Below are 72,089 nucleotides of genomic sequence, written 5' to 3'. Positions count from 1 at the left end.
CTTGCTTCTACTCTAAAGCCCCCAGCCTGGTGTTAACCAGCTGGTCGGTCTGGTCATCTTGACTTGCTTCTACTCTAAAGCCCCCAGCCTGGTGTTCACCAGCTGTTCGGTCTGGTCATCTTGACTTGCTTCTATTCCAGCAGACAAAGCACCTCTCCAGATTGTCCCAGTGTGTGTGATGATTGGTCTCCCAGCAGTCCCCAGGCTTAGAGGAAATTTAAGAAGCACCGTGGTCTCCTAGCAACAGGTCGTGAACAGATCCTAGTTCCTGTTTCTCCAGTGCCCCAAGGAGGGTTAAGCAACAACCTCAACCACCTGTATTCGAGCCCAGACATCTGCTTCGTCTCAGGGTTTCAGATAAACAAAGACTGGTTCAGCGATGTGAATGGAACACGGACAAATCTGGAAGTTGTCTAGGAGACGATTTGAACTTGCAACCTTTCGGTTACTAGTCCAACGCTCTAACCACTAGGCTACCCTGCCGCCCAAGTCAATGGACTTGAAACATAATTCCCTGGGGCCATTTTGCTTGTTATTTGAGTACTGACCCAGTGTTCCAGAGATGATGTCCATCTTGTGCATGATGCCGTCTCGGTCCCCGATACCTCCTCCCCTGGCGCCGTACAGCCCCACCGCGTGCACCTCGTCTACAAACGTGATGGCTCCAAACTCATGGGCCACATCACACAACTCATCCAGAGGACACACCGCTCCTTTAAGACAAGATATTATATTTCAACAGGAGGCATTTTAAACAAGATTACAGTAGGACACACACCGTTCCTTTAAGACAAGATATTATATTTCAACAGGAGGCATTTTAAACAAGATTACAGTAGGACACACACCGTTCCTTTAAGAAACAAACGATTAATATCATATAATCCGTTTCATAGAGGTTGGAAAGTATAGAACAAACATTATCCAAATAGGGCAGTGTTCATTTTTGGAACCTATTTTAGAGGTAGTTTTAGTCTTAAAATAAATAAATAAATAAATATATATATATATATAATAAATATACAAAAACATTTTCAGCTGGTGAACAATACATCCATAAAAAATGTTTACTGGAAGCATAGAATAGTATATATATATATATATATATAGTATAATAGTAGAATAGTGCACATAAAAACAAGTCTACCACTTCTTAGACTTGCTTTCAATTAGAAAGAGATCTACATAACCTATTCCTATGTTAGTTTGGTCAGGTCACCCCCCACAAAAAAGTTATAGGTTGACATTTGGAACACTACTTTTGACCAGAGACCTATGGGGGCAGAAGTAGGGCACTATATAGGGAACCCTTTGGGGCACATTACAAGAACTACACTCACCATCCATGGAGTGGACCGTCTCGAAGGCCACGATCTTCGGAGAGGAGGGGTCTGATTTCAGCAGCAGCTCTCTCAAGTGGTCGGGGTCATTGTGACGGAAGATGAACTTCTTGGCTCCGCTGTTCCGGATGCCCTGGATCATGGAGGCGTGATTCCCTGCATCAGAGTAAATCTCACAGCCTAGAGAGAGGAGAATAAACAGGCTGTTCGGTACCATGATCCAGATTAACTCTGCACACCTGGGCGACACAAAAAACAACATTAACTAGCCCATTGTTATCTGGAAGTACAAGTGCAGGTGAGTAATGGGGTTACCTGGCATCATCTTGGCCAGGGTGAACAAAGTGGAGTCATTGGCTACGAAGCAGGAAGTGAAGAGGAGCGCAGCGTCCTTCCTGTGGAGGTCTGCTAGTTCCTGTTCCAGCTCCACGTGGAACTTACTGGTCCCAGAGATGTTCCTGGTTCCTCCAGCCCCACTGCCGTGCTTATGCAGCGTCTCCCTGGAAACGACAGCGGGTAAAGTCAACAGCTGTCCCGGAACCCATGATCGCCCCGGAACCATGATCGCCCCGGAACCATGATCGCCCCGGAACCATGATCGCCCCGGAACCATGATCACCTCAACGTCTGGCAACACCACAGGTAAACAAGCCAATTAACAAGCTCACACCTTCACGGAGTCATTAACAGACCACCCTTTGTGGGTATCTACATATAACCCAAGAGATATTTGATTGGTCCTCAGGGGGAACAGTGAAACACAGTCTGTTCTGTCATCTCCCCTCAGGTATCAATTAAGCTTCTGCTTGTTTACATGGCTGTGTACAGTAGGTAGCATGAGAGAAAAGAAAATGAAATGTTCTATAATTGAATGAAATGTACTGAAGTGAGGGAGGTTGCCAATTACTAATCTGGGGGAAAGAAAAATGGAATTTGTTTCAAATGAGTTTTCCTATCCAACTAACTACAAAAACACTCATCGCCAGTTGTCCGGCTACTTACGTGATGGAGTTGACGACCCGCGGGTGTCTGCTCATGCCCAGGTAGTCATTGGAGCACCACACCGACACGTCTCTCCTGTCGCTAAGGGAATCGGTGTAGTTGTCACCCATGGGGAAGTCCGTGGCTCGCCGGTTAACCGTCTTAAAGACACGGTACGTGTGGTCACTCTTCTTCTCCTCAATCTTCCTCTCAAAGAACTCATCGTAGCGGAAGTTAGAGACTGTAGGGAGAGGAAGGAAACATGATTACAAGGTAAAAGATAGTTTCCTGTTTCAGTAAAAATTGAACATTTCGAAACAACTTAAGTATCCCGTCAACTTTATATCTGCGAGGCCGACGACAAAGCCTCTGGTTTTATTTCCTCCAACCAACCTGGCCGTGATTGGGGTAATTTAAAAGTCCTGCCAACTCCTCAGTATAATGCCTCACCTTTTAACTTCCCAGCTTTGGCTCTAATTAAATGATGAACATATTGTCATTATGAAAAAGTATAACCACAAAAACAGCAGTCCGTATTAACATGTCATCAGCCTGGTCCAAAATAAAAAAATTACATGCTTTTTTTTTTTTTTACACCAAAAGGGCAATCTTTAAAATGTATTTAGGATTTAAGTCAATCTAGCAAGCCAGGCAACTAAAAGCAACTTTTCAGAGACAAAGATGTGGTTTGTTAGCTAACAGGCTCATTAATAATAACTAGAACAAATCTCAACATTTTGTTCAACCATTGGACACTTTAAAAATCACCATAAATGGGAAAACATATTTTTTTCTTTAAAGGGTAATGATTACATCTATGGTGAGCTGCTGACTTTATGAACGTGAAGAAATTAACGCAATGTCACTTCGCCATGACATCGATCGCAACCCGTTTAAAGTCTAACGCCACTTGGGACGAGCGAGGTCGATATATAAAAAAAGACTAATGCTGACAAGAATGGTTAACATAGTCGTTTGAAAAGGAACCATAAACCAATTCTTTTCTTCAAGACACACAATACAAAATCCTATCAAAAAACAGCATTTATATTGCTTCAGGCTGCACAATTAACTTCCCTACGGGGACAATAAAAGTTTGAACGGTCTGATCTTGGTGACTCACAGCTGGGCATGTTCTCCTGCAGCAGTTGGGACATCCTGGTTGGACGTTGCTTCAGCAGCTTCTTCATCAGATTGGAGGTGTTGACCGCACCAGAAGAGCTGGCCAGGACCTGGGCTGGAGTCACATCTGGAGAAAAACAACGTGATTAGCGATGACTGAATAAAGACAAAGTTTATTTTGTTATTTCTATGGGCTGGATCTGACAGACAAGGTCACGGCTAGACCATAGATGTACCCTACATGACCAAAAGTATGTGGACACCGTACAAAAGTATAAGCTCGTTCTAAAATCATGAGCATTAATATGGATTTGGTCCCCCCCCTCCCTTGGTGCTGCAACAGCCTCCAGTCTTCTGGGAAGGCCTTAATATGGAGTTGGTCCCCCCCCTCCCTTGGTGCTGCAACAGCCTCCAGTCTTCTGGGAAGGCCTTAATATGGAGTTGGTCCCCCCCCTCCCTTGGTGCTGCAACAGCTTCCAGGGAAGGCTTTAATATAGAGTTGGTTTCCCCCCTCCCTTGGTGCTACAACAGCTTCCAGGGAAGGCTTTAATATAGAGTTGGTCCCCCCCCCTTTACTGCCATAACAGCCTCCAGCTTTCTTCTAGGATGTTGGAACATTGCTTCCATTCAGGTAAAAAGTATCTGTAGACTATTAGTGAGGTCAGGCACTGATGTTGGCCAAGTCAGCTTACAGATGAGGAAGGACATTAAAAAAAAAAGACAATGAAAAACAAGTATTTATTTTGTATGGCTTTAAATGACCTACATCTGTATTGGTCAAATAATATCAGCCTCCAGGTTATTAGGACTGTCCTGTACCTCTGAATAATAAAGCAGAAGTTTAATTCAGAGCATTAACCTGCATTAAAGGTTATGATCCATCTGCATTAACCTGTATTAAAGGCTATGATCCATCTGCATTAACCTGTATTAAAGGCTATGATCCATCTGCATTAACCTGTATTAAAGCATATGATCCATCTGCATTAACCTGTATTAAAGCCTACGATCCATCTGCATTAACCTGTATTAAAGCCTATGATCCATCTGCATTAAATGTTATGATCCATCTGCATTAACCTGTATTAAAGGTTATGATCCATCTGCATTAACCTGTATTAAAGCCTATGATCCATCTGCATTAACCTGTATTAAAGCCTATGATCCATCTGCATTGAAGGTTAATTATCCATCTGCATTAACCTGTATTAAAGGTTATGATCCATCTGCATTAACCTGTATTAAAGCCTATGATCCATCTGCATTAACCTGTATTAAAGCCTATGATCCATCTGCATTAACCTGTATTAAAGCCTATGATCCATCTGCATTAACCTGTATTAAAGCATATGATCCATCTGCATTAAAGGTTATGATCCATCTGCATTAACCTGTATTAAAGCCTATGATCCATCTGCATTAACCTGTATTAAAGCCTATGATCCATCTGCATTAACCTGTATTAAAGCCTATGATCCATCTGCATTAAACGGTATTAAAGCCTATGATCCATCTGCATTAACCTGTATTAAAGCCTATGATCCATCTGCATTAACCTGTATTAAAGCATATGATCCATCTGCATTAACCTGTATTAACGCCTATTATCCATCTGCATTAACCTGTATTAAAGCCTATGATCCATCTGCATTAACCTGTATTAAATATCCATCTGTATTAGTAGCAAAAGGGAATATGACTCCAGGTGGTTTAACCCCTCGTTTACCTTTCTGGATGGTGCGGACCTCCTGCACGTCCTCCTGCAGCTGGAGGCTGGCCTGGCGCACCACACCACTGTTCTGGCCCATCTCAGCCGCCAGGAAGGGGCACTTGGAGGCCCCCGAGGCCTGGCCAGAGGGGGACATGGGGTGGCTCTGAGGCAACTTGGTGGTAGTGCCCCCATTGGCTCCTAAAAAAAGAACAAAAGACACTAGGGTAAGGAGATGAAGAGCAACACACAGCGGATTTAAATAATTACAGCTTTTTGACGAGTTGGTTATTGGAATCGAGAGTTTCTTGTCATGAGATATAACTGTACTCCTAGAGACTGTTGTAACGCCACAGAAGACAAAAACTCATGTCCCTCCTGGGCAAGAGTTTTCCCTGATGGTGTGATCTGACCACCATGAAAACTCCTGCCTCTACATAACCCAGCAAGGTTCAGTGTTAGATTGATATCCACGCCCCTCACCTGGTGTCTGGGCTAAAGTCATGGTGTCCTCAGCCTTCTGGAAGCTAGCTGAGGAGGAGCAGAGAGAGCGGGCCAGAGGCTTAGAGGCCAGGTTCATCATCACAGGACATTTCTGGGCATAGACCACCAGGGATTTCCGGGCCTGCTGGAGGAAGGTCTGGGGCACGCGGGACAGGAACGGGCAGCGGCGAATTAAAGTCTCCATCCTTACAGTCAAAGCCTTGAGGGGAAACAAAAAGGTGAAATTAATATATCGTTGGGGCTTTAATCTCCTTTGAGTCAGACTTTACAAGTAAAAAATGTAAATAAATTAGAAATTGCGCTACTAATGCACATGGCACAAACACGTCAACTCTCATAGAAAGTAATGTTTTTGTTTGGTTAGCGTTTGGCAAATTTGAAATAAAAACATGTTCCTTCAGAAGTTCCAGCTAGGCAGGCTAACATTTGCTCATTTATTTTCTAGCTATCATACAGTAGGCCAATATTCATAATTATATATTTAATGTAAGTAGACATGCAATCACAAGTGACTTTAGCGCAAATAAACCCACAAACTACCGGTGGCTGAAAACACAATCATTGCGGAACGAACGAGTGACGAATTTCCAGACAAGGGCGGTCCATTTACAATTCCTCCCTTCCTCGCCCTGCAAGTGTGTACTCATCAGAAGTGGCCACCTAATTTGCAGGTGTGGCTTTTATGTGTTTGGAACGCAGCCCACGTTTTCCTAGACAGCCTCCCTTTCTTGGAAACACTGTTGGTACAGTTGGAAGGAGGGAGAAGGAAACCTCGAAAAAAGCAGTCTCGTCTCAGACCGTATTGTTCCAGTAGAGAGGGTAAACATTCAGGTAGCTCACAGACACTAATGAAGCTCTGTAAAACAGCCTCCAGCTAAAATTGTGTTTGAGATCATTTTAACCAGTTAATTACAGCTTTGCTCGTTTTTTCCAAAACTATACACATTAATATGGAGTTGGTCTCCCCTTTGCTTCTATAACAGCCTCCACTCTTCTGGGAAGGCTTTCCACTAGATGTTGGAACATTGCTGCTATAACAGCCTCCACTCTTCTAGGAAGGCTTTCCACTAGATGTAGGAACATTGCTGCTATAACAGCCTCCACTCTTCTGGGAAAGGCTTTCCACTAGATGTTGGAACATTGCTGCTATAACAGCCCCCACTCTTCTGGGAAGGCTTTCCACTAGATGTTGGAACATTGCTGCTATAACAGCCTCCACTCTTCTAGGAAGGCTTTCCACTAGATGTTGGAACATTTGTAGCTGAATGGAACTAGAGCATTAGTGAGGTCAGGAACACAGATCTTTAGGAAGGCTTTCCAATTAGATGTTGGAACAGTCATTCAAATAGAGCAGTGTAGCAACCAGATGTTGAGAGAGGCTTGCAGTCATTTTAGCAACCACGAGACTTTTTTTTCAGCACTCGGCACTCCCATTGTGTGAGCTTGCGTGGCCTTCGTGGTTGTGCCATTATTGATGCTTGACAATGCCACTTCACAATAACAGCACTTACAGTTGACCCGGGGCAGCTCTAGCAGGGCAGAAATTTGACAAACTGACTTGTTAGACAGGTGTATAATTTGTTTGAATCTAGTTGATAAAACCCTTTTTTTAAGTACTAATTTAACAAAATAAAAGTAATATGAACAACTGTGACACATGTAATTGATAATAATCCCTTTACACCCCAAAATATTGTATTTTCAGCTTGTGTACAAAACCTAATGTAAGAGACCAACGAAACGGAAAGAATAGAAATATCACACAGAACACATCTACCACTTCTTAGACTCAATGAGAATGATCTATGGGAATTTCGTCTGGTCGCCCAAGTAGTTACATATTGCAGATTTTATTTTTTATTTATTTTTAAAGTCTAAACTACCGACCGAGCCAAAAAATGTGCCGATTTATTTAGATTTTAACGAGTGAAAAAGTGAAAATGAGTTCGTCCTGCCTTCCAGTCCATATGATTTTTTTTTTATAATCAAGGCAAAAACATTTGACATTTAAAAAGTATTTAAATTAGTTAAATTACATTGCGGTGTAATCTGACATGCCAAATTAAGTCAAGTGAGCCTAAAATAGCAGCAGTGAGTTGTGAATCAAGTCAAGGGAAACATTTCATATCTACCGGGTTAAGTAGCTACACTTACATTTTAGATGTCATAACTCGCATGCTGACCAGTTTTATTTTTCCTTACAAAATACATGTACATGTTATTTAATCACTGCACCCACACTTCAAAGAGCGTCTGCGTAGCTAGCTAAATGACCACACTAGTTTAATAGTTTTCGACCTGTCCGCCCAAATGAATAGTTGGTTCAGAGTTGGGTTTGATACACCTGCGTGTCCTGATCGCGTCTGGTGTGGAGACAACATGAGCGCGATGGACGCACACGCCCGGTCCAGTCAGCATGTTGCCCAATTAATCACATTAGCAAAAATATTATTTTTTACATTATAAAATAATAAAAACGATTCATAAAAATATATTTTCACATTAGCTAAATGAACTAGCAAAAGCTAAGCATGGTCCGGAAGGGTTATGGTCGTCCGAAGAATCCCGGATAACCTAATCATCGGCCCCGGTTAGCTCTTACATGACCGCTGGAACTGAATTATTCCGCTGCTCTATACATTCATTCGCTACATACTTCCTTGCGGATAAGAAACGTACATCCGTGAGCATGATGTAACGTTAACATTTGACCGGATAGCCATGCAAGGTTAACCCCACTAACTAGCATACCGGTCACGCTAACTAACGAAACCGGATAAATTAAAGACGAATGGCTTGTTTTCGTTTGCTTACCTCGCTCGGTGTGTTTCGGGTCACCCTCTCACGAATGATTAAAGAACTTAAAATATAACTTGGCAAGATCTTAACGCTGTTTCAGTGTAAATATATTACGATAATGCTTCGTTATCCTACACTGAGGACGAACGACAGGACCGGGATATGCAACCGGCTTATAACATCTACTGCGACTATTAAGTATCGCGAGAAGATGAGTGTGTACGTCATAGCACCCATCCCAGATAGTCCTGGCTAGCGTCACTAATTACCACAGCCACAAAGGAATTCAAAAGTAACATTCATTTAACTAAGCAAGTCAGTTAAGAACAAATTCTTATTTACAATGACGGCCAACCGGGGAACAGTAGGTTAAATAACTGCCTTTTTCAAATTTTTACCTTGTCAGCAAAGGGATTTGATCCGACAACCTTTCGGTTACTGGCCCAACGCTCTAACCTGCCCCAACGCTACCTGCCATCCCAAATGTGATTGTAAACCTACCCTTAAACCACATTGCTAACCTTAAATTATGACCAAAAAGCTCATTTTAGTTTTCATTATTTTTTTTAACAATATAGCCAATGTAGATTTTGTGGCTGTGGTGACTAGTGGAAACCGCAGTCCCCCTTGCCCTCAGATAATGTTCCATTATTTCAAAATCAACATGTATGACTCACTCATATCCTCTTGTCATCTTTTTCTATAAACAATTAGCCTACATGTAGCTAAACATTAATTTATGAAGTCTGCATTTCATTTAGAGTTTGTAATTTCGTTTTTTTGTCATTGTTCTCTTGGGAAATACAATAACTTTATTGAAAGAGAATGGTCATATGCTGTATTTGGTAATACAGTTTAAATTGAATTGAATACACACAATTTTGACCTTCCATTGTTGGTAAGATTCAGAGAGCGGTCAACTGTGTTACTGAAGATGTGGAAGTGCTGAAACAAAAAAAGGCTTGACTATGATTTGTTGTGTGAGTGCTCCCTTTAGTGTCAGAGCTGCAACACTGCGTCGTGTCCTTATTTCAGCTCGATCAAATCGATCAGGCGAATGACATTCTGGATTAAGTGAAGCGTCTTTCCCTTCAACAATTTTCTGTAAAATGATGTCTGTAATTTGACGCTTGCAGAGAACTTGTGTGTTGAATGTTAAGAATGGTTAAATGGCCCCTGGGACAACCCCTGCAGTCAACAGAACTGGTTTTTGTTTATATTTGTGTTTACAGCCATTATATTTGTGTTTACAGCCATTATATTTGTGTGAAATATTCAAAAGCAATACGCTCAGATCAACTACTTACAGATGGAATCAATGACAAGACCACCACTTACAGCTGCCACTTCTTCTGTGGATTTTTTTAATGGCAGTTGGCAACCAACTTTAAGGTGCATTACCACCACCAACTGGCCTGGAGTGTGGACCAGAGACAGGGATGGTATAAATCCTACCCAATAGTCTCGTAACATCCACTGAAGATTTCCCCAGCAGTTCGCTTAATCTTGGCTCTTCAACTCCATTACACCTCAAATCTAATAACAATCGTTCCCTTTTCTCTCACATATTTCTGGCACTGAAATAGAACATGTTCCACTGTCTTCATCTTGTACTGACAATGATCACACCTCTCAGTCGGATGTTTCACCACCAATTTCAATGTACTGTTGAGCCTTGTGTGTCTCAGTCTCAGCCTTGTGATTACACTTTCCTCCCTTCTCTCTCAGGCTGAGGACCTTCCTGTTCCCACATTTTCCTGGATCTTATACAGGTCTCTTCCTCTTCCTGTTCCACAACCTTTTCCTGGATCTTATACAGGTCTCTTCCCTTCTTCCTGTTCCACAACCTTTTCCTGGATCTTATACAGGTCTCTTCCTCTTCCCTTCCTGTTCCCACCTTTTCCTGGATCTTATACAGGTCTCTTCCTCTTCCTTCCTCCCACCTTTTCCTGGATCTTATACAGGTCTCTTCCTCTTCCTGTTCCACAACCTTTTCCTGGATCTTATACAGGTCTCTTCCTCTTCCTCAGGGTTATACAACAGGTCTCCTCCTACATGGAGGGTCAGGGTTATACAACAGGTCTCCTACACGGAGGGTCAGGGTTATACAACAGGTTCCACATGGAGGGTCAGGGTTATACAACAGGTCTCCATGGAGGGTCTTACAACAGGTCTCTTCCTACATTCAGGGTTCAACACCTCCTTACGGAGGGTCTGGATCTTATGGAGGGTCAGGTTATACAACAGGTCTCATCCTCTGGAGGGTCAGGGCTATACAACAGGTCTTTCCTGGATCTTATACAACAGGTCTCCTCATGGAGGGTCAGGGTTCTTCCTCCCCACGGAGGGTCAGGGCTATACAACAGGTTCCTGGAGGGTCAGGGTTATACAACAGGTCTCCTACATTCCTACAACATGTTCCTACATGGAGGGTCCACAACCTTCTCCCTACGGAGGGTCATCTTACAACAGGTCTCCTTCCATGGAGGGTCAGGGCTATACAACAGGTCTCCTACATGGAGGGTCTTACAACAGGTCTCCTTCATGGAGGGTCAGGGTTTCAACAGGTCTCCACATGGAGGGTCAGGGCTTTTCCATGGAGGGTCTATACAACAGATCTCTACATGGAGGGTCAGGGCTATACAACAGGTCTCCTTCATGGAGGGTTAGGGCTATACAACAGGTCTCCTCCTACATGGAGGGTCAGGGTTATACAACAGGTCCTACACGGAGGGTCAGGGCTATACAACAGGTCTCCTACACGGAGGGTCAGGGCTATACAACAGGTCTCCTTCATGGAGGGTCTTATACAACAGGTCTCCTACATGGAGGGTCAGGGCTATTCCTGTTCCACACGGAGGGTCAGGGCTTCCTGGATCTTACACGGAGGGTCAGGGCTATACAACAGGTCTCCTCATGGAGGGTCAGGGCTATACAACAGGTCTCCTACATGGAGGGTCAGGGCTATACAACAGGGCTCCTCTATGGAGGGTCAGGGCTATACAACAGGTCTCCTTCATGGAGGGTCAGGGCTATACAACAGGTCTTTTCACGGAGGGTCAGGGCTATACAACAGGTCTCCTACACGGAGGGTCAGGGCTATACAACTCTCCTACTGGAGGGTCCCAACAGGTCTTTCCTGGAGGGTCTTATACAGGTCTCTTCCATGGAGGGTCAGGGCTTCCTGTTCCACATGGAGGGTCCTTTTCCTGGATCTTACAACAGGTCTCTTCCACGGAGGGTCAGGGCTTACAACAGGTCTCCCCATGGAGGGTCAGGGCTATACAACAGGTCTTTTCCCATGGAGGGTCAGGGTTATACAACAGGTCTCCTCCTCATGGAGGGTCAGGGTTATACAACAGGTCTCCTACATGGAGGGTCAGGGCTATACAACAGGTCTCCTCCTACATGGAGGGTCAGGGTTATACAACAGGTCTCCTACATGGAGGGTCAGGGCTGTACAACAGGTCTCCTACATGGAGGGTCAGGGCTATACAACAGGTCTCCTATACGGAGGGTCAGGGCTATACAACAGGTCTCCTACATGGAGGGTCAGGGCTATACAACAGGTCTCCTCCTACATGGAGGGTCAGGGTTATACAACAGGTCTCCTACACGGAGGGTCAGGGCTATACAACAGGTCTCCTACACGGAGGGTCAGGGCTATACAACAGGTCTCCTCCTACATGGAGGGTCAGGGCTATACAACAGGTCTCCTATACGGAGGGTCAGGGTTATACAACAGGTCTCCTACATGAAGGGTCAGGGCTATACAACAGGTCTCCTACACGGAGGGTCAGGGCTATACAACAGGTCTCCTACACGGAGGGTCAGGGCTATACAACAGGTCTCCTACACGGAGGGTCAGGGCTATACAACAGGTCTCCTCCTACATGGAGGGTCAGGGCTATACAACAGGTCTCCTACATGGAGGGTCAGGGCTATACAACAGGTCTCCTCCTACATGGAGGGTCAGGGCTATACAACAGGTCTCCTACACGGAGGGTCAGGGCTATACAACAGGTCTCCTCCTACACGGAGGGTCAGGGCTATACAACAGGTCTCCTCCTACATGGAGGGTCAGGGCTATACAACAGGTCTCCTCCATGGAGGGTCAGGGCTATACAACAGGTCTCCTACATGGAGGGTCAGGGCTATACAACAGGTCTCCTACACGGAGGGTCAGGGCTATACAACAGGTCTCCTACATGGAGGGTCAGGGCTATACAACAGGTCTCCTACATGGAGGGTCAGGGCTATACAACAGGTCTCCTCCTACATGGAGGGTCAGGGTTATACAACAGGTCTCCTCCTACATGGAGGGTCAGGGTTATACAACAGGTCTCCTACATGGAGGGTCAGGGCTATACAACAGGTCTCCTCCTACATGGAGGGTCAGGGTTATACAACAGGTCTCCTACATGGAGGGTCAGGGCTATACAACAGGTCTCCTACATGGAGGGTCAGGGCTATACAACAGGTCTCCTATACGGAGGGTCAGGGCTATACAACAGGTCTCCTACATGGAGGGTCAGGGCTATACAACAGGTCTCCTACATGGAGGGTCAGGGCTATACAACAGGTCTCCTACATGGAGGGTCAGGGCTATACAACAGGTCTCCTCCTACATGGAGGGTCAGGGCTACAACAGGTCTCCTACATGGAGGGTCAGGTTATACAACAGGTCTCCTACATGAAGGGTCAGGGCTACACGGAGGGTCATACAACAGGTCTCCTACATGGTCTCCTCCTACATGGAGGGTCAGGGCTATACAACAGGTCTCCTACATGGAGGGTCAGGGTTATACAACAGGTCTCCTACATGGAGGGTCAGGGCTATACAACAGGTCTCCTACATGGAGGGTCAGGGCTATACAACAGGTCTCCTCCTACATGGAGGGTCAGGGCTATACAACAGGTCTCCTACATGGAGGGTCAGGGCTATACAACAGGTCTCCTACATGGAGGGTCAGGGCTATACAACAGGTCTCCTACATGGAGGGTCAGGGCTATACAACAGGTCTCCTACATGGAGGGTCAGGGCTATACAACAGGTCTCCTACACGGAGGGTCAGGGCTATACAACAGGTCTCCTACATGGAGGGTCAGGGCTATACAACAGGTCTCCTACATGGAGGCACGTGAAAGAGTTAAAGGAGCGAGGGGAGCAGAATATATGGTTGTATGGTGGAGGCTCTGCAGACTGTTGAGATTCAGTGTTGTTCAACAGTTGAGGATAACTGATATGTTGATGAACGCAGGAAATAAATGTTATTTTCGTGTCAAATCGCCAACCCATTCCTTCTGGGATTAATTGACGCATAAACAAACATTACAATAATTCACTGTGGTAATTCAATGATATAATTCTTCTTCTGGTGTTTTCTGTATTGCGTATCACGTTAAGAGTGAAACCAATTTAAGGTAAAAATCAACATTAAATAAGGTTAACCAAACAATAATTATAGCCCTAGAACAGTAAAAGAATATACATTCACATATACACATACATATAAACATACAGTTGAAGTCGGAAGTTTAATACACTCAGGTTGGAGTCACTAAAACTTGTTTTTCAACCACTCCACACATTTCTTGTTAACAAACTATAGTTTTGGCAAGTCGGTTAGGACATCTACTTTGTGCATGACACAAGTAATTTTTCCAACAATTGTTTACAGACAGATTATTTCCCTTATAATTCACTGTATCACAATTCCAGTGGGTCAGAAGTTAACATACACTAAGTTGACTGTGCCTTTAAACAGCTTGGAAAATTCCAGAAAATGATGTCATGACTTTAGAAGCTTCTGATAGAATAATTTACATAATTTGAGTCAATTGGAGGTGTACCTGTGGATGTATTTCAAGGCCTACCTTCAAACTCAGTGCCTCTTTGCTTGACATCATGGGAAAATCAAAAGAAATCAGCCAAGACCTCCACAAGTTTGGTTCATCCTTGGTAGCAATTTCCAAATACCTGAAGGTACCACGTTCATCTGTACAAACAATAGTACTCAAGTATAAACACCATGGGACCACGCAGCCGTCATACCACTCAGGAAGGAGACGCGTTCTGTCTCCTAGAGATGAAAGTACTTTGGTTGTAAACCATTACCTGAAAGGCCGCTCAGCAAGGAAGAAGCCACTGCTCCAAAACCACCATAAAAACGGCAGACTACAGTTTGCAACTGCACATGGGGACAAAGATGGTACTTATTGGAGAAATGTCGTCTGGTCTAATGAAACAAAAATAGAACTGTTTGGCCATAATGACCATCGTTATGTTTGGAGGACAAAAAGGGGGAGGCTTGCAAGCCGAAGAATACCATTCCAACCGTGAAGCACGGGGGTGGCAGCATCATGTTGTGGGGGTGCTTTGCTGCAGGAGGGACTGGTGCACTTCACAAAATAGATGGCATCATGAGGTAGGGAAATTATGTGGATATATTGAAGCAACATCTCAAGACATCAGTCAGGAAGTTAGAGCTTGGTCACAAATGGGTGTTCCAAATAGACAATGACCCCAAGCATACTTCCAAAGTTATGGCAAAATTGCTTAAGGACAACAAAGTCAAGGTATTGGAGTGGCCATCACAAAGCCCTGACCTCAATCCTACAGAACATTTGTGGGCAGAACTGAAAAAGTGTGTGCGAGCAAGGAGGCCTACAAACCTGACTCAGTTACACCAGCTCTGTCAGGAGGAATGGGCCAAAATTCACCCAACTTTTTGTGGGATGCTTGTGGAAGGCTACCTGAAACCTTTGACCCAAGTCAAAAAGAATTAAGGCAATGCTACTAAATACTAATTGAGTGTATGTAAACTTCTGGCCCACTGGGAACGTGATGAAAGAAATAAAAGCTGAAATAAACAATTCTCTCGACTATTATTCTGACATTTCACATTCTTAAAATAAAGTGGTGATCCTAACTGACCTAAAACAGGGATTTTTTTCCTTTAACTAAATGTCAGGAATTGTGAAAAACTGAGTTTAAATGTATTTGGCTTGGGAGTATGTAAACTTCCAAATTCAACTATACACACGTACATTTTAGCACATAGAAGATACATATTTTTACCATTTAATTATAGTTTGCCCTTTTTTTCTTTGATTCCTTTTTGTACATTTTTAGAAATACCCAAATGGACAAAAAAACATTTCAGTTTCTCCTCATCGCTGAACCACATAATGCCAGGGTATATCTGGTGGTCTGTCTCCTCATGACTACATAATACCAGGGTATATCTGGTGGTCTGTCTCCTCATGACTACATAATACCAGGGTATATCTGGTGGTCTGTCTCCTCATAGCTGAACCACATAATACCAGGGTATATCTGGTGGTCTGTGTCCTCATCACCACATAATACCAGGGTATATCTGGTGGTCTGTCTCCTCATCACTCAGCCACATAATACCAGGGTATATCTGGTGGTCTGTCTCCTCATCGCTGAACCACATAATACCAGGGTATATCTGGTGGTCTGTCTCCTCATCGCTGAACCACATAATACTAGGGTATATCTGGTGGTCTGTGTCCTCATCACCACATAATACCGGGGTATATCTGGTGGTCTGTGTCCTCATCACTACATAATACCAGGGTTTATCTGGTGGTCTGTGTCCTCATCACCACATAATACCAGGGTATATCTGGTGGTCTGTTTCCTCATCACTACATAATACCAGGGTATATCTGGTGGTCTGTGTCCTCATCACTACATAATACCAGGGTATATCTGGTGGTCTGTTTCCTCATCACTCAGCCACATAATACCAGGGTTTATCTGGTGGTCTGTGTCCTCATCACCACATAATACCAGGGTATATCTGGTGGTCTGTGTCCTCATCACTCTGCCACATAATACCAGGGTATATCTGGTGGTCTGTCTCCTCATCACCACATAATACCAGGGTATATCTGGTGGTCTGTCTCCTCATGACTACATAATACCAGGGTATATCTGGTGGTCTGTCTCCTCATGACTACATAATACCAGGGTATATCTGGTGGTCTGTCTCCTCATAGCTGAACCACATAATACCAGGGTATATCTGGTGGTCTGTGTCCTCATCACCACATAATACCAGGGTATATCTGGTGGTCTGTCTCCTCATCACTCAGCCACATAATACCAGGGTATATCTGGTGGTCTGTCTCCTCATCGCTGAACCACATAATACCAGGGTATATCTGGTGGTCTGTCTCCTCATCGCTGAACCACATAATACTAGGGTATATCTGGTGGTCTGTGTCCTCATCACCACATAATACCAGGGTATATCTGGTGGTCTGTGTCCTCATCACTACATAATACCAGGGTATATCTGGTGGTCTGTTTCCTCATCACTCAGCCACATAATACCAGGGTTTATCTGGTGGTCTGTGTCCTCATCACCACATAATACCAGGGTATATCTGGTGGTCTGTGTCCTCATCACTCAGCCACATAATACCAGGGTATATCTGGTGGTCTGTGTCCTCATCACCACATAATACCAGGGTATATCTGGTGGTCTGTGTCCTCATCACCACATAATACCAGGGTTTATCTGGTGGTCTGTGTCCTCATCACCACATAATACCAGGGTATATCTGGTGGTCTGTTTCCTCATCACTACATAATACCAGGGTATATCTGGTGGTCTGTGTCCTCATCACTACATAATACCAGGGTATATCTGGTGGTCTGTGTCCTCATCACTCAGCCACATAATACCAGGGTATATCTGGTGTGCTTTCTGGAATAAGGGCTAGTGTATATCGTTTATTCGAGTTCACAATAGTTACATAGGCTTTCCTCTTCCATTTCACCACAATACCTGTTTCAATACGCAGAGACAATATCCCTGATCTGACCTGTTTCAATACACAGAAGCAATATCCCTGATCTGACCTGTTTCAATACACAGAAGCAATATCCCAGATCTGACCTGTTTCAATACGCAGAGGCAATATCCCTGATCTGACCTGTTTCAATACGCAGAGGCAATATCCCTGTTCTGACCTGTTTCAATACGCAGAGGCAATATCTCTGATCTGACCTGTTTCAATATGCAGAGGCAATATCCCTGATCTGACCTGTTTCAATACGCAGAAGCAATATCCCTGATCTGACCTGTTTCAATACGCAGAGGCAATATCCCTGATCTGACCTGTTTCAATACACAGAGGCAATATCACTGATCTGACCTGTTTCAATACGCAGAGGCAATATCCCTGATCTTACCTGTTTCAATATGCAGAGGCAATATCCCTGATCTTACCTGTTTCTATAAACAGAGGCAATATCCCTGATCTTACCTGTTTCAATTCACAGAGGCAATATCCCTGATCTGACCTGTTTCAATTCACAGAGGCAATATCCCTGATCTGACCTGTTTCAATACGCAGATTCAATATGCCTGATCTGACCTGTTTCAATACGCAGAAGCAATATCCCTGATCTGACCTGTTTCAATATGGAGAGGCAATATCCCAGATCTGACCTGTTTCAATACGCAGAGGCAATATCCCTGATCTGACCTGTTTCAATACACAGAAGCAATATCCCTGATCTGACCTGTTTCAATACGCAGAGGCAATATCACTGATCTGACCTCTTTCAATACGCAGATTCAATATCCCTGATCTGACCTGTTTCAATACGCAGAAGCAATATCCCTGATCTGACCTGTTTCAATACGCAGAGGCAATATCACTGATCTGACGGTTTCAATATGCAGAGGCAATATCCCTGATCTGACCTGTTTCAATACACAGAGGCAATATCCCTGATCTGACCTGTTTCAATACGCAGAAGCAATATCCCTGATCTGACCTGTTTCAATACACATAAGCAATATCCCTGATCTGACCTGTTTCAATACACAGAGGCAATATCCCTGATCTGACCTGTTTCAATACGCAGAGGCAATATCCCTGATCTGACATGTTTCAATACGCAGAGGCAATATCCCTGATCTGACCTGTTTCAATACGCAGAGATAATATCCTCGATCTTACCTGTTTCAATACGCAGAAGCAATATCCCCAATCTGACCTGTTTCAATATGCAGAGGCAATATCCCTGATCTTACCTGTTTCACTACGCAGAGGCAATATCCCTGATCTGACCTGTTTCACTACGCAGAGGCAATATCCCTGGTCTGACCTGTTTCACTACGCAGAGGCAATATCCCTGGTCTGACCTGTTTCACTACGCAGAGGCAATATCCCTGATCTGACCTGTTTCAATACACAAAGGCAACATCCCTGATCTAACCTGTTTCAATACGCAGAGGCAATATCCCTGATCTGACCTGTTTCAATACACAGCGGCAGTATCCCTGATCTGACCTGTTTCAATACACAGAGGCAATATCCCTGATCTGACCTGTTTCAATACACAGAGGCATTATCCCTTATCTGACCTGTTTCAATACACAGAGGCAATATCCCTGATCTGACCCATTTCAATACGCAGAGGCAATATCCCTAATCTGACCTGTTTCAATACACAGAGGCAATATCCCTGGTCTGACCTGTTTCACTACGCAGAGGCAATATCCCTGATCTGACCTGTTTCACTACGCAGAGGCAATATCCCTGATCTGACCTGTTTCAATACACAAAGGCAACATCCCTGATCTGACCTGTTTCAATATGCAGAGGCAATATCCCTGATCTGACCTGTTTCAATACACAGAGGCAATATCCCTGATCTGACCTGTTTCAATATGCAGAGGCAATATCCCTGATCTGACCTGTTTCAATACGCAGAGACAATATCCCTGATCTGACCTGTTTCAATACGCAGATTCAATATGCCTGATCTGACCTGTTTCAATACGCAGAAGCAATATCCCTGATCTGACCTGTTTCAATATGCAGAGGCAATATCCCTGATCTGACCTGTTTCAATACGCAGAGGCAATATCACTGATCTGACCTCTTTCAATACGCAGATTCAATATCCCTGATCTGACCTGTTTCAATACGCAGAAGCAATATCCCTGATCTGACCTGTTTCAATACGCAGAGGCAATATCACTGATCTGACGGTTTCAATACGCAGAGGCAATATCCCTGATCTGACCTGTTTCAATACACAGAGGCAATATCCCTGATCTGACCTGTTTCAATACACAGAGGCAATATCCCTGATCTGACCTGTTTCAATACACATAAGCAATATCCCTGATTTGACCTGTTTCAATACACAGAGGCAATATCCCTGATCTGACCTGTATCAATACGCAGAGGCAATATCCCTAATCTGACATGTTTCAATACACAAAGGCAACATCCCTGATCTAACCTGTTTCAATACGCAGAGGCAATATTCCTGATCTGACCTGTTTCAATACACAGAGGCAATATCACTGATCTGACCTGTTTCAATACGCAGAGGCAATATCCCTGATCTGACCTGTTTCAATATGCAGAGGCAATATCCCTGATCTTACCTGTTTCTATAAACAGAGGCAATATCCCTGATCTTACCTGTTTCAATTCACAGAGGCAATATCCCTGATCTGACCTGTTTCAATTCACAGAGGCAATATCCCTGATCTGACCTGTTTCAATACGCAGATTCAATATGCCTGATCTGACCTGTTTCAATACGCAGAAGCAATATCCCTGATCTGACCTGTTTCAATATGGAGAGGCAATATCCCAGATCTGACCTGTTTCAATACGCAGAGGCAATATCCCTGATCTGACCTGTTTCAATACACAGAAGCAATATCCCTGATCTGACCTGTTTCAATACGCAGAGGCAATATCACTGATCTGACCTCTTTCAATACGCAGATTCAATATCCCTGATCTGACCTGTTTCAATACGCAGAAGCAATATCCCTGATCTGACCTGTTTCAATACTCAGAGGCAATATCACTGATCTGACGGTTTCAATATGCAGAGGCAATATCCCTGATCTGACCTGTTTCAATACACAGAGGCAATATCCCTGATCTGACCTGTTTCAATACGCAGAAGCAATATCCCTGATCTGACCTGTTTCAATACACATAAGCAATATCCCTGATCTGACCTGTTTCAATACACAGAGGCAATATCCCTGATCTGACCTGTTTCAATACGCAGAGGCAATATCCCTGATCTGACATGTTTCAATACGCAGAGGCAATATCCCTGATCTGACCTGTTTCAATACGCAGAGATAATATCCTCGATCTTACCTGTTTCAATACGCAGAAGCAATATCCCCAATCTGACCTGTTTCAATATGCAGAGGCAATATCCCTGATCTTACCTGTTTCACTACGCAGAGGCAATATCCCTGATCTGACCTGTTTCACTACGCAGAGGCAATATCCCTGGTCTGACCTGTTTCACTACGCAGAGGCAATATCCCTGGTCTGACCTGTTTCACTACGCAGAGGCAATATCCCTGATCTGACCTGTTTCAATACACAAAGGCAACATCCCTGATCTAACCTGTTTCAATACGCAGAGGCAATATCCCTGATCTGACCTGTTTCAATACACAGCGGCAGTATCCCTGATCTGACCTGTTTCAATACACAGAGGCAATATCCCTGATCTGACCTGTTTCAATACACAGAGGCATTATCCCTTATCTGACCTGTTTCAATACACAGAGGCAATATCCCTGATCTGACCCATTTCAATACGCAGAGGCAATATCCCTAATCTGACCTGTTTCAATACACAGAGGCAATATCCCTGGTCTGACCTGTTTCACTACGCAGAGGCAATATCCCTGATCTGACCTGTTTCACTACGCAGAGGCAATATCCCTGATCTGACCTGTTTCAATACACAAAGGCAACATCCCTGATCTGACCTGTTTCAATATGCAGAGGCAATATCCCTGATCTGACCTGTTTCAATACACAGAGGCAATATCCCTGATCTGACCTGTTTCAATATGCAGAGGCAATATCCCTGATCTGACCTGTTTCAATACGCAGAGACAATATCCCTGATCTGACCTGTTTCAATACGCAGATTCAATATGCCTGATCTGACCTGTTTCAATACGCAGAAGCAATATCCCTGATCTGACCTGTTTCAATATGCAGAGGCAATATCCCTGATCTGACCTGTTTCAATACGCAGAGGCAATATCACTGATCTGACCTCTTTCAATACGCAGATTCAATATCCCTGATCTGACCTGTTTCAATACGCAGAAGCAATATCCCTGATCTGACCTGTTTCAATACGCAGAGGCAATATCACTGATCTGACGGTTTCAATACGCAGAGGCAATATCCCTAATCTGACATGTTTCAATACACAAAGGCAACATCCCTGATCTAACCTGTTTCAATATGCAGAGGCAATATCCCTGATCTGACCTGTTTCAATACACAAAGGCAACATCCCTGATCTAACCTGTTTCAATACGCAGAGGCAATATCCCTGATCTGACCTGTTTCAATACACAGCGGCAGTATCCCTGATCTGACCTGTTTCAATACACAGAGGCAATATCCCTGATCTGACCTGTTTCAATACACAGAGGCATTATCCCTTATCTGACCTGTTTCAATACACAGAGGCAATATCCCTGATCTGACCCATTTCAATACGCAGAGGCAATATCCCTAATCTGACCTGTTTCAATACACAGAGGCAATATCCCTGGTCTGACCTGTTTCACTACGCAGAGGCAATATCCCTGATCTGACCTGTTTCACTACGCAGAGGCAATATCCCTGATCTGACCTGTTTCAATACACAAAGGCAACATCCCTGATCTGACCTGTTTCAATATGCAGAGGCAATATCCCTGATCTGACCTGTTTCAATACACAGAGGCAATATCCCTGATCTGACCTGTTTCAATATGCAGAGGCAATATCCCTGATCTGACCTGTTTCAATACGCAGAGACAATATCCCTGATCTGACCTGTTTCAATACGCAGATTCAATATGCCTGATCTGACCTGTTTCAATACGCAGAAGCAATATCCCTGATCTGACCTGTTTCAATATGCAGAGGCAATATCCCTGATCTGACCTGTTTCAATACGCAGAGGCAATATCACTGATCTGACCTCTTTCAATACGCAGATTCAATATCCCTGATCTGACCTGTTTCAATACGCAGAAGCAATATCCCTGATCTGACCTGTTTCAATACGCAGAGGCAATATCACTGATCTGACGGTTTCAATACGCAGAGGCAATATCCCTAATCTGACATGTTTCAATACACAAAGGCAACATCCCTGATCTAACCTGTTTCAATACGCAGAGGCAATATCCCTGATCTGACCTGTTTCAATACACAGCGGCAGTATCCCTGATCTGACCTGTTTCAATACACAGAGGCAATATCCCTGATCTGACCTGTTTCAATACACAGAGGCATTATCCCTTATCTGACCTGTTTCAATACACAGAGGCAATATCCCTGATCTGACCCATTTCAATACGCAGAGGCAATATCCCTAATCTGACCTGTTTCAATACACAGAGGCAATATCCCTGGTCTGACCTGTTTCACTACGCAGAGGCAATATCCCTGATCTGACCTGTTTCACTACGCAGAGGCAATATCCCTGATCTGACCTGTTTCAATACACAAAGGCAACATCCCTGATCTGACCTGTTTCAATATGCAGAGGCAATATCCCTGATCTGACCTGTTTCAATACACAGAGGCAATATCCCTGATCTGACCTGTTTCAATATGCAGAGGCAATATCCCTGATCTGACCTGTTTCAATACGCAGAGACAATATCCCTGATCTGACCTGTTTCAAACAGAGGCAATACGCAGATTCTGATCTGATCCTGATCTGACCTGTTTCAATACGCAGAGGCAATATCCTGATCTGACCTGTTTCAATACACAGAGGCAATATCACTGATCTGACCTCTTTATACGCAGAGGCAATATCCCTGATCTGACCTGTTTCAATACGCAGAGGCAATATCCCTGATCTGACCTGTTTCAATACGCAGAGGCAAATGATGACCTGTTTTTCTATGCAGAGGCAATATCCCTGATCTGACCTGTTTCAATACGCAGAGGCTGATCTGACCTGTTTCAATACGCAGAGGCAATATCACTGATCTGACCTGTTTCAATACGCAGAGGCAATATCCCTGATCTGACCTGTTTCAATACGCAGCAAGCAATATCTCCTGATCTGACCTGTTTCAATACGCAGAGGCAATATCCCTGATCTGACCTGTTTCAATACGCAGAAGCAATATCCCTGATCTGACCTGTTTCAATACGCAGAGGCAATATCACTGATCTGCAATATCCTGATCGACCTGTTTCAATACGCAGAGGCAATATCCCTAATCTGACCTGTTTCAATACACAGAGGCAATATCCCTGATCTGACCTGTTTCAATACGCAGAGGCAATATCACTGATCTGACTGTTTCCTACAGAGGCAATATCCCTGATCAGAGGCAATATCCCTGATCAATACGAGGCAATATCCCTGATCTGACCTGTTTCAATACACAGGCAGAGGCAATATCCCTGATCTGACCTGTTTCAATACACAGAGGCAATATCCCTGATCTGACCTGTTTCAATACACAGAGGCATTATCCCTTATCTGACCTGTTTCAATACACAGAGGCAATATCCCTGATCTGACCCATTTCAATACGCAGAGGCAATATCCCTAATCTGACCTGTTTCAATACACAGAGGCAATATCCCTGGTCTGACCTGTTTCACTACGCAGAGGCAATATCCCTGATCTGACCTGTTTCACTACGCAGAGGCAATATCCCTGATCTGACCTGTTTCAATACACAAAGGCAACATCCCTGATCTGACCTGTTTCAATACGCAGAGGCAATATCACTGATCTGACGGTTTCAATATGCAGAGGCAATATCCCTGATCTGACCTGTTTCAATACACAGAGGCAATATCCCTGATCTGACCTGTTTCAATACGCAGAAGCAATATCCCTGATCTGACCTGTTTCAATACACATAAGCAATATCCCTGATCTGACCTGTTTCAATACACAAAGGCAACATCCCTGATCTGACCTGTTTCAATACGCAGAGGCAATATCCCTGATCTGACCTGTTTCAATACACAGAGGCAATATCCCTGATCTTACCTGTTTCTATAAACAGAGGCAATATCCCTGATCTGACCCATTTCAATACGCAGAGGCAATATCCCTAATCTGACCTGTTTCAATACGCAGAGGCAATATCCCTGATCTGACCTGTTTCAATACACGCAGAGGCAATATCTGACCTGATCTGATCCCTGATCTGACCTGTTTCAATACACAGAGGCAATATCCCTGATCTGACCTGTTTCAATACACAGAGGCAATATCCCTGATCTGACCTGTTTCAATACACAGAGGCAATATCCCTGATCTGACCCGTGCACATAACGATCTCTTGCTTTTAGTTAGGTTATACATCAAATATCTCTCACACACCAATTCACCCTGAATCAAACAAAAGGTTCTCAATTTGGGTTTATGATTAATCCCCCCCCCCCATATTACATCAACAGTTGTTTTAAATCATATTTATGTCTCCCTTCATTTGGTTTTCGTACAGATGTTCACAGTCAGACTGTTGAAAAAGGTCAGGCATTTCAGTTGCCCAGGCTCCCCCTATGGACAGATCCCATTGAAAAACTGTCCTAGCTATTCTGGCTGTTGGCATATCCAACAGTCTGAGTGTGAAGAAGGCGGATTTTATGGTATTTATCACACATGTGATTAATTGTACTGCACAAACAAACAACAAGTCCAAGAAACTGGACATGATAGTGTCTGTTGCTGAAAGTTTTTTGGGGTTTCCAGGAATTCACTACCAAAACATTGCAAAGAATACTGTCCAAAGATGCTCTTCATTCTCAGGCCCCAGAGCCTGTAGGGATGGGCGTTGGCAGTTGAATCTGAATAATGAATACATTGAATTTGGTTTTTGTTTATTTTTATTGTGTTAAATGTTTGGGCTGATATACAGTCTTAACAGTAAATGGAGACATGGACATATACCATTTGTTTGCTGAGCACCATAATAATCAAAGTAGACCCTGTACACTAGGTGGCGGTAGAACACCAATAGGTGTAGTCTGACATGAAACTTAAAGGAAGAAGAAGGATAGAGGGGGGGGGGAGCTAGACAGCCTGCGGTGCCGCTTTGTGGACAACAACTCCCATTGTTGGGCGGAGAGGGACAAGTAATCTTGTTGGTATATCCATTATCTTCGTTTGAAAAGCGCATCTGTACATTGTATCGGATTAGTATGCGTTGAATACTGCATCAATCTCCCATCACTAGTTGGTTTGTCATTTTAGTAGGGACTTAGAAAGTAGCTATCGTACCGGGGTTCGTGTTAAGCATCGGAATTAACGGAGCCATGGCGAAAAGTCTGTCCCTTGTTACTGTCCTTTTGTGTGGGACTCTGATCCCCTTCGTGACAGGTGAGTTTGGCAATCTTTACAACTTAATATCAGTCTGATATTTGTTTCCAGGAGCTAGCCTAGCTAACTAAGTGAAATGACATCATCTGCCGTTCGCATTGCTCAATGTCTGAGGTGGGGCCGAGTCTGTCTGTCTTAAATAACTACTACACGCCGACTACATAAATTATGACTAGTTTATGGCATGACTTTGCCTTTGGAAATGTTTGAACTAAAGTGCTTTTCAGACGTCCAGTGAATTATCGCCTAGTACCCCGCCAAGTGCAGCACTGGTCTCTAGTCAAAGCGGCTGGTGTCCCAAAAGGCGCTCCATGGTAAATCTGAGGTCTGCATTGGCCGTACAGTATTTACGGTGATACGGCCTCTGCAGAAGTCAGGACATGCACACTTCCTGTGCTTTCCTGGGCATGGCGGAGTTGTTGCCAAGGATGTGAGTTTGTTTTTATACAGGACCTCCAGCTATCACCTACCGTCAAAAACCAATCACGTCAATGCTCAGTCCTCCGCATTGTTACACGGAGGCTCCGCATTTTGCGTCGCACCACCCATCTGGCATCTCTGACCACATTTACAAATTGTTTTTCTTTTTTATTTCACCTTTATTTAACCAGGGTGTGTGTGTGTGTGTGTGTGATAACGACAATTACAGCAATACTGAATGAATAATGAACACTTATTTTAACTTAATATAATACACCAATCAAATCAATTTAGTCTCAAATAAATAATGAAACATGTTCAATTTGGTTTAAATAATGCAAAAACAAAGTGTTGGAGAAGAAAGTAAAAGTGCAATATGTGCCATGTAAGAGAGCTAACGTTTAAGTTCCTTGCTCAGAACATGAGAACATATGAAAGCTGGTGGTTCCTTTTAACATGAGTCTTCAATATTCCCAGGTAAGAAGTTTTAGGTTGTAGTTATTATAGGAATTATAGGACTATTTCTCTCTATACCATTAGTATTTCATATACCTTTGACTATTGGATGTTCTAATAGGTACTTTTGTTTTGCCAGTCTAATCTCGGGAGTTAATAGGCTTGAAGTCATAAACAGCTCAATGCTTGAAGCATTGTGAAGAGCTCCTGGCAAAACGCATGAAAGTGCTGTTTGAATGAATGCTTATGAGCCTGCTGCTGCCTACCACCGCTCAGTCAGACTGCTCTATCAAATCATAGACTTAATTATAACATAATAACACACAGAAATGCGAGCCTTTGGTCATTAATATGATCAAATCCGGAAACTATGATTTCGAAAACAAAACGTTTATTCTTTCAGTGAAATACGGAACAGTTACGTATTTTATCTAACGGGCGGTATCCCTAAGTCTAAACATTGCTGTTACATTGCTGTTACATCTTCAATGTTATGTCATAATTACGTAAAATTCCTGGCAAATTAGTTCGCAACGAGCCAGGCGGCCCAAACTGTTGCATATACCCTGACTCTGCATGCAATGAACGCAACAGAAGTGACACAATTTCCCTAGTTTAATATTGCCTGCTAACATGAATTTATTTTATTTTAACTAAATATGTAGGTTTAAAAAAAATATACTTCTGTGTAGTGATTTTAAGGAAGGCATGGGTGTTTATGGTTAGGTACAGTCATCCAATGATTGTGCTTTTTCGCAAATGCGCTTTTGTTAAATCATCCCCAGTTTGGCGAAGTTGTCTGTCTTTGTTAGGAAGAAATAGTCTTCACACAGTTCGCAACGAGCCAGGTGGCCCAAACTGCTGAATATACCCTGACTCTGTTGTACAGAGCACAAGAGAAGTGACACAATTTCCCTGGTTAAAAGAAATTCATGTTCGCAGGCAATATTAACTAAAATATGCACGTTTAAAAATATAAAACTTGTGTATTGATTTTAAGAAAGGCGTTGATGTTTATGGTCAGGTACACATTGGTGCAACAACAGTGCTTTTTTCGCGAATGCGCTGGTTAAATAACCGTTTGGCGAAGTAGTCTATGATTCAATGGTAAATTAACAGGCACCGCATCAATTATATGCAACGCAGGACAAGCTAGTTAACCTAGTATTATCATCAACCATGTATAGTTAACTAGTGATTATGATTGATTGATTGATTTTTTATAAGATAAGTTTAATGCTAGCTAGCAACTTACTTTGGCTTCTTACTGCATTCGCGTAACAGGCAGGCTCCTCGTGGAGTGCAATGAGGGGTAGGTGGTTAGAGCGTTGGACTAGTTAAACGTAAGGTTGCAAGATTGAATCCCTGAGCTTACATGGTACAAATCTGTCGTTCTGCCCCTGAACAAGGCAGTTAACCCATCGTTCCTAGGCCGTCATCACTAGAGGTAATCAGTTTGTTGTAGTTAACTAGTGATTATGTTAAGAGTGATAGTTTTTTTTTATAAGATACGTTTAATGCTAGCTAGCACCTTACCGTGGCTCCTTGCTGCACTCTCATAACAGGTGGTCAGCCTGCCACGCTGTCTCCTCGTGGAGTACAATGTAATCGGCCATGATCGGTGTGGCTGACTAAATACTTGTTTGCCCCACTGTATCTACGCTAGCTAGATTTGTTCACAAACACTTCTTATGGTTGGTTGCCTGATGCAAGCAGCTGGTGTTTAGAAATCTGTGCTTTGGCTATAAAATATACTGGCATTGTCAAATGCTACAAAAAGTTAGCTCGTCTTTGGTTCTTAATGGACAGAAGTTGGCACGTGAGAGCAATTTTTAAGTGATACATTTTGATCAAAAGTGTTGCTCCTACAAACGTATTCAGTCCGAAAGGTGGCAGGTGGCAGGTGGACAGATGTGGCCCTAGTCCTAAGGACTCTGTGGTCCCAGTGGGTTAACTGGCCTAGGAACAGTGGGTTAACTGGCCTAGGAACAGTGGGTTAACTGGTCTAGGAACAGTGGGTTAACTGGCCTAGGAACAGTGGGTTAACTGGTCTAGGAACAGTGGGTTAACTGGTCTAGGAACAGTGGGTTAACTGGTCTAGGAACAGTGGGTTAACTGGTCTAGGAACAGTGGGTCAACTGGTCTAGGAACAGTGGGTCAACTGGTCTAGGAACAGTGGGTCAACTGGTCTAGGAACAGTGGGTCAACTGGTCTAGGAACAGTGGGTCAACTGGTCTAGGAACAGTGGGTCAACTGCCTTGTTCAGGGGCAGAATGACGGCCTACCGGGGAACAGTGGGTTAAATGCCTTGTTCAGGGGAACAGTGGGTTAACTGCCTTGTTCAGGGGCAGAACGACAGCCCGGGGATTCGATCCAGCAACCTTTTGGTTACTGGCCCAACGCTCTAACCACTAGGCTACCTGCTGCCTCTCCCCTCTAACCACTAGGCTACCTGCCGCCTCTCCCCTCTAACCACTAGGCTACCTGCCGCCTCTCCCCTCTAACCACTAGGCTACCTACCGCCTCTCCCCTCTAACCACTAGGCTACCTACCGCCTCTACACTCTAACCACTAGGCTACCTACCGCCTCTACACTCTAACCACTAGGCTACCTACCGCCTCTACACTCTAACCACTAGGCTACCTACCGCCTCTACACTCTAACCACTAGGCTACCTGCCGCCTCTCCCCTCTAACCACTAGGCTACCTGCCGCCTCTCCCCTCTAACCACTAGGCTACCTACCGCCTCTACACTCTAACCACTAGTCTACCTACCGCCTCTCCCCTCTAACCACTAGGCTACCTACCGCCTCTACACTCTAACCACTAGGCTACCTACCGCCTCTACACTCTAACCACTAGGCTACCTACCGCCTCTACACTCTAACCACTAGGCTACCTACCGCCTCTACACTCTAACCACTAGGCTACCTGCCACCTCTACACTCTAACCACTAGACTACCTGCCTCCTCCACACTCTAACCACTAGGCTACCTACCGCCTCTACACTCTAACCACTAGGCTACCTACCGCCTCTACACTCTAACCACTAGGCTACCTAGATGCTATACTTATGTAACAGTATAACTTTAGACCGTCCCCTCGCCCATACCCGGGCGCGAACCAGGGACCCTCTGCACACATTAACAACTGACACCCACGAAGCATCGTTACCCATCGCTCCACAAAAGCCGCGGCCCTTGCAGAGCAAAGGGGAACTACTACTTCAAGTTACAGCACCGATAACTAAGCTAGCCGTTTCACATCCGTTACACCTCCATGTCTATTTATTTATATATATATATATATATATATATATATATATATATATATACATTCATAGCTTTCACCCCATTCCTGGGTTGTGTAATGTTTAAATGATTTACATGATTAAATCTGCGTATTGTGAGGACATTTAGTCACAAGAGTGACCCTTTTCTACATCTGTCTTTCTTGTGCCCGCCCCCTCATGACGTCACCGTGTCCTCTGGTGGCTGTACAGCTGTCTTTCTTCTGCCCGCCCCCTCATGACGTCACCGTGTCCTCTGGTGGCTGTACAGCTGTCTTTCTTGTGCCCGCCCCCTCATGACGTCACCGTGTCCTCTGGTGGCTGTACAGCTGTCTTTCTTGTGTCCTCTGGTGGCTGTACAGCTGTCTTTCTTGTGTGCCCCCTCACGACGTCACCGTGTCCTCTGGTGGCTGTACAGCTGTCTTTCTTCTACAGCTGTCTTTCTTGTGCCCGCCTCACGACGTCACCGTGTCCTCTGGTGGCTGTACAGCTGTCTTTCTTGTGCCCGCCCCTGTCACCGTGTCCTCTGGTGGCTGCTTGTGCCCGCCCCCTCACGACGTCACCGTGTCCTCTGGTGGCTGTACAGCTGTCTTTCTTGTGCCCGCCTCCTCACGACGTCACCGTGTCCTCTGGTGGCTGTACAGCTGTCTTTCTTGTGCCCGCCCCCTCACGACGTCACCGTGTCCTCTGGTGGCTGTACAGCTGTCTTTCTTCTGCCCGCCCTCACGACGTCACCGTGTCCTCTGGTGGCTGTCTGACGTCACCGTGTCCTCTGGTGGCTGTACAGCTGTCTTTCTTGTGCCCGCCCCCTCACGACGTCACCGTGTCCTCTGGTGGCTGTACAGCTGTCTTTCTTCTGCCCGCCCCCTCACGACGTCACCGTGTCCTCTGGTGGCTGTACAGCTGTCTTTCTTCTGCCCGCCCCCTCATGACGTCACCGTGTCCTCTGGTGGCTGTACAGCTGTCTTTCTTCTGCCCGCCCCTCACGACGTCACCGTGTCCTCTGGTGGCTGTGGCTGTACAGCTGTCTGGTGGCTTACAGCTGTCTTTCTTCTGCCCGCCCCTCACGACGTCACCGTGTCCTCTGGTGGCTGTACAGCTGTCTTTCTTCTGCCCGCCCCCTCATGACGTCACCGTGTCCTCTGGTGGCTGTACAGCTGTCTTTCTTCTGCCCGCCCCCTCACGACGTCACCGTGTCCTCTGGTGGCTGTACAGCTGTCTTTCTTCTGCCCGCCCCCTCACGACGTCACCGTGTCCTCTGGTGGCTGTACAGCTGTCTTTCTTCTGCCCGCCCCTGGTGGCTCACGCCCGCCCCCCTCACACCGTGTCCTCTGGTGGCTGTACAGCTGTCTTTCTTCTGCCCGCCCCCTCACGACGTCACCGTGTCCTCTGGTGGCTGTACAGCTGTCTTTCTTCTGCCCGCCCCCTCACGACGTCACCGTGTCCTCTGGTGGCTGTACAGCTGTCTTTCTTCTGCCCGCCCCCTCACAACGTCACCGTGTCCTCTGGTGGCTGTATGAGCATCAACCTCCATTTTTAGGCTTCAGATCATCTCCAACTTTCTAAAAGTCAACTAAATATCGAACTTGTCGATCCATCATCATCATCATCATCCAGCCTGTGGCTTCCAGCTGTCTATTTTGTGCCCTTTGCCCCTTTGGCATGGCACCGTGTCCTCTGGTGGCTGTACAGCTGTCTTTCTGTGCCCGCCCCTCAGGCTGCATCCACCTGGTGGCACCAATAACTCTGTTCCTCTGTACGTGATCAGCTGTCTTTCTTGTCCCCCTCACACCAGTAACTCTGGTGGCTGTACAGCTGATCAGGCTGCATCCACCCACACCAGTAACTCTGTTATTCTATACGTGTTGTTGCTGTGTTGTCTTTTGAACACAACTCCCAACCTATAATGTACCGTGTCCTCTGGTGGCTGTACAGCTGTCTTTCAACTGCCCAACCTCATAATGTATTACAGCTGTCTTTTCTTCTACCCAGCTGTGTCCAACTACAGCCTGTCAACCTATAATGGTTCCTCTTTTGTACAGCTGTGTCAACTGCCCAACCTCATAATGTCACCGTGTCCTCTGGTTTGTACCCAGCTGTGTCAACTGCCCAACCTCATAATGTATTTCTCTGGTGGCTGTACAGCTGTCTTTCTTGTCCAACTCCCAACCTATAATGTATTTCTCTGGTGGCTTCACCCAGCTGTGTGCCAACCCCAACCTATCCTCTGGTGGCTGTACAGCTGTCTTTCTTTGCCCGCCCCCTCTGACGTCACCGTGTCCTCTGGTGGCCCAGCTGTCTTTCAACTCCCAACCTCACCGTGTCCTCTGGTGGCTGTACAGCTGTCTTTCTTCTGCCTCAATGTTTTCTTTTCTACCCAGCTGTGTCCAACTCCTCTGGTGGCTATAAGCTGTATTTTCTTCTACCCAGCTGTGTCCAACTCCCAACCTATAATGTCTTTCTTTTACCCATGACTGTGTCCTCTGGTGGCCAACCTATAGCATCAACCTCCATTTTTAGGCCAGATCATCTCCAACTTTCTAAAGTCAACTTTATCGAACTGTGTCCAATCCAATCTCATCATCAGCCTGGGTTCCAGTCTATTTTGTGCCACTTTGCTACTCTTTGGCATGGCAAGGAGTGGAATGATGGCACAAATGTACCTGGCATCAGGCTGCATCCACCCACACCAATAACTCTGTTATTCTATACGTGATCAGGCTGCATCCACCCACACCAGTAACTCTGTTATTCTATACGTGTTGTTGCTGTGTTGTCTTTTGAACACAACTCCCAACCTATAATGTATTTCTCTTTTCTACCCAGCTGTGTCCAACTCCCAACCTATAATGTATTTCTCTTTTCTACCCAGCTGTGTCCAACTCCCTACCTATAATGTATTTCTCTTTTCTACCCAGCTGTGTCCAACTCCCAACCTATAATGTATTTCTCTTTTCTACCCAGCTGTGTCCAACTCCCAACCTATAATGTATTTCTCTTTTCTACCCAGCTGGAGATGACTGTGAAGCCTACCTAAATGCCTTCAGCCATTACAAAGCCAAACTGGACTGCAGTACATTTCAGTGGTGCTGTGGAACGTGTGAGAATAGATACTGCTGCAGCAGCCAAGCTCTCTGGCTGACTGAGTCTGAACAGGAAAACTGCATATACAGGTAGGAGGACAAAAACGATGTCCCAAATCAAATGGCACCCTATGCCCCCATAGTGCACTACTTTTAACCAGAGCTCTATGTAGGAATCGGGTGCTATTTGGGACTTACTCAAGATAAAAACCACTGACCAGGTAGTTCAGTGTACTGGGTTTATGTGATTACTAACCTTGTCTGAGACCTGAAGAACATTGACAGTCTCTGTATTGCTCTAAAGCTGAAACCCCCGAGCTACCAACACCTTTAGCATGGTTGTGTTTTGACATTCTGTTATGGTGTCAACCTCAACAACACCCCACCCCCCCACCCCTTTCCTCTTTCCAACCAAGCTGAGTTCAGATCAGTGCAACAATGAAACACCGCTTGGAGTAGATGTGGGGCTCTTTCACAACCTCAGTAGAATAGAAACACACGTCGACTAGACCGCCCTCGTCAACACCACAGATGAGTTAGGACCCTAGGACTGAACACCTCTCTCTGAGACTGGATCCTGGACTTCATGACGGGCCGACCCAAGGTGGTGAGGGTAGGCAACATCACCTCTGCCACGCTGACCCTTAACACGGGGGGGGCCCCACAGGTGTGTGTGCTTAGTCCCCTGCTGTACTCCCTGTTAATCCACGACTTAATCCACATCGACGAGGCTACAGTGGTGAGGATCTAGAGCTTCCAAATACCTCGGTGTCCAAATCGCTAAGTAATTAAAATGGTCCACATACGCGCACAGTCGTGAGGAGGTTGAAAAGGGTTCAAATCCTCAAAGTTCTACGGCTGCACCATTGAGAGGATATTGACTGGCTGCATCACCACTTGGTACGGCAACAGCGCCGTCCTCGATCGCATGGCACTACAGAGTATGGACTCTGTGGCTTGTGTGGCTGTAGTCTTAACTATTTTTCAGCCCTTCATTTCACGCTGCCTGATAGAGGTCCTGGATGGCAGAGAGCTCGGGCCCCAGTGGTGTACTGGGTTGTAGACTGTTCTCTCTGCTTCCGCACGGCAGGCGGTACCAGAGCATCAAGTCTGACACCAACAGGCTCCTGAACTGCTTCTATCCCCGAGCTGTAAGACTGTTAAATACAGTAAATACAGTATATCACAAAAGTGAGTACACCCCTCACATTTTTGTAAATATTTGAGTATATCTTTTAATGTGACAACACTGAAGAAATGACACTTTGCTACAATGTAAAGTAGGGAGTGTACAGCTTGTATAACAGTGTACATTTGCTGTCCCCTCAAAATAACTCAATAACTCAGCCATTAATGTCTAAACCGCTGGCAAAAAAAAAGAATACACCCTTAAGTGAAAATGTCCAAATTGGGCCCAAAGTGTCAATTTAAAGGACTTTTTACTAACTCGTCTCCATCCTTCACTGAGGCAGATGGCTCATTCATAACAAAACCCTTTGATATTTGCCAACTTTGGCATGCCATGCAAACAACAAATGCCGAGCCTTCATAATCATGCATGTTCCTAGGCCGTCATTGGTAAAAAGGTAAAGGTAAAGTACGTACAATTTTTTTTTTTTAAAAGCATAATGGACTAAATTATGATAGAAGAGCACTGTAGATATGAATTCTGTAACGTTAGTGTGGAAAAGGTGAACAAATGATTGCTATCTATAAATAAATATCTATAAATAACAAACCACCTGGAAGCGACAACCTGGATTGCAAAATACTGAAGATGTGGCAAATAGGAGTCACAATCTAAGCCTGGAATATAGTGTGCCCTCAGGCCTGGAAGGAGGCAAAGGTCATTCCGCTGCCCAAGAGTAGCAAAGCACATTTGTAATGGTTCAAACAGCCGACCAATCGGCCTGTTAGCAAACATTTTTTTTTTTAAATCGTGTTCGACCAAGTACAATGTCATGTTACAGAAAACAAACTTAAAAAAACAGACTTTCAGCATGCTCATAGGGAAGGGCAATCAACATTCTCAGCACTGACACAAATGACTGATGATCGGCTGAAAAAAAGTGATAAGATTGTGGGAGCTGTTTTGTTAGACTTCAGTGCCGCCTTGGACAGTTGCCTATCCAATAGAACAGATGGTTTTCTTTAATGGAAGCATCTCTAAATGCACATTTGTTTGTGTTTTGTGGTGTACCGCAGGGCAGCAGGCTTGGACCATTTTGTTTTTTGTTTATACAAATGATCTTCCACTGACCCCCCTACACTCTAACCACTAGGCTACCTACCTCCTCTACACTCTAACCACTAGGCTACCTGCCTCCTCTACACTCTAACCACTAGGCTACCTACCACCTCTACACTCTAACCACTAGGCTACCTACCTCCTCTACACTCTAACCACTAGGCTACCTACCACCTCTACACTCTAACCACTAGGCTACCTACCTCCTCTACACTCTAACCACTAGGCTAGCCTGCCTCCTCTACACTCTAACCACTAGGCTAGCCTGCCTCCTCTACACTCTAACCACTAGGCTAGCCTGCCTCCTCTACACTCTAACCACTAGGCTAGCCTGCCTCCTCTACACTCTAACCACTAGGCTACCTACCACCTCTACACTCTAACCACTAGGCTACCTGCCTCCTCTACACTCTAACCACTAGGCTACCTACCACCTCTACACTCTAACCACTAGGCTACCTGCCTCCTCTACACTCTAACCACTAGGCTACCTACCACCTCTACACTCTAACCACTAGGCTACCTGCCTCCTCTACACTCTAACCACTAGGCTACCTACCACCTCTACACTCTAACCACTAGGCTACCTACCACCTCTACACTCTAACCACTAGGCTACCTGCCTCCTCTACACTCTAACCACTAGGCTACCTACCACCTCTACACTCTAACCACTAGGCTACCTGCCTCCTCTACACTCTAACCACTAGGCTACCTGCCTCCTCTACACTCTAACCACTAGGCTACCTGCCACCTCTACACTCTAACCACTAGGCTACCTGCCTCCTCTACACTCTAACCACTAGGCTACCTACCTCCTCTACACTCTAACCACTAGGCTACCTACCTCCTCTACACTCTAACCACTAGGCTACCTGCCTCCTCTACACTCTAACCACTAGGCTACCTACCACCTCTACACTCTAACCACTAGGCTACCTGCCTCCTCTACACTCTAACCACTAGGCTACCTGCCACCTCTACACTCTAACCACTAGGCTACCTGCCACCTCTACACTCTAACCACTAGGCTACCTGCCTCCTCTACACTCTAACCACTAGGCTACCTGCCTCCTCTACACTCTAACCACTAGGCTACCTGCCTCCTCTACACTCTAACCACTAGGCTACCTGCCTCCTCTACACTCTAACCACTAGGCTACCTGCCTCCTCTACACTCTAACCACTAGGCTACCTGCCACCTCTACACTCTAACCACTAGGCTACCCTGCCACCTCTACACTCTAACCACTAGGCTACCTGCCGCCCCTCCACTCTAACCACTAGGCTACCTGCCTCTACACTCTAACCACTAGGCTACCTGCCACCTCTACACTCTAACCACTAGGCTACCTGCCTCCTCTACACTCTAACCACTAGGCTACCTGCCTCCTCTACACTCTAACCACTAGGCTACCTGCCACCTCTACACTCTAACCACTAGGCTACCTGCCACCTCTACACTCTAACCACTAGGCTACCTGCCTCCTCTACACTCTAACCACTAGGCTACCTGCCTCCTCTACACTCTAACCACTAGGCTACCTGCCACCTCTACACTCTAACCACTAGGCTACCTGCCACCTCTACACTCTAACCACTAGGCTACCTGCCACCTCTACACTCTAACCACTAGGCTACCTGCCACCTCTACACTCTAACCACTAGGCTACCTGCCTCCTCTACACTCTAACCACTAGGCTACCTGCCACCTCTACACTCTAACCACTAGGCTACCCTGCCTCCTCTACACTCTAACCACTAGGCTACCTGCCACCTCTACACTCTAACCACTAGGCTACCTGCCACCTCTACACTCTAACCACTAGGCTACCTGCCTCCTCTACACTCTAACCACTAGGCTACCTGCCACCTCTACACTCTAACCACTAGGCTACCTGCCACCTCTACACTCTAACCACTAGGCTACCTATCACCTCTACACTCTAACCACTAGGCTACCCTGCCTCCTCTACACTCTAACCACTAGGCTACCCTGCCTCCTCTACACTCTAACCACTAGGCTACCTGCCACCTCTACACTCTAACCACTAGGCTACCTGCCTCCTCTACACTCTAACCACTAGGCTACCTGCCACCTCTACACTCTAACCACTAGGCTACCTGTCACCTCTACACTCTAACCACTAGGCTACCTGCCTCCTCTACACTCTAACCACTAGGCTACCTGTCACCTCTACACTCTAACCACTAGGCTACCTGCCTCCTCTACACTCTAACCACTAGGCTACCTGCCACCTCTACACTCTAACCACTAGGCTACCTGCCTCCTCTACACTCTAACCACTAGGCTACCTGCCTCCTCTACACTCTAACCACTAGGCTACCTGCCACCTCTACACTCTAACCACTAGGCTACCTGCCTCCTCTACACTCTAACCACTAGGCTACCTACCTCCTCTACACTCTAACCACTAGGCTACCTGCCTCCTCTACACTCTAACCACTAGGCTACCTACCACCTCTACACTCTAACCACTAGGCTACCTGCCTCCTCTACACTCTAACCACTAGGCTACCTGCCACCTCTACACTCTAACCACTAGGCTACCTGCCTCCTCTACACTCTAACCACTAGGCTACCTGCCACCTCTACACTCTAACCACTAGGCTACCTGCCTCCTCTACACTCTAACCACTAGGCTACCTGCCACCTCTACACTCTAACCACTAGGCTACCTGCCTCCTCTACACTCTAACCACTAGGCTACCTGCCACCTCTACACTCTAACCACTAGGCTACCTGCCACCTCACCTCACTCTAACCACTAGGCTACCTGCCTCCTCTACACTCTAACCACTAGGCTACCTGCCACCTCTACACTCTAACCACTAGGCTACCTGCCTCCTCTACACTCTAACCACTAGGCTACCTGCCTCCTCTACACTCTAACCACTAGGCTACCTGCCTCCTCTACACTCTAACCACTAGGCTACCTGCCACCTCTACACTCTAACCACTAGGCTACCTGCCTCCTCTACACTCTAACCACTAGGCTACCTGCCTCCTCTACACTCTAACCACTAGGCTACCTGCCACCTCTACACTCTAACCACTAGGCTACCTGCCTCCTCTACACTCTAACCACTAGGCTACCTGCCACCTCTACACTCTAACCACTAGGCTACCTGCCACCTCTACACTCTAACCACTAGGCTACCTACCTAACCACTCTACACTCTAACCACTAGGCTACCTGCCACCTCTACACTCTAACCACTAGGCTACCTGCCACCTCTACACTCTAACCACTAGGCTACCTGCCTCCTCTACACTCTAACCACTAGGCTACCTGCCTCCTCTACACTCTAACCACTAGGCTACCTACCTCCTCTACACTCTAACCACTAGGCTACCCTGCCGCCTACCTCTAACCACTAGGCTAGCCTGCCGCCTCTCCACTCTAACCACTAGGCTACCTGCCACCTCTACCCTCTAACCACTAGGCTAGCCTGCCGCCCTCTCCTAACCACTAGGCTAGCCTGCCGCCTCACCCCCTAACCACTAGGCCCCTCTAACCACTAGGCTAGCCTGCCTCCTCTCCCTCTAACCACTAGGCTACCTGCCTCTCCCCCTCTAACCACTAGGCTAGCCTGCCGCCTCTCCCCTCTAACCACTAGGCTACCTGCCTCTCCCCTCTAACCACTAGGCTAGCCTGCCGCCTCTCCCCTCTAACCACTAGGCTACCTGCCTCTCCCCCTCTAACCACTAGGCTAGCCTGCCGCCTCTCCCCTCTAACCACTAGGCTAGCCTGCCGCCTCTCCCCTCTAACCACTAGGCTAGCCTGCCTCCTCTCCCCTCTAACCACTAGGCTAGCCTGCCGCCTCCCCTCTAACCACTAGGCTAGCCTGCCGCCTCTCCCCTCTAACCACTAGGCTAGCCTGCCTCCGCCTCCTCTAACCACTAGGCTAGCCTGCCTCCTCTCCCCTCTAACCACTAGGCTAGCCTGCTACCTCTCCCCTCTAACCACTAGGCTAGCCTGCCGCCTCTCCCCTCTAACCACTAGGCTACCTGCCTCTCCTCTAACCACTAGGCTAGCCTGCCGCCTCTCCACTCTAACCACTAGGCTACCTGCCTCTCCCTCTAACCACTAGGCTAGCCTAGGCCGCCTCTCCCCTCTAACCACTAGGCTACCTGCACTAGGCTACCTGCCCTCCCTCTAACCACTAGGCTAGCCTGCCACCTCTACACTCTAACCACTAGGCTAGCCTGCCGCCACCTCTCCTCTAACCACTAGGCTAGCCTGCTACCGCCTCCTCCCTCTAACCACTAGGCTAGCCTGCACCTCCCTCCCTCTAACCACTAGGCTAGCCTGCCTCCCTCTCCCCTCTAACCACTAGGCTAGCCTACACCTAACCACTAGGCTACCTCCCCTCTAACCACTAGGCTAGCCTGCCTCCTCTCCCCTCTAACCACTAGGCTAGCCTGCCTCCTCTCCCCTCTAACCACTAGGCTACCTGCCGCCTCTCCCCTCTAACCACTAGGCTAGCCTGCCGCCTCTACCCTCTAACCACTAGGCTACCTGCCACCTCTACACTCTAACCACTAGGCTAGCCTGCCTCCTCTCCCCTCTAACCACTAGGCTACCTGCCGCCTCTCCACTCTAACCACTAGGCTACCTGCCTCCACCTCTACCCTCTAACCACTAGGCTACCTGCCGCCTCCTCCTCTAACCACTAGGCTAGCCTGCCTCCTCTCCCCTCTAACCACTAGGCTAGTCACCTCTACACTCTAACCACTGCTACCGCCTCTCCCCTCTAACCACTAGGCTAGCCTGCCGCCTCTCCCTCTAACCACTAGGCTAGCCTAGGCCGCCCTCCCTCTAACCACTAGGCTAGCCTGCCGCCTCTACCTCTAACCACTAGGCTAGCCTAACCCGCTACCTCTCCCCTCTAACCACTAGGCTAGCCTGCCGCCTCTACACTCTAACCACTAGGCTAGCCACCTCTACACTCTAACCCTGCCGCCTCTACACTCTAACCACTAGGCTACCCTGCCTCCTCTACACTCTAACCACTAGGCTACCTGCCGCCTCTACACTCTAACCACTAGGCTAGCCTGCCGCCTCTCCCCTCTAACCACTAGGCTAGCCTGCCGCCTCTCCCCTCTAACCACTAGGCTAGCCTGCCGCCTCTCCCCTCTAACCACTAGGCTACCTGCCTGCCGCCTCTCCCTCTAACCACTAGGCTACCTGCCTCCTCTACACTCTAACCACTAGGCTACCTGCCTAGGCCGCCTCCCCCTCTAACCACTAGGCTAGCCTGCCGCCTCTCCCTCTAACCACTAGGCTGCCTGCCTCCTCTACACTCTAACCACTAGGCTAGCCTGCCGCCTCTCCCCTCTAACCACTAGGCTAGCCTGCCTGCCTCTCCCCTCTAACCACTAGGCTAGCCTGCCGCCTCTACACTCTAACCACTAGGCTAGCCTGCTACCTACCTCCTCTACACTCTAACCCGCCTCTCCCCTCTAACCACTAGGCTAGCCTGCCGCCTCTACACTCTAACCACTAGGCTAGCTCTAACCCGCCTCTCCCCTCTAACCACCTAGGCTAGCCTGCCGCCTCTCCCTCTAACCACTAGGCTAGCCTGCCGCCTCTCCCTCTAACCACTAGGCTAGCCTGCCGCCTCTCCCCTCTAACCACTAGGCTAGCCTGCCGCCTCTCCCCTCTAACCACTAGGCTAGCCTGCCGCCTCTCCCCTCTAACCACTAGGCTAGCCTGCCGCCTCTAGGCTAGCCTGCCGCCTCTCCTCTAACCACTAGGCTAGCCTGCCGCCTCTCCTCTAACCACTAGGCTAGCCTGCCGCCTCTCCCCTCTAACCACTAGGCTAGCCTGCCGCCTCTCCCCTCTAACCACTAGGCTAGCCTGCCGCCTCTCCCTCTAACCACTAGGCTAGCCTGCCGCCTCTCCCCTCTAACCACTAGGCTAGCCTGCCGCCTCTCCCCTCTAACCACTAGGCTAGCCTGCCGCCTCTCCCCTCTAACCCGCCTCTCCCCTCTAACCACTAGGCTAGCCTAGGCCGCCTCTCCCCTCTAACCACTAGGCTAGCCTGCCGCCTCTCCCCTCTAACCACTAGGCTAGCCTCCTCTCCCTCTAACCACTAGGCTGCCGCCTCTCCCTCTAACCACTAGGCTAGCCTGCCGCCTCCCCTCTAACCACTAGGCTAGCCTGCCGCCTCTCTCCCCTCTAACCACTAGGCTAGCCTGCCGCCTCTCCCCTCTAACCACTAGGCTAGCCTGCCGCCTCCCTCTAACCACTAGGCTAGCCTGCCTCCCTCTAACCACTAGGCTAGCCTGCCGCCTCTCCCCTCTAACCACTAGGCTAGCCTAGCCGCCTCTCCTCTAACCACTAGGCTAGCCTGCCGCCTCTCCCCTCTAACCACTAGGCTAGCCTGCCGCCTCTCCCCTCTAACCACTAGGCTAGCCTGCCGCCCTCCCTCTAACCACTAGGCTAGCCTGCCGCCTCTCCCCTCTAACCACTAGGCTAGCCTGCCGCCTCCCCTCTAACCACTAGGCTAGCCTGCCGCCTCTCCCCTCTAACCACTAGGCTAGCCTGCCGCCTCTCCCCTCTAACCACTAGGCTAGCCTGCCGCTCCCCTCCTACCTGCCGCCTCTCCTCTAACCACTAGGCTAGCCTGCCGCCTCCCGCCTCTAACCACCAGGCTAGCCTGCCGCCTCCCCCTCTAACCACTAGGCTAGCCTGCCGCCTCTCCCCTCTAACCACTAGGCTAGCCTGCCGCCTCTCCCCTCTAACCACTAGGCTAGCCTGCCGCCTCCCCTAACCACTAGGCTAGCTCTCCCCTCTAACCACTAGGCTAGCCTGCCGCCTCTCACTCTAACCACTAGGCTAGCCTGCCGCCTCTCCACTCTAACCACTAGGCTAGCCTGCCGCCTCTAACCACTAGCCTGCCGCTCTCCCTAACCACTAGGCTCTGCCGCCCCCTCTAACCACTAGGCTAGCCTGCCGCCTCTCCCCTCTAACCACTAGGCTAGCCTGCCGCCTCTCCCCTCTAACCACTAGGCTACCTGCCTCTCCCCTCTAACCACTAGGCTAGCCTGCCGCCTCTCCCCTCTAACCACTAGGCTAGCCTGCCGCCTCTCCCCTCTAACCACTAGGCTAGCCTGCCGCCTCTCCCCTCTAACCACTAGGCTAGCCTGCCGCCTCTCCCCTCTAACCACTAGGCTAGCCTAGGCCGCCTGCCCCTCCCCTCTAACCACTAGGCTAGCCTGCCGCCTCTCCCCTCTAACCACTAGGCTAGCCTGCCGCCTCTAACCACTAGGGCCCTCTAACCACTAGGCTAGCCTGCCGCCTCTCCCCTCTAACCACTAGGCTAGCCTGCCGCCTCTCCCCTCTAACCACTAGGCTAGCCTGCCGCCTCTCCCCTCTAACCACTAGGCTAGCCTGCCGCCTCCCTCTAACCACTAGGCTAGCCTGCCGCCTCTCCCCTCTAACCACTAGGCTAGCCTGCCTCTCCCTCTAACCACTAGGCTAGCCTGCCGCTCTCCCCTCTAACCACTAGGCTAGCCTGCCGCCTCTCCCCTCTAACCACTAGGCTAGCCTGCCGCCTCTCCCCTCTAACCACTAGGCTAGCCTGCCGCCTCTCCCCTCTAACCACTAGGCTAGCCTGCCGCCTCTCCCCTCTAACCACTAGGCTAGCCTGCCGCCTCCCTCTAACCACTAGGCTAGCCTGCCGCCTCTCCCCTCTAACCACTAGGCCAGCCTGCCGCCTCTCCCCTCTAACCACTAGGCTAGCCTGCCGCCTCTCCCCTCTAACCACTAGGCTAGCCTGCCGCTCTAACCACTAGGCTAGCCTGCCTCCCTCCCCTCTAACCACTAGGCTAGCCTGCCGCCTCTCCCCTCTAACCACTAGGCTAGCCTGCCGCCTCTCCCCTCTAACCACTAGGCTAGCCTGCCGCCTCTCCCTCTAACCACTAGGCTAGCCTGCCGCCCTCCCTCTAACCCTCTCCCCTCTAACCACTAGGCTAGCCTGCCGCCTCTCCCCTCTAACCACTAGGCTAGCCTGCCGCCTCTCCCCTCTAACCACTAGGCTAGCCTGCCTCCTCTAACCACTAGGCTAGCCTCTCCCCCTCTAACCACTAGGCTAGCCTGCCGCCTCTCCCCTCTAACCACTAGGCTAGCCTGCCGCCTCTCCCCTCTAACCACTAGGCTAGCCTGCCGCCTCTCCCCTCTAACCACTAGGCTAGCCTGCCGCCTCTCCCCTCTAACCACTAGGCTAGCCTGCCGCCTCTCCCCTCTAACCACTAGGCTAGCCTGCCGCCTCCTCTAACCACTAGGCTAGCCTCCCCTCTAACCACTAGGCTAGCCTGCCTCCTCTACACTCTAACCACTAGGCTAGCCTGCCGCCTCTCCCCTCTAACCACTAGGCTAGCCTGCCGCCTCTACACTCTAACTGTGTTCATGAATGCTGACGACTCAACAGTATACACATTGGCTGCAACAGTAAAATAAGTAACTGGCACCCATTAATATAGATAAGTCAGATTCAGAATGGGTAACTAGAAATAGGCTGGTGCTAAATATCTCAAACTAAAATCATCATTTTTGGGATCATAATCACTTGCTCAACACCTAAACCTCATCTGGATCTATTATTGAACAGTGTGGCTATTGAGCATGTTGAAGAGCCTAAATTGCTAGATAGCAAGCTAAAATATGACTGTTTTTCTCCTCAATCTACAAACCTAATAATGACTCAAACCTAATAATGACTCAAACCTAATAATGACTCAAACCTAATAATGACTCAAACCTAATAATGACTCAAACCTAATAATGACTCAAACCTAATAATAAATAAATAATAATAAAGCAAAAACATTTTTTTTTAAATGTTTGCAAATGTATAAAAAAATAATCAACTGAAATTTCACATTTAAGTCAGTACTTTTTTGTTGAATTTTACCCCTTTTTCTCCCCAATTTCGTGGTATTGTTTTTAGTAGCTATCTTGTCTCATCGGGCTCGGGAGAGACGAAGGTTGAAAGTCATGCGTCCTCCGATACACAACCCAACCAAGCTGCACAGCCAGTTACGACAGAGCCTGGGCGCGAACCCAGGGTCTCTGCTGCAGTGCAGCGCCCTTAGCCACTGCGCCACCCGGGAGGCCCCCAGTCAGTACTTTTTTTGAAGCACCTTTGGCAGTGATTACAGCCTCAAGTCTTCTTGAGGAGTCTTCCCATTCTTTTCTGCTGATCCTCTCAAGCTCTGTCAGGTTTTTTTTTTTAAATTTTACCTTTATTTAACCAGGCAAGTCAGTTAAGAACAAATTCTTATTTTCAATGACTGCCTAGGAACAGTGGGTTAACTGCCTGTTCAGGGGCAGAACGACAGATTTGTACCTTGTCAGCTCGGGGATTCGAACTTGCAACCTTACGGTTACTAGTCCAACGCTCTAACCACTAGGCTACCCTGCCACCCCGGGTTGGATGGGGAGCGTTGCTGCATAGCTATTTTCAGGTCTCTCCTGAGATGTTAGATCGGGGCTGGGATATTAGTTTTTAATGTCCCGTTGGTAGGATATACGTTCTTTCTTTCGGCACATTTATTTTCCAGCGATTGAACGTTAGCTAGCATGACGGAAGGCAAAGGCTGATTCGTCCTCAGAAGGCACACTGATCTTATTCTGCAAAATCTCTGTGTCCTTCTCTGATATCTGGGCCTGGTCAGGTGTCTGTAGTATTTCCCTACCGTCCGAGTCTCTGATATCTGGGCCTGGTCAGGTGTCTGTAGTATTTCCCTACCGTCCGAGTCTCTGATATCTGGGCCTGGTCAGGTGTCTGTAGTATCTCCCTACCGTCCGAGTCTCTGATATCTGGGCCTGGTCAGGTGTCTGTAGTATCTCCCTACCGTCCGAGTCTCTGATATCTGGGCCTGGTCAGGTGTCTGTAGTATCTCCCTCCCGTCCGAGTCTCTGATATCTGGGCCTGGTCAGGTGTCTGTAGTATCTCCCTCCCGTCCGAGTCTCTGATATCTGGGGCCTGGTCAGGTGTCTGTAGTATCTCCCTCCCGTCCGAGTCTCTGATATCTGGGGCCTGGTCAGGTGTCTGTAGTATCTCCCTCCCGTCCGAGTCTCTGATATCTGGGCCTGGTCAGGTGTCTGTAGTATCTCCCTCCCGTCCGACTCATTGAAGAAAACTCTTAGTCTAATTGGAGGTGAGTAATCGCAGTTCTGATGTCCAGAAGCTCTTTTCGGTCATAAGAGATGGTATCAGCAACATTATGTACAAAACAAGTTACGGACGATGTAAAAAAACAAACAAAATAGCTTAGGTTGGCCATCTTCATCTTGATCCTCATGATGACAGGAGTGAGTGCTATGGGGCGATTAGTCATTTAGTTCAGTTACCTTTTGCTTTCTTGTGTACAGGAACAATTGTGGCCATCTAGAAGCATGTGGGGACAGCAGACTGGGATAGAGAGAGATGGAATATGTCCTTAAACACACCAGCCAGCTGGTCTGCGCATGCTCTGAGGACGCGGCTAGGGATATCGTCTGGGCCGGCAGCCTTGTGAGGATTAACATGTTTGTTTTAAATATCTTACTCACGTTGGCTATGGAGAAGGAGATCCCGCAGTCCTTGGTTGCTGGCCGCATCGGTGGCACTGTGTTATCCTCAAAGCGGGCGAAGAAGGTGTTTAGCTTGTATGACAGCAAGACGTTGGTGTCCACGACGTGGCTGGTTTTCCTTTTGTAGTCCGCAAATGACTGTAAACCCTACCACATACGTCTCGTGTCTGAGCCGTTGAATTGCGACTTTGTGTCAATACTGACATTTTGCCTGTTTGATTGCCTTGCGGAGTGAATGGCTACTCTGTTTGTATTCTGCCATATTCCTTGTCTCCTTGCCATGGTTAAATGCAGTGCTTTCAGTTTTGCGCGAATGCCATCTATCCACGGTTTCTGGTTAGGGTAGGTTTTAATAGTCACAGTTGGTACCACTTATCCTATACACTTATTGATGAAATCAGTAATCGTCTCTGTGTACACGTCAATATTATTCTCAGAAGGTACCCGGAACAAATCCCAGTCTGCATGATCAAAACCATCTTGATGCGTGGATTCCGATTGGTCAGACCAGCGTTGAATAGTCCTTAGAATGGGTGCTTCCTGTTTGAGTTTCTGCCTATAGGAAGGGAGGAGCAAAATGGAGTCGTGGTCAGATTTACCGAAATGAGGGCGGTGGAGGACCTTGTATGCATTTCGGATGTTGGAGTAGCAGAGTGTTTTATGCAGCGCAAGTGCTACAGTCAATATGCTGATCGAATTTCCTTTTCCATATATTTGCTTTCTTAAAATCCCCAGCTGCAATAAATGCAGCCTCAGGATATATGGTTTGCATGAAGTTCCTTGAGGGCCGTCGTCTCGTGGTATTGTCTTTATGGGGGATGTACACGGCTGTGACAATAACCAAAGAGAATTATCTTGGGAGATTGTGAGGAATTCTAGGTCAGGTGAACAAAAGGACTTGAGTCTCTGTATGTTGTTACAATTACACCATGAGTCGTTCATAATGAAACATACACCCCTATCCTTCATCTTACCAGAGAGATGTTTATTCCTGTCGGTGAGATGTACTGAGAATCCAGGTGGCTGTACCGACTCCGACAGAGCATCCCGATTGAGCCATGTTTCCTTGAAACAAAATATTTTACAATTCCTGATGTCTCTCTGGAAAGCAACCCTTGCGCTGATCTCATCAACTTTGTTATCTAGGGACTGGACATTAGCGACGAAATATACTCTGAAGAGGTCGGTGGTGTGCGTGCCTCTGACTAGGAGCCCCGACTCCCTTTTCTCCGGCGGCGTTGTTTTTGGTCTCTGGAATCAGTTCAAATGCCCTGGGTGACAACGGATCCGCTTCGGGAAAGCCGTATTCCTGGTCATAGTGCTGGTACCGCCTCTCTGATATCCAATACTTCTACCCGGCTGTATGTATTAACCCTTAAGATCATCTGGGCTAACGATGTAAGAAATAATTCATATAAAATTAAAATAAATACTATAACATTTTCCTCAGGGCTAGAAGCGAGGCAGCCCTCTGTCAGTGCCATTTTTCACTTCCCAAGGCCCTTCTTCCCCGATTGCTCAGTTTTACCAGGAAGTCAGCTCTGGGAAGAGTCTTGGTGGTACCGAACTTCTTCCATTTAAGAATGATGGAGACCACTGTGTTCTTGGGGACCTTCAATGCTGCAGAAATGTTTTGGTACCCTTCCCCCAGATCTGTGTCTCAGGGCTCTTTCGGACAATTCCTTCGACCTCATGGCTTTGTTTTTTTTCTCTGACATGCACTGTCAACTGTGGGACCTTTATATAGCCAGGTGTGTTGCCTTTCCAAACATATCCAATCAATTGAATTTACTACAGGTGGACTCCAATCAAGTTCTAGAACAATCAATGATCAATGGAAACAGGATGCACCTGAGCTCAATTTCGAGTCTCATAGTAAAAGGTCTGAAAATACTTATGTAAATAATAGGTTAACATTTTCCAAAAACCTGTTTTTGTTTTGTCATTATGGGGTATTGTGTGTAGATTGAGGCTTTAAAAAAAAATGTAAATAGATTTTAGAATAAGGCTGTAACGTAACAAAATGTGGAAAAGGGTAAGGGGTTTGAATACTTCCCGAATGCTCTGTATTTTTCACTGCCTGATGTTATGTCTCTCTCTCTGTTCCAGTGGCAATATGAGCACTTTGACCATCTCGTCGTTCGTAGTGACCGCTGTCATCTTCACCATCAGTTTAATCTGTTGCTGTGTGTGTCCCTGCTGTTGCCTGTACAAAATGTGCCGGAAGTCCAGACGTAAGTCTCCTTGCACCGTCACAACATGAATACTGACATGACCAAGTCTGACATACATACATGATACTGACCAAGACTCCATACTGATTTACATGTAAAAAAAAAAGAAGAAAAAAAGTATATGCTTTAATTGTTTTTCTCCAGTGTGTGTCCTCTCCACGCCTCCTGTAGTAGTCTGGGGGTCAGTTCAGACTGTAGTATCTGTGTGTAGTCTGGGGGTCAGTTCAGATTGTTGTATCTGCGTGTAGTCTGGGGGTCAGTTCAGATTGTTGTATCTGCGTGTAGTCTGGGGGTCAGTTCAGATTGTTGTATCTGCGTGTAGTCTGGGGGTCAGTTCAGATTGTTGTATCTGCGTGTAGTCTGGGGGTCAGTTCAGACTGTAGTATCTGTGTGTAGTCTGGGGGTCAGTTCAGACTGTAGTATCTGTGTGTAGTCTGGGGGTCAGTTCTGACTGTAGTATCTGTGTGTAGTCTGGGGGTCAGTTCTGACTGTAGTCTGGGGGTCAGTTCAGACTGTAGTCTGGGGGTCAGTTCAGACTGTAGTATCTGTGTGTAGTCTGGGGGTCAGTTCAGATTGTTGTATCTGCGTGTAGTCTGGGGGTCAGTTCAGATTGTTGTATCTGCGTGTAGTCTGGGGGTCAGTTCAGATTGTTGTATCTGCGTGTAGTCTGGGGGTCAGTTCAGATTGTTGTATCTGCGTGTAGTCTGGGGGTCAGTTCAGACTGTAGTATCTGTGTGTAGTCTGGGGGTCAGTTCAGACTGTAGTATCTGTGTGTAGTCTGGGGGTCAGTTCAGACTGTAGTATCTGTGTGTAGTCTGGGGGTCAGTTCTGACTGTAGTATCTGTGTGTAGTCTGGGGGTCAGTTCTGACTGTAGTATCTGTGTGTAGTCTGGGGGTCAGTTCTGACTGTAGTATCTGTGTGTAGTCTGGGGGTCAGTTCTGACTGTAGTATCTGTGTGTAGTCTGGGGGTCAGTTCAGACTGTAGTCTGGGGGTCAGTTCAGACTGTAGTCTGGGAGTCAGTTCAGACTGTAGTATCTGTGTGTAGTCTGGGGGTCAGTTCTGACTGTAGTATCTGTGTGTAGTCTGGGGGTCAGTTCTGACTGTAGTATCTGTGTGTAGTCTGGGGGTCAGTTCAGATTGTTGTATCTGTGTGTAGTCTGGGGTCAGTTCTGACTGTAGTATCTGTGTGTAGTCTGGGGGTCAGTTCAGATTGTTGTATCTGTGTGTAGTCTGGGGGTCAGTTCTGACTGTAGTATCTGTGTGTAGTCTGGGGGTCAGTTCAGATTGTTGTATCTGTGTGTAATCTGGGGGTCAGTTCTGACTGTAGTATCTGTGTGTAGTCTGGGGGTCAGTTCTGACTGTAGTATCTGTGTGTAGTCTGGGGGTCAGTTCAGATTGTTGTATCTGTGTGTAGTCTGGGGGTCAGTTCTGACTGTAGTATCTGTGTGTAGTCTGGGGGTCAGTTCTGACTGTAGTATCTGTGTGTAGTCTGGGGGTCAGTTCTGACTGTAGTATCTGTGTGTAGTCTGGGGGTCAGTTCTGACTGTAGTATCTGTGTGTAGTCTGGGGGTCAGTTCTGACTGTAGTATCTGTGTGTAGTCTGGGGGTCAGTTCTGACTGTAGTATCTGTGTGTAGTCTGGGGGTCAGTTCAGATTGTTGTATCTGTGTGTAGTCTGGGGGTCAGTTCAGATTGTTGTATCTGTGTGTAGTCTGGGGGTCAGTTCAGACTGTAGTCTGGGGGTCAGTTCAGACTGTAGTCTGGGAGTCAGTTCAGACTGTAGTATCTGTGTGTAGTCTGGGGGTCAGTTCTGACTGTAGTATCTGTGTGTAGTCTGGGGGTCAGTTCTGACTGTAGTATCTGTGTGTAGTCTGGGGGTCAGTTCAGATTGTTGTATCTGTGTGTAGTCTGGGGTCAGTTCTGACTGTAGTATCTGTGTGTAGTCTGGGGGTCAGTTCAGATTGTTGTATCTGCGTGTAGTCTGGGGGTCAGTTCTGACTGTAGTATCTGTGTGTAGTCTGGGGGTCAGTTCAGACTGTAGTCTGGGGGTCAGTTCAGACTGTAGTCTGGGAGTCAGTTCAGACTGTAGTATCTGTGTGTAGTCTGGGGGTCAGTTCTGACTGTAGTATCTGTGTGTAGTCTGGGGGTCAGTTCTGACTGTAGTATCTGTGTGTAGTCTGGGGGTCAGTTCAGATTGTTGTATCTGTGTGTAGTCTGGGGGTCAGTTCTGACTGTAGTATCTGTGTGTAGTCTGGGGGTCAGTTCAGATTGTTGTATCTGCTTGTAGTCTGGGGGTCAGTTCTGACTGTAGTATCTGTGTGTAGTCTGGGGGTCAGTTCAGACTGTAGTCTGGGGGTCAGTTCAGACTGTAGTCTGGGAGTCAGTTCAGACTGTAGTATCTGTGTGTAGTCTGGGGGTCAGTTCAGATTGTTGTATCTGCGTGTAGTCTGGGGGTCAGTTCTGACTGTAGTATCTGTGTATAGTCTGGGGGTCAGTTCAGACTGTAGTCTGGGGGTCAGTTCAGACTGTAGTCTGGGGGTCAGTTCTGACTGTAGTATCTGCGTGTAGTCTGGGGGTCAGTTCAGATTGTTGTATCTGCGTGTAGTCTGGGGGTCAGTTCAGACTGTAGTATCTGTGTGTAGTCTGGGGGTCAGTTCAGACTGTAGTATCTGTGTGTAGTCTGGGGGTCAGTTCTGACTGTAGTATCTGTGTGTAGTCTGGGGGTCAGTTCTGACTGTAGTATCTGTGTAGTCTGGGGGTCAGTTCTGACTGTAGTATCTGTGTGTAGTCTGGGGGTCAGTTCTGACTGTAGTATCTGTGTGTAGTCTGGGGGTCAGTTCTGACTGTAGTATCTGTGTGTAGTCTGGGGGTCAGTTCTGACTGTAGTATCTGTGTGTAGTCTGGGGGTCAGTTCAGATTGTTGTATCTGTGTGTAGTCTGGGGGTCAGTTCAGACTGTAGTCTGGGGGTCAGTTCAGACTGTAGTCTGGGAGTCAGTTCTGACTGTAGTATCTGTGTGTAGTCTGGGGGTCAGTTCAGATTGTTGTATCTGTGTGTAGTCTGGGGGTCAGTTCTGACTGTAGTATCTGTGTGTAGTCTGGGGGTCAGTTCTGACTGTAGTATCTGTGTGTAGTCTGGGGGTCAGTTCAGATTGTTGTATCTGTGTGTAGTCTGGGGGTCAGTTCTGACTGTAGTATCTGTGTGTAGTCTGGGGGTCAGTTCTGACTGTAGTATCTGTGTGTAGTCTGGGGGTCAGTTCTGACTGTAGTATCTGTGTGTAGTCTGGGGGTCAGTTCAGACTGTAGTCTGGGGGTCAGTTCAGACTGTAGTCTGGGAGTCAGTTCAGACTGTAGTATCTGTGTGTAGTCTGGGGGTCAGTTCTGACTGTAGTATCTGTGTGTAGTCTGGGGGTCAGTTCTGACTGTAGTATCTGTGTGTAGTCTGGGGGTCAGTTCAGATTGTTGTATCTGTGTGTAGTCTGGGGGTCAGTTCTGACTGTAGTATCTGTGTGTAGTCTGGGGGTCAGTTCAGATTGTTGTATCTGCGTGTAGTCTGGGGGTCAGTTCTGACTGTAGTATCTGCGTGTAGTCTGGGGGTCAGTTCAGACTGTAGTCTGGGGGTCAGTTCAGACTGTAGTCTGGGAGTCAGTTCAGACTGTAGTATCTGTGTGTAGTCTGGGGGTCAGTTCTGACTGTAGTATCTGTGTGTAGTCTGGGGGTCAGTTCTGACTGTAGTATCTGTGTGTAGTCTGGGGGTCAGTTCAGATTGTTGTATCTGTGTGTAGTCTGGGGGTCAGTTCTGACTGTAGTATCTGTGTGTAGTCTGGGGGTCAGTTCAGATTGTTGTATCTGCGTGTAGTCTGGGGGTCAGTTCTGACTGTAGTATCTGTGTGTAGTCTGGGGGTCAGTTCAGACTGTAGTCTGGGGGTCAGTTCAGACTGTAGTCTGGGAGTCAGTTCAGACTGTAGTATCTGTGTGTAGTCTGGGGGTCAGTTCAGATTGTTGTATCTGCGTGTAGTCTGGGGGTCAGTTCTGACTGTAGTATCTGTGTATAGTCTGGGGGTCAGTTCAGACTGTAGTCTGGGGGTCAGTTCAGACTGTAGTCTGGGGGTCAGTTCTGACTGTAGTATCTGCGTGTAGTCTGGGGGTCAGTTCAGATTGTTGTATCTGCGTGTAGTCTGGGGGTCAGTTCTGACTGTAGTATCTGTGTGTAGTCTGGGGGTCAGTTCAGACTGTAGTCTGGGGGTCAGTTCAGACTGTAGTCTGGGAGTCAGTTCAGACTGTAGTATCTGTGTGTAGTCTGGGGGTCAGTTCTGACTGTAGTATCTGTGTGTAGTCTGGGGGTCAGTTCTGACTGTAGTATCTGTGTGTAGTCTGGGGGTCAGTTCAGATTGTTGTATCTGTGTGTAGTCTGGGGGTCAGTTCTGACTGTAGTATCTGTGTGTAGTCTGGGGGTCAGTTCAGATTGTTGTATCTGCGTGTAGTCTGGGGGTCAGTTCTGACTGTAGTATCTGTGTCTAGTCTGGGGGTCAGTTCAGACTGTAGTCTGGGGGTCAGTTCAGACTGTAGTCTGGGAGTCAGTTCAGACTGTAGTATCTGTGTGTAGTCTGGGGGTCAGTTCAGATTGTTGTATCTGCGTGTAGTCTGGGGGTCAGTTCTGACTGTAGTATCTGTGTATAGTCTGGGGGTCAGTTCAGACTGTAGTCTGGGGGTCAGTTCTGACTGTAGTATCTGCGTGTAGTCTGGGGGTCAGTTCAGATTGTTGTATCTGCGTGTAGTCTGGGGGTCAGTTCTGACTGTAGTATCTGTGTGTAGTCTGGGGGTCAGTTCTGACTGTAGTATCTGTGTGTAGTCTGGGGGTCAGTTCTGACTGTAGTATCTGCGTGTAGTCTGGGAGTCAGTTCAGACTGTAGTCTGGGGGTCAGTTCAGACTGTAGTCTGGGGGTCAGTTCAGACTGTAGTCTGGGGGTCAGTTCAGACTGTAGTCTGGGGGTCAGTTCAGACTGTAGTCTGGGGGTCAGTTCAGACTGTAGTCTGGGGGTCAGTTCAGACTGTAGTCTGGGGGTCAGTTCAGACTGTAGTATCTGCGTGTAGTCTGGGGGTCAGTTCAAACTGTAGTATCTGTGTGTAGTCTGGGGGTCAGTTCAGATTGTTGTATCTGTGTGTAGTCTGGGGGTCAGTTCAGATTGTTGTATCTGTGTGTAGTCTGGGGGTCAGTTCAGACTGTAGTCTGGGGGTCAGTTCAGACTGTAGTCTGGGAGTCAGTTCAGACTGTAGTATCTGTGTGTAGTCTGGGGGTCAGTTCTGACTGTAGTATCTGTGTGTAGTCTGGGGGTCAGTTCTGACTGTAGTATCTGTGTGTAGTATGGGGGTCAGTTCAGATTGTTGTATCTGTGTGTAGTCTGGGGGTCAGTTCTGACTGTAGTATCTGTGTGTAGTCTGGGGGTCAGTTCAGATTGTTGTATCTGCGTGTAGTCTGGGGGTCAGTTCTGACTGTAGTATCTGTGTGTAGTCTGGGGGTCAGTTCAGACTGTAGTCTGGGGGTCAGTTCAGACTGTAGTCTGGGAGTCAGTTCAGACTGTAGTATCTGTGTGTAGTCTGGGGTCAGTTCTGACTGTAGTATCTGTGTGTAGTCTGGGGTCAGTTCTGACTGTAGTATCTGTGTGTAGTCTGGGGTCAGTTCAGATTGTTGTATCTGTGTGTAGTCTGGGGGTCAGTTCTGACTGTAGTATCTGTGTGTAGTCTGGGGGTCAGTTCAGATTGTTGTATCTGCGTGTAGTCTGGGGGTCAGTTCTGACTGTAGTATCTGTGTGTAGTCTGGGGGTCAGTTCAGACTGTAGTCTGGGGGTCAGTTCAGACTGTAGTATCTGTGTGTAGTCTGGGGGTCAGTTCAGATTGTTGTATCTGCGTGTAGTCTGGGGGTCAGTTCTGACTGTAGTATCTGTGTATAGTCTGGGGGTCAGTTCAGACTGTAGTCTGGGGGTCAGTTCAGACTGTAGTCTGGGGGTCAGTTCTGACTGTAGTATCTGCGTGTAGTCTGGGGGTCAGTTCAGATTGTTGTATCTGCGTGTAGTCTGGGGGTCAGTTCTGACTGTAGTATCTGTGTGTAGTCTGGGGGTCAGTTCTGACTGTAGTATCTGTGTGTAGTCTGGGGGTCAGTTCTGACTGTAGTATCTGCGTGTAGTCTGGGGGTCAGTTCTGACTGTAGTATCTGCGTGTAGTCTGGGGGTCAGTTCAGATTGTTGTATCTGCGTGTAGTCTGGGGGTCAGTTCTGACTGTAGTATCTGTGTGTAGTCTGGGGGTCAGTATTGACTGTAGTATCTGTGTGTAGTCTGGGGGTCAGTTCTGACTGTAGTATCTGTGTGTAGTCTGGGGGTCAGTTCTGACTGTAGTATCTGTGTGTAGTCTGGGGGTCAGTTCAGACTGTAGTATCTGTGTGTAGTCTGGGGGTCAGTTCAGACTGTAGTCGGGGGTCAGTTCAGACTGTAGTCGGGGGTCAGTTCAGACTGTAGTCTGGGGGTCAGTTCAGACTGTAGTCTGGGGGTCAGTTCAGACTGTAGTCTGGGGGTCAGTTCAGACTGTAGTCTGGGGGTCAGTTCAGACTAGTCTGGGGATCAGTTCAGACTGTAGTCTGGGGGTCAGTTCAGACTGTAGTCTGGGGGTCAGTTCAGACTGTAGTCTGGGGGTCAGTTCAGACTGTAGTATCTGTGTGTAGTCTGGGGGTCAGTTCTGACTAGTAGTCTGGGGGTCAGTTCAGACTGTAGTATCTGTGTGTAGTCTGGGGGTCAGTTCAGACTGTAGTATCTGTGTGTAGTCTGGGGGTCAGTTCTGACTAGTAGTCTGGGGTCAGTTCTGACTATCTGTGTGTAGTCTGGGGTCAGTTCAGACTGTAGTATCTGTGTGTAGTCTGGGGGTCAGTTCAGACTGTAGTATCTGTGTGTAGTCTGGGGGTCAGTTCTGACTGTAGTATCTGTGTGTAGTCTGGGGTCAGTTCTGACTAGTATCTGCGTGTAGTCTGGGGGTCAGTTCTGACTGTAGTATCTGTAGTCTGGGGGTCAGTTCTGACTGTAGTATCTGTGTGTAGTCTGGGGGTCAGTTCTGACTAGTAGTCTGGTGGTCAGTTCAGACTGTAGTATATGTGTGTAGTCTGGGGGTCAGTTCTGACTGTAGTATCTGTAGTCTGGGGGTCAGTTCTGACTGTAGTATCTGTGTGTAGTCTGGGGGTCAGTTCAGACTGTAGTATCTGCGTGTAGTCTGGGGGTCAGTTCAGACTGTAGTATCTGCGTGTAGTCTGGGGGTCAGTTCTGACTGTAGTATCTGCGTGTAGTCTGGGGGTCAGTTCTGACTGTAGTATCTGTAGTCTGGGGGTCAGTTCTGACTGTAGTATCTGTGTGTAGTCTGGGGGTCAGTTCTGACTGTAGTATCTGCGTGTAGTCTGGGGGTCAGTTCTGACTGTAGTATCTGTGTAGTCTGGGGGTCAGTTCTGACTGTAGTATCTGCGTGTAGTCTGGGGGTCAGTTCAGACTCTAGTATCTGCGTGTAGTCTGGGGGTCAGTTCAGATTGTTGTATCTGTGTGTAGTCTGGGGGTCAGTTCTGACTGTAGTATCTGTGCGTAGTCTGGGGGTCAGTTCAGACTGTAGTATCTGCGTGTAGTCTGGGGGTCAGTTCAGACTGTAGTCTGGGGGTCAGTTCAGACTGTAGTCTGGGGGTCAGTTCTGACTGTAGTATCTGCGTGTAGTCTGGGGGTCAGTTCAGATTGTTGTATCTGCGTGTAGTCTGGGGGTCAGTTCTGACTGTAGTATCTGTGTGTAGTCTGGGGGTCAGTTCTGACTGTAGTATCTGTGTGTAGTCTGGGGGTCAGTTCTGACTGTAGTATCTGTGTGTAGTCTGGGGGTCAGTTCTGACTGTAGTATCTGTGTGTAGTCTGGGGGTCAGTTCTGACTGTAGTATCTGCGTGTAGTCTGGGGGTCAGTTCTGACTGTAGTATCTGCGTGTAGTCTGGGGGTCAGTTCTGACTGTAGTATCTGCGTGTAGTCTGGGGGTCAGTTCAGATTGTTGTATCTGCGTGTAGTCTGGGGGTCAGTTCTGACTGTAGTATCTGTGTGTAGTCTGGGGGTCAGTTCTGACTGTAGTATCTGTGTGTAGTCTGGGGTCAGTTCTGACTGTAGTATCTGTGTGTAGTCTGGGGTCAGTTCTGACTGTAGTATCTGTGTGTAGTCTGGGGGTCAGTTCAGACTGTAGTATCTGTGTGTAGTCTGGGGTCAGTTCAGACTGTAGTGGGGTCAGTCAGACTGTAGGGGGTCAGTTCAGACTGTAGTCGGGGGTCAGTTCAGACTGTAGTCGGGGGTCAGTTCAGACTGTAGTCTGGGGGTCAGTTCAGACTGTAGTCTGGGGGTCAGTTCAGACTGTAGTCTGGGGGTCAGTTCAGACTGTAGTCTGGGGGTCAGTTCAGACTGTAGTCTGGGGGTCAGTTCAGACTGTAGTCTGGGGGTCAGTTCAGACTGTAGTCTGGGGGTCAGTTCAGACTAGTCTGGGGGTCAGTTCAGACTAGTCTGGGGGTCAGTTCAGACTGTAGTCTGGGGGTCAGTTCAGACTGTAGTCTGGGGGTCAGTCTGGGGGTCAGTTCAGACTGTAGTCTGGGGGTCAGTTCAGACTGTAGTCTGGGGGTCAGTTCAGACTGTAGTCTGGGGGTCAGTTCAGACTGTAGTATCTGTGTGTAGTCTGGGGGACAGTTCTGACTAGTAGTCTGGGGGTCAGTTCAGACTGTAGTATCTGTGTGTAGTCTGGGGGTCAGTTCAGACTGTAGTATCTATGTGTAGTCTGGGGGTCAGTTCTGACTAGTAGTCTGGTGGTCAGTTCAGACTGTAGTATCTGTGTGTAGTCTGGGGGTCAGTTCAGACTGTAGTATCTGTGTGTAGTCTGGGGGTCAGTTCTGACTGTAGTATCTGTGTGTAGTCTGGGGTCAGTTCTGACTAGTATCTGCGTGTAGTCTGGGGGTCAGTTCTGACTGTAGTATCTGTAGTCTGGGGGTCAGTTCTGACTGTAGTATCTGTGTGTAGTCTGGGGGTCAGTTCTGACTAGTAGTCTGGTGGTCAGTTCAGACTGTAGTATCTGTGTGTAGTCTGGGGGTCAGTTCTGTCTGTAGTCTGGGGGTCAGTTCAGACTGTAGTATCTGTGTGTAGTCTGGGGGTCAGTTCTGACTAGTAGTCTGGTGGTCAGTTCAGACTGTAGTATCTGTGTGTAGTCTGGGGGTCAGTTCAGACTGTAGTATCTGTGTGTAGTCTGGGGGTCAGTTCAGACTGTAGTATCTGCGTGTAGTCTGGGGGTCAGTTCAGACTGTAGTATCTGCGTGTAGTCTGGGGGTCAGTTCTGACTGTAGTATCTGCGTGTAGTCTGGGGGTCAGTTCTGACTGTAGTATCTGTAGTCTGGGGGTCAGTTCTGACTGTAGTATCTGTGTGTAGTCTGGGGGTCAGTTCAGACTGTAGTATCTGTGTGTAGTCTGGGGGTCAGTTCTGACTGTAGTATCTGCGTGTAGTCTGGGGGTCAGTTCTGACTGTAGTATCTGTGTAGTCTGGGGGTCAGTTCTGACTGTAGTATCTGCGTGTAGTCTGGGGGTCAGTTCAGACTCTAGTATCTGTGTGTAGTCTGGGGGTCAGTTCTGACTGTAGTCTGGGGGTCAGTTCAGACTGTAGTATCTGCGTGTAGTCTGGGGGTCAGTTCAGACTGTAGTATCTGTGTGTAGTCTGGGGGTCAGTTCAGACTGTAGTATCTGTGTGTAGTCTGGGGGTCAGTTCAGACTGTAGTATCTGTGTGTAGTCTGGGGGTCAGTTCTGACTAGTATCTGCGTGTAGTCTGGGGGTCAGTTCTGACTGTAGTATCTGTGTGTAGTCTGGGGGTCAGTTCAGACTAGTATCTGCGTGTAGTCTGGGGGTCAGTTCAGACTGTAGTATCTGCGTGTAGTCTGGGGGTCAGTTCAGACTGTAGTATCTGTGTGTAGTCTGGGGGTCAGTTCAGACTGTAGTATCTGTGTGTAGTCTGGGGGTCAGTTCAGACTGTAGTCTGGGGGTCAGTTCAGACTGTAGTATCTGTGTGTAGTCTGGGGGTCAGTTCAGACTGTAGTATCTGTGTGTAGTCTGGGGGTCAGTTCAGACTGTAGTATCTGTGTGTAGTCTGGGGGTCAGTTCAGACTGTAGTATCTGTGTGTAGTCTGGGGTTCAGTTCAGACTGTAGTATCTCTGACCCTGTGTTATAAGCACTGTGTGACTATAGAAGCACTGTGTGACTATAGAAGCACTGTGTGACTATAGAAGCCTATATACATATATAACCCTATAGCACTGTGTGACTATAGAAGCACATCTGCTGATGTGAAAAGGGCTACAATTAGCTGTGATGATACAGGAAGTGGTTTGACCACTCCCACTTTGATCCCTGCCAGCAGGCCGTGCGTCCCAACTGTCAACCTATTCCTTTTGTAGTGCACTACCCTGATCAAAACTAGGGCACTATATAGGGAATAGTGACATTTGGGACACACAGGGCCCAGCTTAGCTCTCCATGGAGTGGGTTGGGACATAAGGGTTGATTTTTCAAACAACACCCAATTGTGTAAACCACTTCCTCCTTCCAATAGAACAGAAATCCACTGTCAGTAACCAAACCTTAGTGGAACAAAACAGCTCTTCCTCATTTTTGAGTTCTGGAAAAAACTCTGTTTGCTCAACGATGCAACACGTCCTAAACATTTCTGATTCATCCAACCGAATGATTCAACAAGACATCACCAGAATGTATTCATTTAACCTTTTTATTTTGAAATGAAACACAAAGATTGGAGTAGGTACATTTTGGAAACTGGCAGCATTGAGTAAGAGGGTAATGTTACCAGGTTGTTTGGCAACATTTTCTTTTTTTAAATGAATGAAACCCACTCTATAAATGTGTGTAAGCCTGTGGCATTATGGCACAGATATCCTTCTGAAAACAGATGCTGTTCTGACGAGAGTTTTTCACCTCTCTTTGTGATCGTCAGGCTGTGTTGCTGCTGCCTACGTATTGCCCCTGTACACACACACACACACACACACACACACACACACACACACACACTCTGTCTCTCTCTCTCTCTCTCTCTCTGTCTCTCTCTCTCTCTCTCTGTCTCTCTCTCTGTCTCTCTCTCTGTCTCTGTCTCTCTCTCTCTCTCTGTCTCTCTCTCTCTCTGTCTCTCTGTCTCTGTCTCTCTCTCTCTCTCTGTCTCTGTCTCTCTCTCTCTGTCTCTCTCTCTCTCTGTCTCTCTCTCTGTCTCTCTCTCTCTCTCTCTCTCTCTCTCTCTCTCTCTCTCTCTCTCTCTCTCTCTCTCTCTCTCTCTCTCTCTCTCTCTCTCTCTCTCTCTCTCTCTCTCTCTCTCTCTCTCTCTCTCTCTCTCTCTCTCTCTCTCTCTCTCTCTCTCTCTCTCTCTCTCTCTCTCTCTCTCTACTGCTAGCTCCTGTCTCTTGAGTATGACATGTATCTGTCAGACCTCTGCTTCCACCTACACTCTACGGTTAACACAGAGGTGTTCCAAACACACTGGGACTCTCCTCGTCCGCCTCCACCAGTGAACCATAAACAAAGGAGACATGAACTGTCTTGAGGGCGAAGGTCTGCGTAGTGCATTTAAACTAACGTCTCTAATAGCCTGCTTGGCTGAAACGTATTCCTAAAAGTTTTTTGTTCTAATATTTTATCTTTTGCCCTCAACTACCCTGAGAGCAACCCAGGTGTTCCTTTTACAGGGTACCCTATACAAGCCCAGCCCTACAGGGTACCCTATACAAGCCCAGCCCTACAGGGTACCCTATACACACCCAGCCCTACAGGGTACCCTATACACACCCAGCCCTACAGGGTACCCTATACACACCCAGCCCTACAGGGTACGCTATACAAGGCCAGCCCTACAGGGTACCCTATACAAGGCCAGCCCTACAGGGTACCCTATACAAGCCCAGCCCTACAGGCTACCTTATACAAGCCCAGCCCTACAGGCTACCTTATACAAGCCCAGCCCTACAGGGTACCCTATACAAGCCCAGCCCTACAGGGTACCCTATACAAGACCTACAGGGTACCCTATACACGCCCAGCCCTACAGGGTACCCTATACACGCCCAGCCCTATACACGCCCAGCCCTACAGGGTACCCTATACACGCCCAGCCCTACAGGGTACCCTATACAAGCCCAGCCCTACAGGGTACCCTATACAAGCCCAGCCCTACAGGGTACCCTATACAAGCCCAGCCCTACAGGGTACCCTATACAAGCCCAGCCCTACAGGGTACCCTATACAAGCCCAGCCCTACAGGGTACCCTATACAAGCCCAGCCCTACAGGGTACCCTATACAAGCCCAGCCCTACAGGGTACCCTATACAAGCCCAGCCCTACAGGGTACCCTATACAAGCCCAGCCCTACAGGGTACCCTATACAAGCCCAGCCCTACAGGGTACCCTATACAAGCCCAGCTCTACAGGGTACCCTATACAAGCCTAGCCCTACAGGGTACCCTATACAAGCCTAGCCCTACAGGGTACCCTATACAAGCCCAGCCCTACAGGGTACCCTATACAAGCCCTACAGGGTACCCTATACAAGCCCTACAGGGTACCCTATACAAGCCCAGCTCTACAGGGTACCCTATACAAGCCCAGCTCTACAGGGTACCCTATACAAGCCCAGCTCTACAGGGTACCCTATACAAGCCCAGCTCTACAGGGTACCCTATACAAGCCCAGCCCTACAGGGTACCCTATACAAGCCCTACAGGGTACCCTATACAAGCCCTACAGGGTACCCTATACAAGCCCAGCCCTACATGCATGTATGTGATGTGTATGTGCTGTGGTGTATGATTGTAATGTCTGTCAGAATAGGGAACCGTGTTTTGTTTACTCTTTGCATTTCTATGTATCTCTCCTCCCCAGCGGTGATAGCTACGACCGCCCACACAACGGTGGTGAATACTCACTACCCCCAGCAGCCCGTCCAGCCCTACCAGGGGGCCCCCCAGTACCCTGCCTACCAGACCGTGCCTGTCCAGCCTGGGTATGGGGTTCAGCCTCAACCCGGCTATGGAGGTGGCCAGCCCATACCCACAGCACCAGGCTACCAGGGACAGCCGTTCCAGCCAGGACCACCCCCTCCTTACCAAGAGACTGGTAAGTGTCAGAGTCTGTCGTCAGGATCGTGTTTAGTGGGGCACGCCGAAGCAAAACGTAAAATGGCACGTTATGACCATGATAGTATTATATATATTACTTAGTTGTGAGGTATTACTTAGTTGTGTGGTATTACTTAGTTGTGTGGTATTACTTAGTTGTGAGGTATTACTTAGTTGTGTGGTATTACTTAGTTGTGAGGTATTACTTAGTTGTGTGGTATTACTTAGTTGTGTGGTATTACTTAGTTGTGTGGTATTACTTAGTTGTGTGGTATTACTTAGTTGTGTGGTATTACTTAGTTGTGTGGTATTACTTAGTTGTGTAGTATTACTTAGTTGTGTGGTATTACTTAGTTGTGTGGTAATGTATTAATAGTAGTTGTGTAGTAGTAATGTAGTAGTTGTGTAGTAATGTATTAATATTAGTTGTGTAGTAATGTATTAATGTATTAGTTGTGTAGTAATGTATTAGTTGTGTAGTAATGTATTAATATTAGTTGTGTAGTAATGTATTAGTTGTGTAGTAATGTAGTAATATTAGTTGTGTAGTAATGTATTAGTTGTGTAGTAATGTATTAGTTGTGTAGTAATGTATTAGTTGTGTAGTAATGTATTAATATTAGTTGAAAACAAACAGAGGAGGTGGAAAGTGAAGCTTATTTGTAAGTGAAAAGAGGAGGAGCCCGACGGCATGAACCGCCTGGTCTCGGTGTCTCTGGTGTGGTGTGTTTAATGTCCTCTCTCTCTCTCTACCAGGTCCAGCCTATCCTCCTGCTATCCCAGTGTCTTATAGTCAGGCTGGGTTCAGTCCAGGACAGCTATCTTACCCCCTCCAGGCTCCAGCCCAGCCCAGCTACCCAGCCCAGCCTCAGCCAGCCTATCCCTGTGCACCTCCCGCCCAGCCCGACTTCCTTTCTGCCCAGCCTGCTTACAACCCTGCCTTCATGGAGCCCCAGCCTCCCAAGACTGGCAACTGAAGCAGCTCCTCCCCTCCCACTCTCCATCCACCCGCTCTCATGGGAGACAAACTGACTGACTGACTGACTGACTGACTGACTGACTGACTGGTGGGATAGAAACAGACAGACAGACAGACTGGAGGGATAGAAACTGACTGACTGACTGACTGACTGACTGACTGGTGGGATAGAAACAGACTGACTGACTGACTGACTGGTGGGATAGAGACAGACTGACTGACTGACTGGTGGGATAGAAACTGTGACTGGTGGGATAGAAACTGACTGACTGACTGGAGGGATAGAAACTGACTGACTGACTGACTGACTGGTGGGATAGAGACAGACTGACTGACTGACTGGTGGGATAGAAACAGACTGACTGACTGACTGGTGGGATAGAGACAGACTGACTGACTGACTGGTGGGATAGAAACAGACTGACTGACTGACTGGAGGGATAGAAACAGACTGACTGACTGACTGACTGACTGGTGGGATAGAGACAGACTGACTGACTGGAGGGATAGAGACAGACTGACTGACTGACTGACTGACTGACTGACTGGTGGGATAGAGACAGACTGACTGACTGACTGGTGGGATAGAGACTGACTGACTGGTGGGATAGAGACTGACTGACTGACTGGTGGGATAGAGACAGACTGACTGACTGACTGGTGGGATAGAGACAGACAGACTGACTGACTGACTGACTGACTGGTGGGATAGAGACAGACTGACTGACTGACTGACTGACTGACTGACTGACTGACTGGAGCCATACATAGTCATGATCCGGTCAATTCCCTAAGCTGGTCTCACCTTATCAATATGACTCCAACCTGTTCTCACGCGTGGGATTGAACTGAACAATGTGTATCCCAAATGGCACCCTGTACGGTGCACTACCCTGGTCAAAAGTAGTGCACTACATAGGGAATAAGGTGCAATTTGGGACTTATCCTGTGTTTTCACTTTGTTTTAGGGCCAGGAATTTTTCTGATTGCCTCGTAACCTGGCCAGGAGTATTTGGTCCAGGGTATGTTTAGGACCTGGTCAAGCCTTAGGTTTCATCTCAAATGGTACCTTATTCCCTATATAGGGCACTACTTTTAACCAGGGCCAATGGTTGTGGTCTAAAGTGGTGCACTATATAGGGAATAAGGTGCCATTTGGGAATAACTCTGGGCCCCTATGTTAAAGATAACGTCTCATGTTGTTGGTGTTCTTGTTAAGAGTATGTTCATTACAAACCACACGGAAGAAAACTACCTTGGTTTCTGTTGCAAAGCATTTTTTCTGATGAACACAACCCAGGATAAAATTAAACCTCTGTCATTTCCATTAAGTTACTTTTCTTTTTACCAGCAGTTTATTTACCAGAGTAATGATGTTAAAAACTGTTTCACAGGCCGTTGTTGCTTATGTTTGTAACCTGACGGTGAAAGCACGGCCGTCCCCATCTGCTACCAGTCTTTAGTGGGCGAAACACCGGTGTTGTCAGATAAACAGAAAGTCATATTCTGATTTTTTTTTATTTTTAATAAACAACAGATTTTGTACTTGTCGATGACAGCCAGAAATGAAATGTCTGAATACGAAGTAAATGTAGTTTAGTGGAAAAACGTTCTATTAAAACGTTTCCTATCAAGTCACAAAGCGGCTGAAGAAACCGAATGGAGGAAACCGTTGCCTTTTTTTACCACAGATTCTTCACCAAATATGAGAATTGATTTTATTTTAATTAAACGATCAGTTTTTTCTTTCTTTCTCTCTTATCTCTCGTTTCCATGTCGGTTGTATTTGGACGTTAAATCAGTGTTGACCGTTATGCCTGTGTCCCCAAAGGGCACCGTAATCCCTACAAAGGGCACCGTAATCCCTACCAAAGGGCACCGTAATCCCTACCAAAGGGCACCGTAATCCCTACCAAAGGGCACCGTAATCCCTACCAAAGGGCACCCTAATCCCTACCAAAGGGCACCCTAATCCCTACCAAAGGGCACCCTAATCCCTACCAAAGGGCACCCTAATCCCTACCAAAGGGCACCGTAATCCCTACCAAAGGGCACCGTAATCCCTACCAAAGGGCACCGTAATCCCTACCAAAGGGCACCCTAACTAATCCCTACCAAAGGGCACCCTAACTAATCCCTACCAAAGGGCACCCTAACTAATCCCTACCAAAGGGCACCCTAACTAATCCCTACCAAAGGGCACCCTAACTAATCCCTACCAAAGGGCACCCTAACTAATCCCTACCAAAGGGCACCCTAACTAATCCCTACCAAAGGGCACCCTAACTAATCCCTACCAAAGGGCACCCTAACTAATCCCTACCAAAGGGCATCCCTACCAAAGGGCATCCCTACCAAAGGGCATCCCTACCAAAGGGCACCCTAATCCCTACAAAGGGCACCCTAATCCCTACCAAAGGGCACCCTAATCCCTACCAAAGGGCACCCTAATCCCTACCAAAGGGCACCCTAATCCCTACCAAAGGGCACCCTAATCCCTACCAAAGGGCACCCTAATCCCTACCAAAGGGCACCCTAATCCCTACAAAGGGCACCCTAATCCCTACAAAGGGCACCGTGTCGGGAGTGGCATTCTTTACTTAACCAGGAAAGTCCCATTCCAGGCAGTCCCCCCCCCCCCCAAGAAGGCAGCAGTAGTCAGGATGAAGGCATCAACGAACTTTGTTAAATCTTCACAATAAACAACCAATATGTTCACTGAAATGTTTCAGTATAGGGTGTAGTATCAACGTTTGACACCGTTTTTAGGAATGTTAAACGTCCACTATGATCTGCCTTGTGGCTAACACTTCACACCCAGAGTCATAACACGTTGTGACATTTGTCATAACCATGTCATAACCATGTCATAACAGTTGACATGACCTGTCATAACAAAGTCATAACCATGTCATAACAGTTGACATGACCTGTCATAACCATGTCATAACAGTTGACATGACCTGTCATAACAGTTGACATGACCTGTCATAACCTGTCATAACAGTTGACATGACCTGTCATAACAGTTGACATGACCTGTCATAACCATGTCATAACAGTTGACATGACCTGTCATAACCTGTCATAACAGTTGACATGACCTGTCATAACAGTTGACATGACCTGTCATAACAGTTGACATGACCTGTCATAACCTGTCATAACAGTTGACATGACCTGTCATAACCTGTCATAACAGTTGACATGTTCATAACACTGTCGGGACATATTTAGACCCGTTGTGACATATATTGTTTATTTTATGGCTGGTTATAACACCTACATAAGAGTTACAACACACCTACAACACAAGGCAAAGCATTCCATTACACCTACTGGTCAACAATGTTTGTTATATATATTTTTTTTTAAATGACCATATTAAATTGTTTCTGATGACTGGGATGAATGCAGGAGCAGGACAAGACCCCCCTATGTGACTGATGACTGCAGGAGCAGGACAAGACCCCCCCCTATGTGACTGATGACTGCAGGAACAGGACAAGACCCCCTCTATGTGACTGATGACTGCAGGAACAGGACAAGACCCCCTCTATGTGACAGATGACTGGGATGAATGCAGGAGCAGGACAAGACCCCCTCTATGTGACTGATGAATGCAGGAACAGGACAAGACCCCCTCTATGTGACTGATGACTGCAGGAGCAGGACCAGACCCCCTCTATGTGACTGATGAATGCAAGAGCAGGACAAGACCCCCTCTATGTGACAGATGACTGGGATGAATGCAGGAGCAGGACAAGACCCCCTCTATGTGACTGATGACTGCAGGAACAGGACAAGACCCCCTTTATGTGACTGATGACTGCAGGAGCAGGACAAGACCCCCTCTATGTGACTGATGACTGCAGGAGCAGGACAAGACCCCCTCTATGTGACTGATGACTGCAGGAGCAGGACAAGACCCCTCTATGTGACTGATGAATGCAGGACCAGACCCCCTCTATGTGACTGATGAATGCAGGAACAGGACAAGACCCCCTCTATGTGACTGATGAATGCAGGAGCAGGACAAGACCCCCTCTATGTGACTGATGACTGGGATGAATGCAGAAACAGGACAAGACCCCCTCTATGTGACTGATGACTGGGATGAATGTAGGAGCAGGACAAGACCCCCTCTATGTGACTGATGACTGGGATGAATGCAGGAACAGGACAAGACCCCCTCTATGTGACTGATGACTGGGATGAATGCAGGAACAGGACAAGACCCCCTCTATGTGACTGATGACTGCAGGAGCAGGACAAGTCCCCCTCTATGTGACTGATGACTGGGATGAATGCAGGAGCAGGACAAGACCCCCTCTATGTGACAGATGACTGGGATGAATGCAGGAGCAGGACAAGACCCCCTCTATGTGACTGATGACTGCAGGAACAGGACAAGACCCCCTCTATGTGACTGATGACTGCAGGAGCAGGACAAGACCCCCTCTATGTGACTGATGACTGCAGGAGCAGGACAAGACCCCCTCTATGTGACTGATGACTGCAGGAGCAGGACAAGACCCCCTCTATGTGACTGATGACTGCAGGAGCAGGACAAGACCCCCTCTATGTGACTGATGAATGCAGGAGCAGGACCAGACCCCCTCTATGTGACTGATGACTGGGATGAATGCAGGAACAGGACAAGACCCCCTCTATGTGACTGATGAATGCAGGAGCAGGACAAGACCCCCTCTATGTGACTGATGACTGGGATGAATGCAGAAACAGGACAAGACCCCCTCTATGTGACTGATGACTGGGATGAATGTAGGAGCAGGACAAGACCCCCTCTATGTGACTGATGACTGCAGGAACAGGACAAGACCCCCTCTATGTGACTGATGACTGCAGGAACAGGACAAGACCCCCTCTATGTGACTGATGACTGGGATGAATGCAGGAGCAGGACAAGACCCCCTCTATGTGACTGATGAATGCAGGAACAGGACAAGACCCCCTCTATGTGACTGATGACTGGAAGAGCAGGACAAGACCCCCTCTGTGACTGATGAATGCAGGAGCAGGACAAGACACCCTCTATGTGACTGATGACTGCAGGAGCAGGACAAGACCCCCTCTATGTGACTGATGACTGGGATGACTGCAGGAGCAGGACAAGACCCCCTCTATGTGACTGATGAATGCAGGAGCAGGACAAGACCCCCTCTATGTGACTGATGACTGCAGGAGCAGGACAAGACCCCCTCTATGTGACTGATGAATGCAGGAACAGGACAAGACCCCCTCTATGTGACTGATGACTGCAGGGGCAGGACAAGACCCCCTCTATGTGACTGATGACTGCAGGAACAGGACAAGACCCGCTCTATGTGACTGATGAATGCAGGAGCAGGACAAGACCCCCTCTATGTGACTGATGACTGCAGGAACAGGACAAGACCCCTCTGTGACTGATGAATGCAGGAGCAGGACAAGACCCCCTCTATGTGACTGATGACTGGGATGAATGCAGGACAAGACCCCCTCTATGTGACTGATGACTGCAGGAACAGGACAAGACCCCCTCTATGTGACTGATGACTGCAGGAACAGGACAAGACCCCCTCTATGTGACTGATGACTGGGATGAATACAGGACAAGACCCCCTCTATGTGACTGATGACTGCAGGAACAGGACAAGACCCCCTCTATGTGACTGATGACTGCAGGAGCAGGACAACACTCCCTCTATGTGACTGATGACTGACATAAGGTCATGTAGCTGATAGGCCCATCTGGCTGATATGATGATGATGGTCGTAATGCTTCTTACCAGTGTCATAAAGAGTATTTTCTACAAGTTATTTAAAATATTAAAAACAGTGACATTAAAGGAATTCATTACTACAACAACAAAAAATTTAAGAGACAAACTTTCAAATTAAATAACTTTTTTTCAGGAAAAAAAAACGAATTTTGAATCAATGTGTGTTTTTTAACAATACTATGTAGGTGTTATAACCAGCCATAAAATAACACAATATATGTCACAACGGGACAGTGTTATGAACATGTTATGACAGCTGTTATGAACATGTTATGACAGCTGTTATGAACATGTTATGACAGCTGTTATGAACATGTTATGACAGTGTTATGAACATGTTATGACAGCTGTTATGAACATGTTATGACAGCTGTTAGGACATATGACATGGTCATGATGTATTATGACACTGGGTGTCAAGTGAAGAGCCAGCGCCTTGTGTTTCCACTGACGCTGTGAGATCAGCTTTCTGCTCCAAGCCTTTACAGCTGAACCGAGCTGAATGACATGCCTTCAAATCTATTTCTACAAGGGACCTCTTCTGCTTCGTTCTGCTCCAAGCCTTTACAGCTGAACCGAGCTGAATGACATGCCTTCAAATCTATTTCTACAAGGGACCTCTTCTGCTTCTTTCTCTGTGTAGCCGCAGTCAATTTTCATGTCCCTAATGGAAACCTATTCCCTATATAGTGCACTACTTTTGACCAGGGTCCTAGTAGTGCTCTAAATGGGGAATAGGGTGCCAGAAAGGAACAGTCAGATAGGGACAAGTCAGGGGTTCTGTCCAGGAAGGAACAGTCAGATAAGGACAAGTCAGGGGTCCTGTCCAGGAAGGAACAGTCAGATAAGGACAAGTCAGGGGTTCTGTCCAGGAAGGAACAGTCAGATATTGACAAGTCAGGGGTTCTGTCCAGGAAGGAACAGTCATATAGTGACAATTCGGGGGTTCTGTCCAGGAAGGAACAGTCAGATCGCGACAAGTCGGGGGTTCTGTACAGGAAGGAACAGTCAGATAGGGACAAGTCAGGGGTTCTGTCCAGGAAGGAACAGTCAGATCGCGACAAGTCGGGGGTTCTGTCCAGGAAGGAACAGTCAGATCGCGACAAGTCGGGGGTTCTGTCCAGGAAGGAACAGTCAGATAGTGACAAGTCAGGGGTTCTGTCCAGGAAGGAACAGTCAGATAAGGACAAGTCAGGGGTTCTGTCCAGGAAGGAACAGTCAGATAGTGACAAGTCAGGGGTTCTGTCCAGGAAGGAACAGTCAGATAGTGACAAGTCAGGGGTTCTGTCCAGGAAGGAAAGTTGAATAGAAATATGGTGTATAGAACAGACATGTTGAGGAAATAATCATGTCATCTCAAATTGATTGCATTTCTATCTGTGTTCAATATGTTGCACTTTTTTGAACACAACCCTCTTATTGTTGGAGCTTGTTGCCCAGGGTTGTTTTTGGCTGCATGTTAAATGGACCCTATTCCTATGGAGTGGTAATAGTCCACTACTGGCCTCTGGTTAAATGTAGTAGCATTATGCAGGGAAGGGTTTACCTATCTCGGGCCTCTGGTTAAATGTAGTAGCATTAGGCAGGGAAGGGTTTACCTGTCTCGGGCCTCGTTTTGTTTTTTGCCCTGACACCACACAGCTGATTTCAAAGCTTGATGATTTAGTTGATTCTTTGAATCAGCTGAGTGGGTGTCAGGGCAGAAAACTAAAAGGTGCACCTCTTGGGGTCTCCAGGACCAAGTTTGGCAAAAACTCCTGCTGTTGGGAATAAGGTGCCGTTTGGCTTGTAGCCTTTGTCTTGTCTTGACTTGACGTGACTTCAGGGTGTGAGCACCTTGTCAGCCAGATTACATTTGTGTCTGCTTGTTTGACTATGAAATGAGTACATGCCTACTGTATGTAGTTGAAAAGTTATTTTTTATCAGGAATAAATACCAGTCTGTTCTAATGGCAAATAAATACTTCCCCCCCAAGCCTGTGATGATGGTACTTTTATGTAGCCTGGTCCTAGATCTGTTGGTGCTCTTGCACTCATTGTATTTAGACTTTTTGTTTTATTTTGTTCTACTGTATTATTGACTATGTTTTGTTCATTCCATGTGTAACCCTGGCCAAGATAAAGCATAGCAGTGTGACACAAACAACAGTTACACATGGAATAAACAAAACATAGTCAATAACACAATAGAACAATCTAGAGCAAATGTAATCAGGTGTGGTGAAAAATCAAATGAATATGCCAAGTGAAAGATTTCCTTCATAACATCACAGGTGAAATAAAATAAATCAAAGGCAATAAATAGGTCATAGTGGCGAAATAATTACAACGTAGCAATTTAACACTGGAGTGATAGATGTGCAGAAGATGCATGTGCAAGTAGGCCAACATTCCATGAGACTTGGGAAACAAAACCTGCCGGAGGTGACTGAACCTGTTGTTTGGTGAAAGAAAATACTTTACAAAATACAATGCATTATTATTCCCATACCATTATTACAGAGAATCAGACATGATGCTAAGACCTACTGACAATGCATTATTACAGAGAATCAGACATGATGCTAAGACCTACTGACAATGCATTATTATTCCCATACCATTATTACAGAGAATCAGACATGATGCTAAGACCTACTGACAATGCATTATTACAGAGAATCAGACATGATGCTAAGACCTACTGACAATGCATTATTACAGAGAATCAGACATGATGCTAAGACCTACTGACAATGCATTATTACAGAGAATCAGACATGATGCTAAGACCTACTGACAATGCATTATTACAGAGAATCAGACATGATGCTAAGACCTACTGACAATGCATTATTATTCCCTTACCATTATTACAGAGAATCAGACATGATGCTAAGACCTACTGACAATGCATTATTACATCTCTGCAGTTCCTCTCAGACTCAGACATGATGCTAAGACCTACTGACAATGCATTATTATTCCCTTACCATTATTACAGAGAATCAGACATGATGCTAAGACCTAATGACAATGCATTATTATTCCCATACCATTATTACAGAGAATCAGACATGATGCTAAGACCTACTGACAATGCATTATTATTCCCTTACCATTATTACACCATGCTTCACCATCAGACATGATGCTAAGACCTACTGACAATGCATTATTACAGAGAATCAGACATGATGCTAAGACCTACTGTAATGCATTATTATTCCCATACCATTATTACAGAGATTCAGACATGATGCTAAGACCTACTGACAATGCATTATTACAGAGAATCAGACATGATGCTAAGACCTACTGACAATGCATTATTACAGAGAATCAGACATGATGCTAAGACCTACTGACAATGCATTATTATTCCCATACCATTATTACAGAGAATCAGACATGATGCTAAGACCTACTGACAATGCATTATTATTCCCATACCATTATTACAGAGAATCAGACATGATGCTAAGACCTACTGACAATGCATTATTATTCCCATACCATTATTACAGAGAATCAGACATGATGCTAAGACCACTGACAATGCATTATTATTCCCAGACATGATGAATCAGACTGAGACCTACTGACAATGCATTATTACAGAGAATCAGACATGATGCTAAGACCTACTGTCACTTACTTTTCAGCTCAACAGATCCATTATTACAGAGATTCAGACATGATGCTAAGACCTACTGACAATGCATTATTAGCAGAAATACAGAGATCAGACATGATGCTAAGACCTACTGAAATGCATTATTACAGAGAATCAGACATGATGCTAAGACCTACTGTAATGCATTATTATTCCCATACCATTATTACAGAGATTCAGACATGATGCTAAGACCTACTGACAATGCATTATTACAGAGACTCCATGATGCTACCTACTGACATGCATTAT

At 47.0% G+C, this 72,089-nt stretch overlaps 2 protein-coding genes across 4 annotated transcripts in view; one reads left to right on the top strand and one right to left on the bottom strand.

Annotated features, from left to right (window-relative positions):
- LOC115125159 (5-aminolevulinate synthase, non-specific, mitochondrial-like) overlaps positions 1-8,609 on the bottom strand; it is an 11,820-nt gene extending 3,211 nt beyond the window's left edge. Inside the window, exons 1-8 of the mRNA XM_029654657.2 lie at positions 8,470-8,609; positions 5,635-5,854; positions 5,170-5,352; positions 3,445-3,570; positions 2,343-2,562; positions 1,656-1,840; positions 1,341-1,520; positions 549-713 (exon numbers count right to left, since the gene is read on the bottom strand). Of these exons, the coding sequence (XP_029510517.2) occupies positions 549-713; positions 1,341-1,520; positions 1,656-1,840; positions 2,343-2,562; positions 3,445-3,570; positions 5,170-5,352; positions 5,635-5,839 (1,264 nt within the window). The 5' untranslated portion in view covers positions 5,840-5,854; positions 8,470-8,609. The remainder of the gene's footprint in view (positions 1-548; positions 714-1,340; positions 1,521-1,655; positions 1,841-2,342; positions 2,563-3,444; positions 3,571-5,169; positions 5,353-5,634; positions 5,855-8,469) is intronic.
- A 16,958-nt stretch (positions 8,610-25,567) lies between these two features.
- Positions 25,568-70,157, top strand: LOC135560267 (protein shisa-4-like). 3 transcript variants are annotated; one of them, XR_010458866.1, is made up of 6 exons: positions 25,568-25,876; positions 33,054-33,216; positions 48,091-48,215; positions 61,182-61,415; positions 62,174-62,593; positions 62,909-70,157. XR_010458866.1 is itself a non-coding variant. In XM_065002113.1 (5 exons), exons 1-5 carry the CDS (start codon positions 25,813-25,815, stop codon positions 62,392-62,394), a joined length of 807 nt encoding a protein of 268 aa, XP_064858185.1. In that variant the 5' UTR covers positions 25,568-25,812; the 3' UTR covers positions 62,395-70,157. The 3 variants fall into 3 exon arrangements, 1 of the variants encoding a protein (XP_064858185.1); XR_010458865.1 differs by having other exon boundaries at positions 62,174-62,870; positions 62,913-70,157; XM_065002113.1 differs by having other exon boundaries at positions 62,174-70,157.
- Positions 70,158-72,089: the final 1,932 nt, after the last annotated feature.

This window comes from Oncorhynchus nerka, linkage group LG15 (genome assembly GCF_034236695.1).
Source record: "Oncorhynchus nerka isolate Pitt River linkage group LG15, Oner_Uvic_2.0, whole genome shotgun sequence".
Classification (NCBI taxonomy): domain Eukaryota; kingdom Metazoa; phylum Chordata; class Actinopteri; order Salmoniformes; family Salmonidae; genus Oncorhynchus; species Oncorhynchus nerka.
This window is presented reverse-complemented; position numbering and strand designations above follow the sequence as displayed.

Excerpts from the sequence above, each read along its gene's own strand:
- LOC135560267 (XM_065002113.1), top strand. The coding sequence starts at position 25,813 with ATGGCGAAAAGTCTGTCCCTTGTTACTGTCCTTTTGTGTGGGACTCTG. Across the intron at positions 25,877-33,053 it reads TCTGATCCCCTTCGTGACAG|CTGGAGATGACTGTGAAGCC; the intron begins GTGAGTTTGGCA and ends TTTTCTACCCAG. Across the intron at positions 33,217-48,090 it reads CAGGAAAACTGCATATACAG|TGGCAATATGAGCACTTTGA; the intron begins GTAGGAGGACAA and ends TCTCTGTTCCAG.